At 42.4% G+C, this 60,948-nt stretch overlaps 8 protein-coding genes across 8 annotated transcripts in view; 4 read left to right on the forward strand and 4 right to left on the reverse strand.

The window, feature by feature from the left end:
• Positions 1–1,906, forward strand: part of LOC310963950 (ubiquitin carboxyl-terminal hydrolase 12-like) — a gene marked incomplete at both ends in the record, with an annotated part of 4,498 nt that extends 2,592 nt beyond the window's left edge. Inside the window, 3 exons of the mRNA XM_083936907.1 lie at positions 1,245–1,285; positions 1,378–1,850; positions 1,895–1,906. Of these exons, the coding sequence (XP_083793033.1) occupies positions 1,245–1,285; positions 1,378–1,850; positions 1,895–1,906 (526 nt within the window). The remainder of the gene's footprint in view (positions 1–1,244; positions 1,286–1,377; positions 1,851–1,894) is intronic.
• A 4,964-nt stretch (positions 1,907–6,870) lies between these two features.
• Positions 6,871–13,255, forward strand: oxa1l (OXA1L mitochondrial inner membrane protein). The gene is made up of 11 exons (XM_083936709.1): positions 6,871–6,989; positions 8,577–8,711; positions 9,340–9,438; positions 9,534–9,819; positions 9,969–10,112; positions 10,225–10,310; positions 10,572–10,736; positions 10,931–11,035; positions 11,127–11,289; positions 12,079–12,159; positions 13,029–13,255. The coding sequence occupies exons 1-11, from the start codon at positions 6,879–6,881 to the stop codon at positions 13,136–13,138; spliced, it is 1,485 nt and encodes a 494-aa protein (XP_083792835.1). The 5' UTR covers positions 6,871–6,878; the 3' UTR covers positions 13,139–13,255.
• A 6-nt stretch (positions 13,256–13,261) lies between these two features.
• On the reverse strand, positions 13,262–25,424 carry slc7a7 (solute carrier family 7 member 7). Its single transcript, XM_083936708.1, has 11 exons — positions 25,313–25,424; positions 24,772–24,818; positions 22,759–23,399; positions 18,478–18,603; positions 17,667–17,811; positions 16,451–16,574; positions 16,259–16,362; positions 16,046–16,142; positions 15,764–15,913; positions 14,792–14,975; positions 13,262–14,097 (listed from the first exon to the last, which is right to left on the reverse strand). The coding sequence occupies exons 3-11, from the start codon at positions 23,249–23,251 to the stop codon at positions 14,030–14,032; spliced, it is 1,491 nt and encodes a 496-aa protein (XP_083792834.1). The 5' UTR covers positions 23,252–23,399; positions 24,772–24,818; positions 25,313–25,424; the 3' UTR covers positions 13,262–14,029.
• Positions 25,425–30,447: 5,023 nt separating this feature from the next.
• On the reverse strand, positions 30,448–35,949 carry LOC310964222 (uncharacterized protein; the record flags this gene model as incomplete). The annotated part of the gene is made up of 3 exons (XM_083937276.1): positions 30,448–30,678; positions 30,822–34,159; positions 35,874–35,949. The coding sequence occupies 3 exons, from the start codon at positions 35,947–35,949 to the stop codon at positions 30,448–30,450; spliced, it is 3,645 nt and encodes a 1,214-aa protein (XP_083793402.1).
• Positions 35,950–37,922: 1,973 nt separating this feature from the next.
• On the forward strand, positions 37,923–41,258 carry ccnb1ip1 (cyclin B1 interacting protein 1; the record flags this gene model as incomplete). The annotated part of the gene is made up of 5 exons (XM_083936737.1): positions 37,923–37,932; positions 39,073–39,379; positions 39,506–39,652; positions 39,809–39,983; positions 41,101–41,258. Exons 2-5 carry the CDS (start codon positions 39,083–39,085, stop codon positions 41,256–41,258), a joined length of 777 nt encoding a protein of 258 aa, XP_083792863.1. The 5' UTR covers positions 37,923–37,932; positions 39,073–39,082.
• Positions 41,259–42,294: 1,036 nt separating this feature from the next.
• Positions 42,295–46,625, reverse strand: ttc5 (tetratricopeptide repeat domain 5). The gene is made up of 9 exons (XM_083937375.1): positions 46,407–46,625; positions 44,829–44,961; positions 44,522–44,733; positions 44,078–44,228; positions 43,867–43,958; positions 43,576–43,779; positions 43,054–43,268; positions 42,769–42,913; positions 42,295–42,668 (listed from the first exon to the last, which is right to left on the reverse strand). Exons 1-9 carry the CDS (start codon positions 46,467–46,469, stop codon positions 42,549–42,551), a joined length of 1,335 nt encoding a protein of 444 aa, XP_083793501.1. The 5' UTR covers positions 46,470–46,625; the 3' UTR covers positions 42,295–42,548.
• Positions 46,626–48,089: 1,464 nt separating this feature from the next.
• Positions 48,090–53,885, forward strand: mettl3 (methyltransferase like 3). The gene is made up of 11 exons (XM_083937342.1): positions 48,090–48,262; positions 49,232–49,419; positions 49,527–49,979; positions 50,089–50,264; positions 51,333–51,543; positions 51,648–51,835; positions 52,375–52,413; positions 52,531–52,639; positions 52,893–52,958; positions 53,542–53,654; positions 53,753–53,885. The coding sequence occupies exons 1-11, from the start codon at positions 48,160–48,162 to the stop codon at positions 53,865–53,867; spliced, it is 1,761 nt and encodes a 586-aa protein (XP_083793468.1). The 5' UTR covers positions 48,090–48,159; the 3' UTR covers positions 53,868–53,885.
• A 276-nt stretch (positions 53,886–54,161) lies between these two features.
• LOC310964252 (uncharacterized protein) lies at positions 54,162–60,687 on the reverse strand. Its single transcript, XM_083937310.1, has 3 exons — positions 60,466–60,687; positions 55,279–55,374; positions 54,162–55,164 (listed from the first exon to the last, which is right to left on the reverse strand). Exons 2-3 carry the CDS (start codon positions 55,361–55,363, stop codon positions 54,992–54,994), a joined length of 258 nt encoding a protein of 85 aa, XP_083793436.1. The 5' UTR covers positions 55,364–55,374; positions 60,466–60,687; the 3' UTR covers positions 54,162–54,991.
• Between the last annotated feature and the right edge of the window lie 261 nt (positions 60,688–60,948).

Here is a 60,948-nt window from a genome sequence, read left to right on the forward strand (position 1 = left end):
GTAGCACCCAATAATGTAATCATTTCCTGAAAATGCGATAAAAACTTGCACTTAATAAATGCCAGCGATAAAATTGATCAATCATGTAATAAAATGTCCTGAGTGATATTGTAATAACATTTTTTACAGATAATGTAATACCTTTCAATGTCTTTTTCATAGATTTTCTAATTACCAAAATCACAAAAGACACATTTTTCTTCTTTACACTTTTCTTTAACAGGAAAAAAAGGAATAAACAGCAGAAGTGTAATTTCTCTTTTATGGACAGACATGTGATAGATGTCATATGTGCTGCTCAGGCAAATAAAATAGTAACATTACAAGAAATAAATCTGTGTGATATAAATATGCAGTTAGTTGCATTGGTTTATATGTTGTAATTTTATAACAGTTGAATATTGCTTGTCATCAAAATTGGTGCTTTTGGGGGCAAAGTCTGACACTGACAACCTGTGAGACTGTGTTCAGGACTATTATACGTGTGGTTAACCTTCACCTGAGTTATCATGAACACTTTGTACCAGGAAACATACCTTGAGATATAAATATAACCAACTGAGAGGCTGATTATATCTGAAAGGATCGAGCAGCAAACCTCCGCCCTGCTCTAAATGGAGCAATGCAAATGAAAACAACAGACTGTCTCTGTTGTCTGTTGCACATTTACAGGAATTCATGTGAGATCTGCACAGACAGGTTATGCTTTTCTCTCTATGTTCATTCTCATGTAACTGGATGTTTAATGCTGATGAAGCTCAACTATTTATCTATTCATTTATATTTCAGCCCACTGAAAACTGATTGGAAATGTAAACTCTAGGCTTTATGTAGAATTTTAAATTTACAACTGATGAAAAGTGATGTTATAATGAGGTAAAAGTGCATTAAACTAAAACCCCTGTCAATGCAAAATGACCCTGCACATACCTATGCTGATTGATCGTTTTGCGAATATCGTCCATTAGACCAGAGTGAATCTTTTCTTACTATTATCTATCTATACTATTATTGCATTTTATTACACTTTCACTCAGGTTAAGTGTAAGTTTTATTAAACTTTCAGGAAATTTTTACAATTTAAGGTACAGTATCTGCAGAAATAAACATCTAAAATGAACCCCTTCTTGCATGATCACATGCATGCTTATGTGTGTGCACAACAGAAAGCCCCCTTATAAAACACAAGCCATACATGTTGCAGTATTTAATCAGGACTTTCTTTTCCACATTTCCTTCACTAGATCCAGCAGCGCTTATCTTCTTTTTTACAGGAAAAAGAAAGGTAAGATGGCAAACATGTTCACTCTGCTGTTCTATTGTGTGTTCAAACGTGTTTGCTACTTTGCCTTTATTTATTTAATACCTGTGTTCCAGTGCACACTGCTGATACTTGTACTCGAGACGTGAGAGAGGCGTCTGCTCCTGCTACCAGTTATAATGACTTGAGCCAAGATGCTGTAAAGAAGAGAGAGAGACAAGAAGTTGAGAGGGCAGCAGAGGCGGAATATCAACCTGCAGTGGCCGTTTCCCTTCACAGATATGAAGAAACAGGAATTAAAGACATTGTCAGGTCTGGAGGAGAGTGGCTGCCGTCTGATGTGGCCAATGGAGTTCATGCAGAGCAGAGCATGCTAAACAATGATCTGGAGCTTAATGAGGAGAGGGATCACTCACAGTATGAGCTTCAGGATGCTCGTGTCGAAAAACAGAGAGGTGAGGGGTACAAAGGAGTAAGTGCAGAAAAGATGGAAGGAGAATATGACTTTAGGCTGAGGAGACCACGGGAGGATTGTGACATACGCAGCGTGTCATACAATGATCAGAAGTTCGCACAGGAAGTGGGCAGCGTGAGTGTGAGATGTGATTACCCTCAACAAGTTTGTGTTGACAGGCAGGAAAGTGAGGAGGGAACGGAAACGGGTGTAAATAGAGATGCGAGTAGGAAGACGGAAGGTAACGAACAGCCAGAAAGGAGAGAAATTGCTTCAACAAAATACCTCGACTGGAAGGCAGAGCGTGAAGGGTTACATGAGGTTAAAGAAAACACGTATGGAGATCAGGAGGGTACACGGGAAGCTGGAGAGAATTACGACCGCAAACGTGTTAGGGCGGACGAACAGGAAGATGAGGACAGAATGGAGTTGGTCGTAAAGAGAGACAAGGAACGACGAACTGGAGCCGAGGAGAGGGGGTTGATGGTGACGGGGAGAGAGAACGCCTCCACAAAACATGACCTCCACTGCGATAAGACTCGAGAAAATACAAGTGATCAGAGGCGTGAACAGGGAAGCAAGTATAGAAGACATCAGCAACAGAGAGAGGATGAGGGGGGTGTTGAGACGGAGAGAAAAAGGATAAGAGATGAGAAACATGCACAAAGGAAAGGAACTTCAGAGAGGAAACAATCGGATCAGAACAACGGGGGATTAGATGATGTTAGACAGGAAGTTGTTGGCGCAGTGAAACGAGCCAAAGAGCAGGAAAAGAAAGGAGATAATGAACATATCCAAAGAAGGGTAGACTCTTCTCGTAGGAGAGAAGGATTGGCAGGAAGCAGAAGACAGGGCGACTCTCCACCGAACCCTAGTATTGACGATAACGAAGGTGCGATGGAAGGAAGACGAGGTTCAAATGGGTCAAGAACATTTCAAGGGGTGATAGTTGAGGAAGAATTTAGGGATGGCGTTCAAAGCTACCGCCAGACGAGGAAGATAAGCATAGAAACTGTAAAAATATCACGAGACAGCATTAAGAGTAGGGTAGAGTATGATGAAGGAAACTCCGATCCAAAAACAGATGAGGAAGAATTTAGGGATGGCGTTCAAAGCCACCGCCAGACGAGGAACATAAGAATAGAAACTGGAGAAATGTCACGAGACAGCATTAAGAGTAAGGTAGAGTATGATGAAGGAAACTCCGACCCAAAAACAGATGCAAAGGTTGCTCTGTCAGATGGTGTTTACAATTTAAAACTGAACGATTTACCGAAAGAACAGACACGCAGAACCCAAAGAATGTCTGATGATGAACAAGAACAAGCCGCAAAAGCTTTTTTCTGTTTGCAAAGAAAGAAAAGCGGAGGTAAGAAGAGTAGAAAACCGGGTCGCGGCTCTTCCCCTCCGAGGCAAATCAGACAGGAGAAAAAGAAACGTAAGAAAACTACTGGGTGTGGGGCTTTTTTTAGGAAAAAACAGAAAAATGCAGACCAGACATCAGAGTCGGAATAAGATAAAAGGCAGTCTTTGAGCAGGAAAACAAGTGTGCGTGTCGTCCACCAGTTTGAATTTTTAGTTTTTTATTGATGCTTATTGATAATATTGCACTCTACTTGCCAGAGATCAGTTAGCGAATCAGAGCTTCAACAGTGCTTCAAAGCTGCAGTCGGCAAGTCGGGCAGATAGAGGAGACGTAGCCAGATTTGGACTGTTTACAACTCTCACGCCCCTCCCCAAGTACCTCTCGTGCTCATCAGTTTTCTGATTTCCAGATTTCTGTGAACGCGCACGTTTCTTTAGTATCGATCAACGGGATGGAGTACACGCTATACGGAGGTAGGCTGGCTAATTTACTCAAAGATAGCTATTGCTAACGTAATTTAGCAAATGCCTAGCTTGGCGTACATAACTGCTCATACTTCTTAGATGGCAATACACACGTCACAGTTTCTGTGCTGATATTAACGTTGTGAGACGTACGATGTGATTAAAAGTATAGATTATAAACAGTTAGGTTCTAATAGTATGATTTTGTAACACGCATGGGGAGCGTGATCTGTGTCGTGTGCACAAACTGTGATTGACAGGTGGATGGACAGGAAGAACTGGGCGCGGTGGATTTTTTTGTAAAACAAATAAAAAGCTCTAGGTGCACGTAGAGGTGCGTTTCTTTTTTTTAAACGGATGATTTATGTTGTTCTATCGGTGCATAGTTTCGGTTTCAGTGAATATGATCCAAAAAATCTTGCCGACCGCAGCTTTAATAATGTATTTTTTGAGTTTGAGTGTCTTTACTCGTGTGACGAAATGTAAAATGCATCAATCCCTGTTTTCCACAGGATTTGTTTGAGTAAATAGCAGCAAACATGAAAGAAAAAAAAACAAAATCAAATTTATGTTTTTTTTTATTTTAAATCACATCCACAGACTGAATAATCAAACAATGTTTGTCTTTTGTTGCTATTCTCACTTTCATTTAATGTATAATACATACAGCTGAAGAATTGTGTTGTATTGCATTTTATTTTGAAAGTTCTCTTGTTAAATTGTTCATGTGTACATATATATAAAGACTGCACTGAATGAAACATCTATTGTGATTGACTACTCAGACAAGAGATTATGTCAGGAAATAAAATTCAAATGTAAGTCTTTGTTTAGATAATTCATTTTTACTTTCAATGTGTTTTATCAAGCACTATTTTAAAGACATTAAGTTTTGCACACTGCGCTTGTAAACGTTTTCTGCAGGCTAATGTCATCGGCGCTTTAGATTTTATGTTTTATCATTTTGATTCAGATTGTATCGTCATTTGTGTCACTGGTAGGATTTAAAAAAAAGAGTAAAGTAATGAATTTAAGGAAGAGAGAGAAACTGAAATACATGCCATAAATTCCAGCTGAGAGGCTGATTACATCTGAAAGGATCGAGCAGCAAACCTCCGCCCTGCTCTAAATGAAGCAACACAAATGAAAACAACAGACTGTGTTAAAGTGCATCCAGATTTGATTTTCACTTTCACTCTGTTGCACATTTACAGGAATTCATGTGAGAATTCCTGTAAATGTGCAAACAGGTTATGGTTCATTCTCATTTAACTGGATCTTTAATTCTAATGAAGCTTAAGTGTGTTTTCAACTCTTCAAATGTCTTTGGATCCATTGGATCCTTTAACAAGAAATGGTTTTTTATTACATTTATTAGAGGTCAATATGTTTTTTTAGCTATTTGTAATTTGAAGAAATTTCACTGGAAAAAAGACAAATGTAAATTGAAAAGAATGACATATTGTTTACCTTAATTCTAGTGGTGGAATGTAACTAAGCACATTTACTCAAGTACTTCACTTAAGTATAATTTTGAGGCACTTAACTTGCGTAGTTCCATTTTATTCTACTTTATACTGCGACTCCACCACATTTCAGTGGAAACATTGTACTTTTTTCTCCCCTACATTTAATCAGCATCTTTAGTTACTTAAAGTTACAGTTAGTTTACAGATTCAGATTATTACTACAAACTATAATCAACAAATAAAATAGCAAATATTGTTATAGATTAAGCTAAAAAGGAGTATATAAAGTAAATTAAATAAGCCTCACCTTCATCAGCTGCAACATTAAAGGGATATTTACATCAATCTGTCAATAATTATAATATAATAATATAATAATCTGAAATGGCCATTCTGCATTATGAGTACTTTTACTTTTAGTACTTTGAATACATTTAGATGCTGATATTTTTATACTTAAACTTATACTTGTGTAAGAGTTGATTAGTGTTGTTTCTAGCGGCCTCTCTGGTGGTAAGATGTAACTGCAGGCATTCACCTCTCTACTTCTGGTCCGTCCCCTATATGTTGCCCTCTGGAATCCACACACACACACATGTTCCTGTTACACTTCTGTCCTTACTACAAGCCTGACACAGAAGTTGGAAGTTCACGATGAACCGTTTGTGACAATCGACAGAACAACGGCTGTCTTTCAGTTGATACTAACGCTATTCCATCAGGTACTTTAATGCTTTTTAAAAACAGTTGTTCTTCCTCATCTAGACATGTTTCTGTCCCATGTTCAAACTGACTCTGCAGTAGGAAAAATATGTTTCTCACTAACCCAAAACAATAATAATAAAAAAGTATGTGCCTTATTCCAAAAAGATATCGTTGATCCTCCTAATATTACTGTTTATTGGAATTGTTTCACATCATATTGATTGAAAAAAAACTTCCCAACAAGTTTTTAATCACAAATAAGTTTAAGGAAGTTTCTGACAAAATCATATATTATCCAGCCAATCATTATATGCAACATTTTAGAAAAAAACATTAATATTAAATGCTTTTTCTGTAATTTACATCCAGAGACAGTTGTTCATTTGTTCTGGCTTTGCTCTTACACCAAACAAACCACGGGCAAATTTATTATTGACTATGTCACTATAGATTTTATTTTTACTTTGGGAAAATGTTGTTTTTGGTTTTTATAATCCCCCTCAGAAAGAAGGAAAATGTTACTTTTTAATAAATCTGTTTTTATTTATTGCAAAATTTCATGTTCAGAAAAATAAATTTTCTAAGAACCCCCTATGTTTTTATGTTTTTTAGAAAAAGAAACAGAACTTTACTTTAAGCTAATCACCAAATCAGCAAATGAAAAGGCTGTTAAAACCACAGACCTTTGTAATATGTATAACCTTATATTATGAACATCACCCCTGACACAGGATCTCTGTATTTTCCCTGTTTACTGTTCCCTGTAAACTATTTGTATCGGTGTGAACTTATTTTAAATAAAGCTATTCAGATTTTTAAAAAAGCACAGATATTGTCACATTTAGCACTTTCATTAGTGGGTAATATGATCACCTTTGTTTTAACTCACTCTTTGATGGATATGAACTTAAAATGCAATTAAATAGATGACAATCTTACAACTTTAAGTGACACACACACACACACACACACACACACACACACACACACACACACACACACACACACACACACACACACACACACACACACACACACACACACACACACACACACACACACACAAACATCAACATCAACACTAAACATGCGCGAAACGTAAAGCGAACGTCCAGGAGAATTGACTCCTCCGGCTTCCCGTATAAGTTATTTCCCCAGCATGGCCGCCATCAGGAGCGGGGTGAGTCCGGTGTGTCTGGCGAGATGTTTCCTGAGACAGACTGGGAAACCGAGCCGGGGCAGCCACCCCCTCTCAGAGGTGTGGAGCCACGTAAGTCTCCTTTACCTGTTCCCTCTGGTTCTTTGCTCCTGCTCCTGAAATAAATATAACAACAGCGGCTAACGCGTTAGCCTTTAGCATGCTAGTGTTCTGTGTGACTTTGACAGCCTCTCCAGAGAGGACACCGCGCTGCTTTATCCAACAAAGCTCTTAAATCAACACGTTTCCTAACCATGAAAATGTAGGCAGTGTAGCTAGAAACGCGTTTTTACGGCCACCAAGCGTTTATTGACATTAAATCAAATGTACAAGCTAGCAGAGCTCTGTTAGCAGGTGCTAGCTTTGGCAACAACTACCTCAACGTTTCTCTTGAAGTAAAGACACTTAAAGGGCTGTTATTGTACTATAAACGTAGCTGTGGTTTAAGGGTATACATTTAAACTAGCTAACCTGTTGTTTAGTATAAAACCAAGCTTCTGTGTCCTGTTAAATGAACTTAAAAGCCACCAGAGGTCACTGTATCTCGTTGTTATGTCCAGGTCCTTAAGTTCAGTTACATAGTATATTTCTAGGCCTGTCACGATAGCAGATTTTGCTGGGCGATACATTTCCCCAGAAATTATTGCGATAAGCGATAATATAACCATTTTGAGTTCAACTGATATAATGATACTGGCAAAATTATGCAAGTACACCCTTTCAAAGATCAATAGACGTTTATTTCTGAAGAATATTCAACACTAGAACTGGAAGACCATTTAAAGATCCAATTTAAATAAACAAAACAACCAAAAACAACGAATAAAATGGACTTTCAGTCTATTTCAGCACATTGATGCGTTAAAATGCTACTGTTTTACAACAAATGCGACACAGCTGCTCGCTCTGGTTGAAGTGGTTCACCGCGGTCATTGGGTTTAATCCAAAAGAGTTCCCACACGCCAGCTGTGGTGTTCAGCTTTGAAACCAGCTCCATCTTGGTTTTTATACCTTCAAATCTCAACTAGCGTGTCCTCACAGGGCTCTCCTGCTGCACAACACAAAAGTTAACTCTTCAATACGCTGAAGAAGAGAGAGGGCTCAGTGGAAACAGATGCACTGCAGTAAAAACTCTGGTCCTCCAGTCTCCTTGATAGAGGGACACCAGGATAATATGATCTCTGCTGGCAGAGTTATCGAGCTCATTAAAGTTATCATGCGATTAATTGATTTATTGCTTATTGCGACAGGCCTATATATTTCTACAGCTCAGATAATTCAATTCATTTATAAAAATCATTCACAGTGTTTGATTTTGTGAAGGCATCATTATCGCACGTCAGGGCTCGTACGGGTGCCGTGTGTTAATGCATCATTTCATTCTCAACAAGTGTGGTAGGTTTGTCACTGATGTAGGCAGGTGAATTGTTCTGTTATTCAAGGTTAATTACAGAAAACAATAATCACAGATGTATTGTAGGATAGTAGCTCCTGAAGTAGTTATTGATGCTGCAATACATTATAAAGAAACAGATCACTGAACGTGTTTTTGACTGCAGTTAAGCAATGTTATGTGATTCAGCAGCAGCCAAATATACATCAGGTTGCAGTGTATTAGAGTGCATCTGGCTGACACTCTGTCCCCCTTTTCACAAACAGCGGTTGCTCCAGAAGTCCCATCTGCACACTGTGTTTGAGTGTCGCAGTCCCTCCTCCAGGACCCTGCTGGGCCGCAGACAGCACGGGAAGTTCCTCTGGGTGAACGCTGCGGCAGTCAGGCACAACAGCTCACAGGTGAGTTTGCTTACAGGTGATCGGTCTAATGGCAAAGCTGCTGTTGAGCTGCATCAGTGAACTGCATCGCTCTAAGATCAAACTCAGGTCTTGAGTTCATGAAAGAGTCACCAGTGAGCAGTTTCATGATATAATAATTTCAAATTTTAATTATTGTTAAAACAGTTTTTTTTTACCACGCTTTGAAAATGATAATCGCAATTATTTTCAATCGATATTTACAACACCATTATTTATCACCATTATTCACCGATTTCAGAGACAAAATATTTTTTATGGCTCTTCCTTTAAATAAACAGAGCATTGCTTTTACTTCCACGTTGTGCTGTTGTACAAATGCATCAAAATACGACTTAAAATAAGGTTCTTCTTCACCTGAATTCAGTGCATATCCTAGACGCCAAACAGGAATAAAATTGTATCCGAAAGGGACGAGCACTTCATCTTCTGCTCCAGACATTTAATTTTTGTTTTCCCGTCTGCTGTAGTCTGATCGCCCCCTGGTGGTCGGGTGTTTGATTAATATTTGATCAATTGTGCAGCTCTCGTTTCTATATTGGAAGTATTGTTTCATGTTGTGGCCAGACTATGAGATTTTATGGTGCATCAAATCTGTTGATGTTGACAGATCCCTCCTGAGGATGGAAGCCTTCGAGTCCTGGAGTCCTCCCCCGTCTCTCTGCCCGCTGACTCCACCCCCGTCATCGCACAACCAATCACTGAGCAGGTGACGGCGACATCTGAATGTTAAATCATCCCTCTTAAGCCCTTTGTTGCCTTCTAACTTGAATGATGTTATTTCATTTTCACTGATATTTTCAGATTCCAGTGGAAACAGTTGCCATGGCTACACCAGCACTGGACATCTCTCCGCCTTCCTCCCCAGAGCTTTTGTCCGCTGACCCCGCCTCTGTTTTATCGCAGCCCGTCATTGAGCAGGTGGCCGGCGCTGCACCGACCGCAGCGGAGGTCCTGCAGGCTGCGGCTACAGAAACCAGTTTAGCTGAACTGGGACTGGGCGCCCACACACCAGTGGGGCTGGTCCAGAACTTGTTAGAGTTCATGCATGTGGATCTTGGTTTGCCCTGGTGGAGCGCCATTGTTATAGGTAAGCAACGCTATTTACAATATTTCAACATTCAGAGGAAAGTAGTGACGGCAGGTTGTGTTAATATCCGAGGTTGATGTTTTTCCTTGAGTCCCGGTCCTTTCTAATCCTCTTCTTTCCGTGTCTGTTAATCCCTCACTTGCGTATAGGAACGGTGATTGCTCGTCTGGCCATGTTTCCAGTCATAGTGAAGGGCCAGAGGGAGGCGGCCAAGCTGAACAACGTCATGCCCGGAATGACCAAACTCACCGCCAGGATGAATGACGCCAAGCAGAGTGGAAACAAATTTGAATGTAAGATTTTTTTAATCTTCTTTCTTCATTACATTAGTCTTGTTTTAGTCATAATCGAGATGCTTATGTGTGTGTGTGTTCCTCATGGTGAGCTGTGTTTTACATATTACAGTTTCCAAAGCATACTCTGAGCTGAACTTGTACCAGAAGAAGCACGATGTGAATCCTCTCCGTGGCTTCCTGATTCCTGTTGTGCAGGTCAGTTTGTCTCTTTATACAGTTTTTCCTGTGATATTGTGCTGGCCTTTGACAGCATCTCTACATCTACATCTCTACTTTCCAATAAGATCAAAACAAAATATATGTCATTGTGTTTTGTTGAGGCGAAATTATATGAAATTCTTCACATGAACACCTGCTCTTTACGTTATAATCTGCACCAGCGTGACAACATTTATAAACATATGGACGATATGACAGGCGTTCGTTGTCACATCACTCCTCTTTCTGTTCCTCCAGGCGCCAGTCTTCATCTCTTTCTTCATCGCGCTGAGGAAGATGGCCTATCTGCCGGTGCCCAGCATGCAGACAGGCGGCATGCTCTGGTTTACAGACCTGACGGCGGCCGATCCTTTTTACATCCTGCCTTTGGCCGTCACTGGAACAATGTTCTTCATCCTGGAGGTCAGCCAGCTCCTATGATTCTTGTCAGAAAGAAAAAAAAGGTCAAAGTAAATGAATAAACAGCCTCATTATGAGAATCACAGCGCCGTTGTTGGGTTGACTGAGTTTCTGATAGCTGGTGTTATGATCTTGTTATATAAGCTGTTCAACGTAATAAGCTTTTCCTTATTAATCACCAATTTGTCTCTTTTTAGTTGGGTGCAGAGTCTGGTGTTGACAACCCCAATCTGCGAGCCATGAAGACTGTGTTCAGGATTATGCCCTTCGTCATCCTCCCCCTCACTATCAACTTCCCCACGGTCAGCCTGTCATTCAAACAACATCAGTTTTTGTTCTAAATATTTGACACATTCAGCGTTTTAAGTCCTTTTCTCCTTAAACAAACTTCAGGCGGTCTTTACCTACTGGCTCACCTCCAACACCTTCTCGTTGTGTCAAGTCGGTCTGCTCAGACACCCCGCCATCAGAGAGAGGTTCAAGATCCCAGAGAAGATCCAACACCCGGCCTCAGCCATGCCCCAAAACGAAGGCTTAATTGAAAGCATGAAGAAGGGTCAGTGTCTAAACTCACACCCTCAGGGGTCGTATTCAATAAAAATGTCAAGGCTAAGAGTAGGTCCTAACTTGCTGATTTAGTAACTTTTAACAATAGGGGGCCATCCACGCCTAATTTTAGGACTCCTTACTTGTAATTCAATCAGTCAAGTGTCATTCACAAATTACTTTAGTGCTAAAAGTTGCTCCTAAATCTATGGAAATTTAGGAGTCCTCTCCTAAGTCACTAAGAGTAAAGGAAGGGCCTCACATGGCTGTGGCAGTCAACATTTTGGAGAGATTTAATGATAGTGAGCTTTTAAAAAGACATAAATCGCCTGGATGGAGATGGCATTATGAACGTGGTAGAGTTGGTCAGGGATGCCATCACATCACCAACCAATAAAAACCACCAATATCACAGTAGAGTAAAGTTGCTACGACTCTCTACTGTTTTGGCCACGGGAAAAATGCAGCTGTTTGCTCAGACGATCTTTGCGTCTCTCAGTTGTCAGTCGGGAGGATTTTGCTCCAGACGATAAATGTCCTATCCAGACCCCACATGGTGCTGCATTTCATTAATTTCTCCACTTAAGTCTTTCTATCATAAATTCACTCTTAGGCAATCACTGTGGGCATTGAAGGGATGAACAGGATGTCATCCATAGAGGTCAGCCCTGCCCTTTAATCTTATCCCACTCCTTAGTTAAAGTTGTGGATAGGTTTTAAGAAAATGAGATATTTGTGATTTGATCGACTGAAACGCTGCTTATTTCTGTCTTTGTCCATGTTGCAACTGTGTCTCCAGGCTGGAAGAATGCTCAGCTGGCCCAGCAGCTGCAAGAGAGAGAAAGAAGAATCAAAGGTCACCTGGACCTCGCTTCTAAAGGTCAGTCTCACCTCTACTTCGTCAGCTTCACATACACAGACTTTCTATACCTTGTTTGACTTTATTTTCAACTGTGTGCCACTGAACGGCTGGCCAGAGTTGTTTTTAAACCTTAAAAACAGACGGGCATGTGTCATAAATCCTATTGTTAAACATGTGTTGTCAAAAATATATGATTAAAAGTGCATAATGACACTTGACTTAAGGCCTTGGCACACCAAATATGATCTGCGTGTGCACACGAAAAAACACACAGAAAAATATGGACTTGGTGTGTAAAGACCTTGATGTTGGTGAAACAGATACATGGGCGTGCCCAGCACCCACTTCTGCTCCCAACAAGTAGGGAACGAGATGGTAAGCAAGTGTAACTGTGAAGCCTTAAAGGGAGCGTCGCCACGACAACGGAAAGTTTGTTTGTCACATGCCCAAAGACACAAAGCAGACAATAACAGTGTTAAATAAAAGTTTGTATCACAGTTTCGGTTATCATTAACTGTTGTATTTTCAGTTAATAAAAGCATTATTTATCAGCCATCGCCGCCCTGCTCTCTAAATATCGGCATCATTAAAAAACCCATGTTGCTCGATCACTATTAATGTTCAGTGTACTTCGGTGTCCGGACGTAGAAATGGAAGAGGTGCTCTCTTTGTGGTCACAGCCAGTTATTGCAATAATACGACTTGAAGATAAATAATTGTAAAAACTGGAGTATTGATGGAGATTCAGGAGACAGATTTTGAAATGTGCTGTGATGAATCATTTAAGAAAATAATGAGTGAAGATGAATTATTAAGAAAAGTAAACATCAGTTGCAGCAGTTTATAGAGTCAGTGTTCATGCGTCTTCTCTCCATTTCTCTCTGCAGGTCCACTGAGGCAGACTTTTACCCACAATCCCCTCCAGCAGACTCCACCAACAGCTGCAGACAAGGCAGCTAGCGGCAAGGTGAAGCCGTGGAAGGAAACTATCGGATGATCAGACCGGCTGATAGCTTAATATTATCATGATTTATGTACATATATATATGGATGAAAGAGAGGACAGGGTGGGAGAGGGATGTCATTATGTATTATTCTAATTAAAATGTAAAAATCTGCCTCAAAACGGTCACTTTGGCGTCTGATTTTCGAGTATGCGACGCATCGATCCCCCAGAAACATCCTCGGAGCAGAAAGAAAGAAACAAGTTGATTTATGTTGAGTCATTTTTATTATAAATATGTGTTTGCAGCTCAACTGTCCGAAACTCTTTTACATTTAAGAGTTTGTGTTTGAGTCGGACAAAAAAAAGTTAATTTGTGTAAAAATAGCCCTTCACTAGACTTCACAGCTGACGTATAAAACTTTCCCCCGACATTAGTGAACTTGGGAACATATGCTAATGTCTTTTACTGCTTGATTTCCTTTGTACAAATAATGTTTCTATGGTCAGCAATGCTTTTAGTTTCAAAGATGTTCTCCTGTCCACCTCAACAAGTTATCCATAATAATAATATTTGCCATCTTTCAGTAAAATCAAATAAGTATTATATCTATGTAATGCTTGACGTATAAATTAAACAACTCTCTACTGAGGTGTACAGTTCTGTAATAGAAGAAGTGTTGATTTCTTCAGGAGTGCATTAAACTGTTCTCTCTGAAGTCCGTTAGTGTAAAATCTTGCCAACAAGCACCCGGGGCGCCGTCTTTCAGACATTCTTTAACGAGGTCACCGGGTGATGATTGACAGGTCAGAGCGCCGGGTGGGGGGTCCAGCTCAAGCCCAAATGTTGCGTCCATCGAGGCCTCATGGCGGCAGCGTCTGGCCGGGATGAGTTCAGGTTCTACTTTTGTGCGTCTCCGGCGGGGGGGTGTTGAAAACCAACATCTACTCTTCCTTGTCCATTTCAGTCAGAACAGAGTAGCACACCTTCTGAATCACGATGCCGGATTTAGCTGAAAGAGGTGGAGACGGGAGGAAGGTTAGCGTGATCTGTCGATCTATTATCGACCTGAATCGTGTCGTAAACGGACACCAAATTTAATTTAAGATCTTTATTCTTTGTTCAGATCCCCGTCAGCTTCCACAAAGTGGTTGCTAGTCTTCCTGGGGTCCACGCAAAAACAATTTAAACAAAAAAAAGTAAAATATAAAGCTCAGAACGTGACTTAAAGGATTCTAGAGTAGCCAAACAATAGAAAACAAAACAAAATTCTCAAAACAAAGTTGTCCCTTCCCTACTTTCTATGCCACTTGCGGCGCCCTTGCTCCGACCACACCCATCTTTGGACTCATTTCGATCTCAACTACAGATCTGCAAAGTTTTGTGACTGTATGTTGTACGGTAATCGTCTCAGGGCTGGGTTTGTAGTTTAAAACGAAGGGGATGAAGTCAAAGAAGGGTGTGGTTCAAACTTGGCGGGAAAAGGGAAGTGTTGGACATAAATGAGACGCACCTGTGAGCTGCAGGGAAACAAAGACAGTGTGGAGGTGGAGTCTAGTTTAGTCTCTTTCCCTGCAGCTCCCCAGGCCTTTTCTCCTGCCTCAGGTTAATATGCATAACCCCTCATCTTCTACGAAGAGTTTGAGACCCCTGCCTTAAATACCAACAAAGATGCAAACAACGCCAGGATCCCACAGCTCTCTTACCGATGAGTCTCCGTATCCACATTGGCCTCTTACTGGCTGCCGTTTTGCAGCAGAGGAAGTAAACGGGCACTCCTGACAGGGCGATGCCGATGCCGATCAGGGAGTTGATTGTGTCACTGTAGAGTGGCACCACCACCAGGAAGACGGTGAGCAGACAGAAAATGATGGGGAAGAAGAGGCTGAGCTGAGGGAGGAAGAGACGGATACATGTAAGTAAGTAGGCATGGGTGTAGTATGAGACCATGGGCCCCTGGGCACAAACATCTAAAAGCCCCCCCCCAGTTTTCCTACACAGGAACAAGACACAGACTTGGTGATGGTTTAACCTCTTTTTTGTTATTTTGAATCACTTTGTGGTCATGTTGTGTCTCTCTGTAGTTGTGTTGTGTCTCTTTGTAGTGTTTTAGTGTCTCTGTGGTCATTTGTCTCTTTGTAGTCATATACATTTTTAGTAGTTTTATGTCTCTTTATGGTCGTTGTGTGTCTCTTAGTAGCTGTATTGTGTCTCTATGTAGTAGTATGTAGTCTTGTACATCTTTTTGTAGTTTTGGGTCTGTGGTCGTGTATCTCTGTAGTTGTTTAGTTTTGTCTTTTGGTCATTCTGTGTCTCTTGGTAGTTGTTATACATCTTTTCATATTTTCTGTCTCTTTGTGGTAATTTTCTCTCTTTGTAGTTTTCTTGTCTCTTTGTAGTCATACACACATTTTTGTAGTTTTTTCTCTTTGTGATCGTTAAGTATCTCTGTAGTTGTTTTGTATCTCTTTGTAGTAGTTTTGTGTCTCTTTGTGGTCATTTTGTCTCTTTGTGTTCAAGTACGTGTCTCTTCGAGTTACATTTTGCAGGTGAGGCCCAGGTAGGGCCCCTTGGCCTGTGCCTTGTAGGTTCATTGAGTAATCCATCCATGTAAGAAAGTACATTTTATTTCTCCTGCGCCTTTCAAAAGATGACATCTCTGCTTTTCTGCTTCTTACCTTTAGAGGTCTTTTTCTGTCCGGCTGCTTCCAGCGCAGATACATTTGCCCCAGAATGGAGAGACCAACAAAGAACCAGTAGCTGAAGCTGTAGTAGTTGATCAACCTGAAGACGTCTTCCACACACAGGTATATCAGAGCCATGATGCCCTGCAGAGACACACAAGAAACATTGTACTTCAGCTACAAAGCATGGGAGGATTTTCTAAGACATGCAACAGTGGGATGAAAAACGAAACGTCACTTAAAACATTAGAAACGGGAAATAAAAAGCTGACTGACGTTGAAGAGCAGGGCGGGGATGGGAGTGTAGCGGTGGACGTGGATCATGCACAGGTAGTCGGGCAGGTGGCCCTCTCTGGAGCCCACGAAGAACAGCCTTTAGAGACAGACATATGCAACAGGGCGGTGATGTCGATGGACACAAGTGATAAAAAATTGAGTTCTGATAACACAGGGATGAAACGAAGGCAATAAAAAAAAAGATTCACTCACCGGGAGGATGCCAGAATGGAGGCGTTGAGTCCTCCGAAGCAGGAAAGAGCCACGGCGAGGGGAATAGTCCAGTTCATGACACCGAACACCTGGTCTGCGAACGTCTGGAAAGCGATGATTTAATGCTGTAAAGCTGCACTTGATATGAATATAGAGAGTAAGGTGATTTTACTGAGGATTACATGCACTTACCACAGCCACAGCATCACTGTCTAAGATGGCGTTCATGGGGAGGATGGTGTAGTAAGCCACGTTGGTGAGAATATAGATCACGGTGACAATGGGCATGGAAATAGCGATGGCCAGCGGCAGATTCCTGCAGTTCACGAGGAAAAACAGCAGAGGGAAGCAAAAGAGATGAGATCCAGAGGCTTGAAACGTGAAGTGTGGGAGATTCAGGCTTCTTCAGGGGTCAAGAGCGGATCGACCCCGTGGGTGGGGGGGAGGACGGGGATTGTGGTAAATTGGCAGTGTTTGTCACTTAATCTGCCTGGGAACTGTGGGAGAGGCTTGTGATCCAATCACATGTGTAGTCTTGCTTCATTTGATCACTTTTGGCCGTGTGATTCACAGCAAAAAGGCTCCAGCACACATGCTTTCAGTGTGATTGAAGTTGTTTTCTGTATTGATTTGAATTTTAAAAGGTGTTGATTAAATCACACCAGAGTTTGCAACCTTTATCCTGCAGAGAAAGCCTTTTTTTTTAGCTTTATAGGAAGGATCTATCTTTTTTTTTTAAGTACTTTTGGCTCATCGGACACTCAGGGGTGGCACAGTTAAAAATCCGGAAAGCCCGTACATGAAAACATACTTAAGGGATCAACTTCCATCCCTCTACGACCTTCTGTTACCGAGATACTTCAGAAAAGACATAACTAGGAACTCCCATGTTGCATTGCAGGATGTATTTTATCAATAAAATTGCATTTTTCTCACTAATAACTTGTCATAAACACCAAGTATGATATATCACCGGTTTGGTCTTGATATCCGCTGTCACAATCATATATATATAATTCTAAAAACAATTTCCACTGCGACAGATTAAGTCTTTAACATTGGAAGGATGTGTTTACACTGTGTTCCTGGGATGATTGACAGCGATGTGCTGGCTGTGATGAAAACACTCATCTTAAGCATCATTACAGTGCACACAACCATATAATTGAACATGTCAAAATGTAAATAAAAGTACTAAAATCTACTCATTAACAGCAATTTCCTTTCTGGGAATTTTTTTTTTCAATTTAACTTCATTCATTTAGATAAACATAACTTTTAAGTTGAACAGAGTTAAGTAACATTTACTTGATTTCTTCACAAATGTTACATTTAAAGGCAAGTTCATTACACTACAAGTTATTTTTTTCAGTGCATCATGTCGTGGTTAAACGTGAACTATCCTCACCTCACTGGGTCCTTGATCTCCTCTGTGACAAAGTTGAGGGTGTCCCATCCCGAGTAGGAGAACAGAGCGGAGTACAGAGCCAGAGCGATGTGTCCCGCGTCCTGAGAGGAGTCGTCGAACATGCCCTCGAAGTTCTGCGTGTGACCTGGAAAAAACACCAACATGGTTTCATTTTCAGGCAGTAATTATCACTTTTAAATGCATGTTTAATCTGCGGATGTCATGTATAAAAGTCTTGTTATTTTTAGAGTTAGCTTTGGTTGTCTTAAAGGGTTAGCTCTATGGTTGTTTGAGGTATTTATCCATATAGTGAGTGGTTTATCTACGGTAGATGGTGGTGAGCACGCCTCCAGTTTGGAGACAGGCAGGACACAGAAGCTGTGTGTTGCTGTGGACGGGGGCAGCAGCTAAATGTATTTTTGCCAGCTAAAAAAAGGCCCACTTATAAACAAAATATCAGGTGAAATGTACGCTATATTTAGAATATTTTCACCGCTTTACCTTGCTGTCAAGCAGCCCTGTTTAAGTTTAGGTACTGAAGCTGTTTATATACAGTACAGTATGCACAAAACCACCAGACTCCTGTTCGGTGAGGTAAAATGACTGCTTTTGTCAAAGGAGTCTGGCGGCTTTAATGAGAGCATAGATAAAGTAGTGCTGTGTCTTCCGTGTAAACTTCAACAGGGCTGTCTCACGGCAAGGTGAAAATATTCTCGACACCGTACGCTCCCTGCCTGCTTCTCCAGTCGATCCCTTTAAAGTCTCGAGATACTGTGGGAGAGTTTGAGATTAAAAGCGAACAGTTATTGACCTTCTCCGATCTTCACCAGGCCGGTGATGATGACGGCGATGAGGGCGATGACTTTGGCGTAGGTGAAGAAATCCTGGACCCTGGTGCCCCACTTTACGTAGGCGCAGTTCACAAAGGTCAGCAAACCTGAGGTGAGTTAAGAAGCAAGAATATAGATATATTACTCACACACACACACACACACACACACAAACACATACAGTATACACACACACACACACACACAGAAACAAACACTTGAAGAATCTCAGTGGGTGACATTTGATGTGTAAACTGTGAGTGTGCCAGCATGTTTCCGTGTGTGATTTAAGGAAACGCCGCTGCTGACTCAAGCGGACTGGCCTGTTGTTGTTCAGACGAGGAAACAGCTGAGTGCAGCACATACAACCTTACACACACACACGCACACACACGCACACGCACACGCACACACGCACGCACACACACACAGAGGTACACTCGTGGAAGTCAGACAAATCTTTAAAAGCTATTAAGGCGTGTTGTGAAACCCCCACTTGTACATTTCTGCTCAAAGTTGATTTGTGACCCACAGCCTGCAGGATGACTTTTTCCTTATTGCCTTCTTTTATTAACTTAGAGCAGCATTTATGTTCTTTGGGGAAACTTGTTATTGTACTTCTTTCTCTCACTTATCTCTCTCCCAGCCTCTTATCAGCACGTGATTCCTTCAAGTTCCTGAATGCGGCTCTTCAGGCGCAGGATTTCTGCTCGTTTGAATGAAAATCCTCCTTGAGGTTAAAGCGTTCCTCCTCGTAAGTACTGATTAAACAAACTCTCCTCCAAACCAGCTGAGTGGACGCATTTTATCTACGTTCACTGCACTTATCGCTCCACGATGACCTCCATAACTCAGATGTTTAAAGAGGACATATTGTGCTCATTTTCAGGTTCATACTTGTATTTTGGGTTGGACAGGTTTAGATGCTTTAGTGTTCATGCAGTTTTGACGTGATCATAGAAGTATAGTGTAAAAAATGGACGTAGCGTACTCATCGGGGTCCGTTCTTTCAACTTGATCAATCCTTCTCACCTACGGGAGTCACCATCTTGTTAGACTTTGACTCCACCTCATTTCCTCTGACCAAAAAAGGGCATGTATGTGACGTTAGGGGGAGGGAGATGCGTCCATCTGGCTGACGTATACCTCTGAGGAGAAGTGAGGGCCAGCGGCTAGCCGTCACTCAAGAGGCCGCGCACCTAATTATTCATAAACTTTAACCTCCAATAAAATAAAAACTAGCCTGGTACCAAAAAAATTGCCCCCCCCTCAGTGTCGTCATGGAGATATGACCTAACTGTTTTTTAAAGAAGAGACCAAAACAGGATTCCATCACTGCCTCCGTCACGTTGACTACCTTCATCCGCAGTGAGGGGACGAATCATAACACTATCATCTTTCACGACTTTTGACAGGTAGAGGATCATAACAAGTCCGTTCCCAACAGGAGGCTCCATCAAACACAACAAAACACACAGCTCCGGACCAGAGGTGAGCGGCGGAGAGGAGACGGAGAGGGGAGACTTTGCCACACAGAAGTGAAGGCGCGTTGTGTTGACAGTGAAAGGTTAGAAGGGTGGGAGGTGTGAGATCGGGTGAAGGAGGCCGGCTGGCTGGAAGTGGAGGTCAAATATGGCCCAGATGTGAGGTGAAATGGAAATCTTTCAAAACTGAACTCACGTGCAAATGGAAAGCTCTGACATCCAGGACGTCGTCTGCTAAACGGTGTTCATGTTATTGAGGCAGTGAGTGAATGAGAAGGCCCTTTATGATTTATGATTCTGTGTGACTGTTGACAGATGCAACTGTTTTTAGATTTTTTAAAATACTTTTTCCAAAAGTAGAAGATTTTATTTACTCAGAAACCCTGGAAGCAAACTTTCAAGTCATTCATGTGAGATATCCAGGTTGTCCCCACTATGTTACGCGGTGAGCAAGAGAGTGTTGAAGCCCATTTTTACCCCCCAAAAAATGCAAGAAGAGTACTTAGTGAATAATTATTAGTTTGGTAGATTTTTACTTACTATTCAAGAGCACTAAAATTACTAACTTAAAGTTTCCTAATTGTAAAAAAGTGAGATTACATGTCTTTTTTAATTATAAAGCAGGTTGAGGTGCTGTATAAATATTGTGATAGTATCAAAACCTTCAATCCACAGAGAAACGCGCACAGTCCATATTCAGAAACTGTGTCTTTAAACGAGCCGTCAGGACTGCTATCCTATATAAAGGTAGAAAGTGCTGCTACAGTGACGTTACAGTCATTCCCCGACTGCAATGACTGTGCAGGGATGCAGAGAGTGCAGATGCGTAGACCCAGAAACACTGACCAATCAGAGCAGACTGGGCTTTTTCAGGAGGGGGTCTTAAAGAGACAGGCGCTAAAACGGAGCGTTTCAGACAGAGGGTGAATACAGGTATATTCAGGATGAGAAAAATTATGTGTTTTTGAACATAAAAGCATTTAAATATGTTTAAGTAGAAACCTAAAATACAAGTATGGACGTGAAAATGAGCATCATATGGGACCTTTAATATAAGAGAAGTGGAGTTTCCTTTTTTTTCATTACATTTTAAGGTTATTATTATACTTTTACTTTATTATGAAAAAAGTATGATTATCAAATCCCTGCAGTACTTTGTAAGACAGAAAACTACTGCAGGTTCGACAGGAGGTGAACTGTAAGAGATAACGGGTCAGTTCAATGCCATGAAGCAGCGACAGAGTCAAAGGTCGAAAAAAAAGGTGTTTTTGAACGTTAAAGCATGTAAACATGTTCTTGTAGAAACCAAGTCTGAGAATGAGCGTAATACGGGACCTTTACGTTACTATTAGAGATATTATAATTATAATATTATGAGATGCTACATTATGATATCATAAAGTTGAACAAAGTACTTATATAATTAATATTATTCGCCTTTTAGGGAGCCTATTGTAACATCTGGCCAGGGACTACAGATGGAAACTCGCCTTCTGGCTAAATCTGTTATATTAACAGTAATGTTTATTAATATGCCCTGCCCCTGTCAAATAAAAGATAAATTTGATAAATAAATAAAGATAATAGCTCATAGTTATGACTCAGAAATTGGACCGACTTCTGCTTAAACTAACAAACATTTTCATGGGAAGTTTTGTCTCGAGCTTGAAAACAAATAGCAAATAGGATGTATAAATGAAGTTTCAGCAATGATCGTATAACCAAAAGCTTATCCAAATCTTAAATATACAAATGAAGTGAGAGGCGCGGCTCAGTCCTTCAGAGAGTAAATGTTTTCGCTAACAGGCAGTGTGTTTAGTTGGGTTTTTAGCGTAGCTCCTGTGCTGAGCTGTCAGCAGCCTGTTAGCCTCTCAGGTCAGAGTCTCACTGCAGTAAGGACTTTACCTCGCAGCTATCAGCGTCTCCTCCTCCGAGCACTGATTAATGGTGCATGGCACAAGTGTGTATTTAAGTGTGAGTTCATGCATGCACGTGTGGGCGGATGAAAGAGCAATATTTATCGCAAATGAGCACAAATGGTTTTTCTTTAATCTTGATTATCAGGGCCTCCTCCGTAGGATATGACCTTAACACGCTCTGGCTGCTTGTGTCAGTGTCTGGTTGCCTGAGCGTCGGCATTTCTTTGCCTCAGTGTGAGCCGTTTCTTCTTAGTTTTATTAATTGAGTTTGTCAGCTTTGCTCTTTCGCCGTGCCATTGTGTGGTTACCTAGTACTCAGTTACCATGGCGATTTGGGCAGCGTCCACAAGGTTTATCTCTGCATTTATGAACAGTTTCTGGCTGACGGTGTGACGCATGTCCTCATGTGATTCACTTGAGATTGAGTAAAACAGCTTTTTCCCTTTCTCTTCCTAATTGGTGCACAACTTTAAGGGTTTTGAGTTCCTCTTTGGTCTCACGGTGAGTCCTTCTGCTCTGGATCTGCTGACTGCAGCAGTGGTGTCACCATTTTTCACTTCTCTAGTCTATAAAGCTCACGTGCTCTCTGTCTCTGACCGTGGCAAACGTCATCACCGACCCATCTGTCTGTTTTTCGCTCTCTATGTCACACACATACATGCACACGCACGCACGCACGCACACACACACACACACACACACACACACACACACACACACACACACACACACACACACACACACACACACACACACACACACACACACACACACACACACACACACACACACACACACACACACACACACACACACACACACACACACACACACACACACACACTTCAGATGTACTTACATATACACGCAGCAGCCAGCAGCCTGTTGGCCAAGTATGGAGCTATACAGGTGGGGAAGATGGGCTGCACCATGTAGTTGGAGAACGTGATGGCTATGACGGCCTGGCTCGTCGGCTCGATGATCAGCAGCGACGTCCACAGGCGAATGAAGGCCAGGAAACCTCCGAAGGCCTCCAGGATGTAGGCGTAAGAGGCCCCTGACTTGGTGATAGTGGTCCCCAGCTCCGCGTAGCACAGAGCCCCGAACACAGAGAAGATCCCCCCGATGGTCCACACCACCAGAGAGAGGCCGTAGGAGCCGCTGTGGATGAGGACGCCCTTGGGCGAGACGAAGATCCCCGAGCCGATCATGTTCCCCACGATCAGGCAGACCCCGTTCAGGAGGGAGATCTCCTTCTTCAGCTGCATGGACTCCTTTGGGACTTCAGGATTCACAGACGTGGGGCTGCCATTGTTCACCTCTTGCGTCGGAGCAGGTTTGTAGGACGCCATTGTGTTGTGTTTTGGCGGTTGATGAATAAGTCAAGTGAGAAACTGTTTTCTGAGCAAGATTTCAGTCACAATTGGAGGGTTGTGTCGCCTTGATGCACGTGGAAGACTTAAACTTTTTCCCCAGTTATCTATGATCATCTCCTGCCATCTGTGGAGGAAACGCAGTGGTCATTATCAGCGATGCTGTTACCGTGGAGACTGATTTGTCATGGCATACGTACAGCAAATACTTGTGTTGTTTCAATCCTGTCCAAATCAAGTCAAGCAAAAGCACATTTACATGCCAAGGGTGCTAATGTGGGAACAAACATGCAAGACAATGCCATAATAACCACGCTAGTACGGACGCTGTTGGACGCAAGAGTAGTTTTGTGGATTGTGGGAGCCATTAGGCCGCACAGCAAATGGCCTTTTAAGGTTGAGTGTATTGACAGAGAAGAGAGGGAGAGGAGCAAACACGGCACATGCCTGAAAACACCAGCTCTTCAATAGTAACCATACAAGCAGAGGGAGAAATTACCGACTGAGACACACGAACGTTTGACTCAGAGGTGCCCAGCGATTCTCCGACACGCATGCAGGGGCCGAGTGTGTCCGCGCGGTGGCCCGTCACGTGTTTTCCAAAGTTCATCATCCTCAGCATGTACGTAGTTTGATGATTAGACACATGAGGGCAACATGTTCATTCATCTCTCTGCATGACTGGCTTCAAGAAGTTAATGCCACTCTGTGTGGATCTAACTGATAAATGAACAGCCTTAAACTTAACAATTAATGGAGCTTTGAATGATAAAGGGGCGTTCTACGTCAAAGCCAAGATCGCTGTGATATTACGTTTAGATTTTCAAGACTAACTGGCGAGGTGCGTAATTTAAATGTGTTTAATTAAAATAAAACGCACCTCTCTTAGGTGATTTTTAGGGTGACGTCCAAGCGTCCATATATTTGACAAGTGGAAGTTTAGATGATGATTTGAAGTAAAGAACGTCCCCTTTTCAACCAAACATATCCAAGTTTAAAGGTAGAAAATGCTGCTACAGTTCTGTTACAGTCATTCCCCGGCTGCAATAGAGATGCAGAGAGCGCAGATGCAGGAAACTCAGAAACAGGAGAGGTCTTTAAGAGACAGGCGCTGAAGCGGAGCGTTTCAGACGGAGGGTGAATACAGGAATATTCAGACAGGCAGGATGAGAAAAATAATGTGTTTTTGAACATTAAAGCTTGTAGAAATGTTCTCGTAGAAACCCAAATCACAAGTATGAAACCTGAAAATGAGGATGATATAGGACCTTTAAACCCAAGGTGACTTATCACCGTCAAATCTTGTGAGAGAGACTGATCAAACAACCGAGAACAGTGACTTCAGATACACGGAGATCCACAACAGGAAGAGCTCGACAGAACAATGGGGTGTGTAGATGTAGAGTCGACCGAGAGACGGTATGAGCAGAAGATGCTAAGAATGAGCATTAAAGACAAACATGACAGCTTGTGAGGAGGAGAGGTAAGAGGTCAGATACCTTGAGGCAGCAGCAGATCAGCGGCACGTGTCTTCACGAAGGAGTGACTGCAAAGGAGGAGGACAGCAGAGTGAGTCTTCCTGCATGTGATCAAATGCGTGCCACAGACACCGAGGAGAGGCTCTTGCAGAAAACAGTGCAAGGTCCAAAAGTTGCTGATAAGTAGTCCTTCGTGAGTTACTCAAGGTTACATCCATGAGCAGGAAAAGCCTCTCAACCCAACTGTATTGTGAAATGATTCAAAGAGCGTTTAACACTGAACCCTTTTCCATTATCATGAGGCGTTTTAATTATATCTAAACCATTATGTTGAGATATCAGGGGAGGAATGGGATATCTGACTCAGTAGCTGTAAGGAAAAAAAGCTTATTTTATGTCTTTAATAAAGCATCTTCTATTGCTTCATTTGATCTGATTGCACAGGCAAACGTGGGTTGACAGTCCAGGTTAATAAACGATGAACATGCTGTAAACTTGAGTGCGTCTCTATCTTTTATCAGTGAGCATGCAGTATGAGGTGACAGTATGAGGGGACACTCACCTTCTCCAGACGCCTTTGAGCTCCGTGTCTCCTCCCGGGTGTCCAGGTCGACCCCCCAGATAACGTGTAACCGCTGATTTCTTTCACCTCTTCTCTCCAGCTGCTCTCATTGTCGTGCGTCTTCCTCCTCCTCTTGCGTCTTTACGCAGCTGCTTCCTCCGGGGTTCGACTCCGCTCCGCCGTGCTGCCTCTCTGCGCTCCTCAGCTGATGCACTTGTGGCTTTTTATGCACTTCTGGTTTCTGACGCTTTTACTACCAAGGAAACGAGTCACACGAGAGGGGAGGGGAGGGCCGGGGGAGCTTAATGGCCTGGTATTGTGTCTCCTGAGTGAGTTATTATGGAGTCAAAGGGTTTTAATGAAATTATCGCGCACATCAAACAAGCCAGCGTGAGCTATTAGTGGGGCTCCTTTTGATAAATGTTACACTGGAAATACCAGCAAGGCGATGGGTTTAGAGATGGAATTGTATAATAATTATAAATATAATAATTATTTAGCAGTAGTAATATAATATTAATAATAACTTTATTTGTATAGCACCTTTAAAAACAGCAGTTAAAGTGCTTTGATAAAGCAGAAATCAAAATAAACAAAATAAATAATAGTCAAATGCCTCCAATGAGGTAGAACAGAAGTATAAATGACGCATCATTGTATAGAAGTGTACAGAGGTTAAAGGGAATTATTGTTTGCTTGTTAGTTAATTAATTTTAAGGTGCTTGCAAAGGAACATTAACAATGAGATAAAAGGATAAAAAGATGCGATGAGTTATAAACTCACTATTTGGTAAAATTTCTAAACTAATCAACTTTGGAAAGTAAGTATTTACTCAAGTTCTGCAAAATTCAAGATGTTTATGTCACTTCTTATAAGTAGAACAAACACAACTTTTGCTGGGAAGCTCAAAGAAAAAGTCAAGTAAATACCAAATACCAAATATGGAATTTGAATTTAATTATTATTATTATGATTATGATTATGATTGTTATTATGATTATTTACTGTTGCTTTTTTTTTTTTGTATATTTTATGTTTTAGTTTGTGTCTGCTTGCAATGGTGCAATCATTTTTTCTTTATTATTTTATTATTTTTATTTGAATTTTATTTCCATATTCGAAATAAACATTTCAATCAATCAAAAAACAGTAGTTAAATAGAAGTAGTAATAAATGTAAAAATAATATAAAAATAGAATAGAATAAAATACAACAATATAAGAGCAGGTAAAAAAAACATATAAATTCATTCATAAATTCGAAAATTGTCCAATTTTGAGCTACTTGTATATATTTTACTTCAGTGTTTCCATTAAATGTTATTTTACACTTTTACAAAACTATTTTTCAGTTGTAAATATTCTGTTAACTTCATTTATTTGATGAGCTCAGTTGATAAACAAGTGACTTTACAGATACAGGTTCAAAAATAAGATCAACAAATAACATCTGACATATTATTAAAGACTAAAGTACACATGAGTATATAAATTAATACACTTACTTACAAGATTACTTTTTGTAATATAGGTATATTTAATGCCTACTTTTGTACTTAATCAAATATTAATGATGGTATTGCTTCTTTTATTCCAGTAAATGATCTGTTGACTTCTTCCACCACTAAGTGACATTAAATAAAAACAAACAGAGGCTCAGACACGATCAGCAGATGTGCATGAGGCTTTTTATGTGCAGGATAAATACCAGTGTTAAATAATGCAAATGAAATGTATCAATTGATTTCACCTGTTTGACCAAACTATGGACCACAGCTCCCTCCTGTGGATTTAAAAAACACTCCAGGACAAACAATCTCTCAAGTTTCTCCTTTTTAAAATGAGTTATAGGAGAGTTCAGAGAGTCAATTAAAAGACTAATATCTTCAGTTTCCTCATGTGTACATACCGAAATTACTTGACCAGAGTGTAAAATAACAGCTTTTAAATGCTTGATACAAGTTTGTGAGACATTCAAAAATAAAAATAAAAAAGATGTTTTTACAAATGGGGAAAATATCTATAACACCTAAAATCCCCTTTTGAGAATTTTAAAGCAATTTACAAACATTGAATGGTTTATAACACATAATATAGTTATATAATATAATAATTTATTTTTAAAGTAAAGTACTTGTCAATTATCTTCTCGTTTACCATCATTCAAACATATCTGTTTACAACTAAACTTAGACTTCTCTTCATTAATCCTTTGGGATGAACTCCTGCAAGGAAATTAACTTTCAGCAGCTTACAAAAACACAAGGGAGTTGTAAAAAAAATACAGTACAGCATAACCAATAAACTCTTAGCTAAATAAATACAGAAAGTATAAAAAAACAATAAACAATAAGTTCTAGTTAAATATATACAAGGTATAGATGTAAGAATACAGGTCAAATACATTTCACAGAAAGTTAAATCAGATAAGTTACATGTAGAGGAAATGTATAAGATAAAATATGTTTGACTGTAAATGTGCAGTAAGATTCAATTATTGCACTTAAGTGGTGGATAAAGTTATTGCACAATAAAGAAGATAAGTTTCCAGGTATGTATGAGATGGATAACCGTCTTCATTGAAAGTTTATATTCTGTGTTACGACCCGGCTCATGGGGAAAAAGGAAGCAACATAAACCAGAGTGTTTTTGGTAAAATAACAAGGTATTTATTTGCAGGATTAAAAAATAAGAACAGGAAAAAGGGCATGTTGGATGCTGCTCAACTCAAAGAAACAAATATAACTTAAAGAGGTCTCTCCAAAATGAGAGGTAACAACGAGCCACTTCCAAAAATAATTACTCAATGTCAACAATAATCAGAAAATCCAAAATAAGCAGCACCCTCTCAAACCTGGTGTCTCTGACATAAATGGGGAAGTTAAGTGTTATCCATAAGTGTTTCTTTGTTTGACTAATTTCCCTTTATCAACAGCCCTTTAATAAGCACACCGTTCATCATTAAAATCACAACAAAACAATTAACTGCCTGTGATTCTGTCACTTTCTGTAATTACCAAAACCACCTTAATCAATGGCTGATGTGGGAAAATCAACAACTTCTTTGTCTTCTCACCGGGTGTTGACTCTTCTGTAATTGCAGGCTAAATATGCATATTACACGGCCTTTAACACCCCCCCAAAAAACTTTTGTCCGTCCTTGTGAAGATGATTGATGTCCTCGCAGAGTTGATTAATGCTTATCGAGGAGTGAAAAATGCGATTCAAGTCCATCTCCATCACACCTGTGGACTTTCACCTCCACCCCCTGCTGTTCAAACTGAAAACTATTGAGATGACTTTTCTTTTTCTTCCTTCTTCTTTCTTTCTTTTTTATTTTTGATTGAGACACGTCCCTTGTCGCCTACGAACGCATGTGGACAAACTTCTCACACATGGCTCCTTTCACTCCTTTTGTCCCGCTCCCTGCCCTGAGCATTCTTTTCCTTGGTTACCGGTTGTCATGGTTTCAGGAGCCCCTGTAGGCTAAAAACTGGAGGGATTAAAGGCGGCCATTTTGGGGACAGCTGGGCCAGGTTGGTCCCTGTTGCCCCCTGTCCCGCTCAGTCACTCTGGGGGGAAGAGGGGTGGCATTGTGTGAGGATTAGAGCTTCCTGTGTGTCAGCTCATTACATGGGGTGGGAGGGGGGGGGGGGGGGAGTACAGGGGTGAGCAGAGAGAGTGAGGGAGAGAAATGAAAGAGAAAATGAGTGTGTATGAAAGAGCGTATGACACAGAGAGGGGAGGGAGGGAGGTGGCGGCCTCTACAGCTGCACCCTCAATCACACTCATACAGGCACTGATTATCCTTTTCACGGATACACACACACACACACACACACACACCCACAGACACAGTCGTGGGGAACTGAAACATATTAAAAGACATCAAGGATAAAAAAAAAAGAAAGGCAGAATTAGGAGACAGCTAGTCCAGCGCCCCAGACAAAGGAGGCTCCAATCCAGACATACTGAGAGCTGGAACAAACAAGCCAAAACTGACCGACAGCGCACATGCAGGCGCACACAGAAGAAGAGTCATGCGAACAGAATACTTAAACAGATAAATGAATTCACAGAAACACAGGCTGAATCTGAGTTGGGGGAAAAAAACACGCGGGGGAGCAACAAACAGGTCTTCTCTTCACATTGTTTTATTTATCTTTTATACATCACATGGCAGGCATGGGAACATATTTTGTCATACTACGAAAAAAGGGTTTACAAAGCTAAAAACTAAACCGGGCAAAGCAGGAAAGGCGGTGAGTGCAGACAACTGGAGGAGGAGCAGAAAACTCTCAAGTGCTGTGAGAGAGGAGAGCAGGGGGATAAAGGAGGGAGAATCATAACGGACAGGGCTCATCCTTGTTGGTATGGCCCTGGAGATAGTGTCAACAACAAGAAAAAAACATGTACAATCATCAGTATGAATGGGGTCATGTGCTGCAAACATCTGTAAGTACAAGGACTGTTCACAAAAGTACTGATAATCTAACACAATCATCGCCATCATCATTATTATCATCATCATCATCATCGTGGTTATCATCGCTAACGTGTTTAAGATGTTTCGGCAGCACAGGACACGTGCAACTCACAGTGCAACTCAGCACATCAGAAACATGCTTTCAGCAGCATGGCATTCAAAAAACAAAAGGAAAAAAGAAAAGTAACAATAAAAAGGCATAAAATGTAACCGCAGCTCATATTTACAAACGTTGGCCATTGCTAATTTGGCCTGTTTTGGTATGGAGTTCATCTTGTAAAATGCTGGATCATCCCTCTTAGTCAAATCAGCTGATACAGTAGCCTATGTGCTGAAACAGGTGTCAGCGGGAAAAGAAAAAAACAAACAAGCGCAAACAATTAATTCTCATTGTGACAGTTCTGTGAAGTGTGTAAGATAAGGCCTCACTGTGGTCTTTGAAATACAAAAACACATAGCTAAAATACTACATTCACAAATCTTACAATGCTACCACAATACAATCTATCGGCCTCATACAAAAGGTAAAAATGAATTAGAAACGATAACTCTAGACAACAAATCTTGTTCTATTAAAAAAAAAAAAAAATACATTCCCTTGTCAGGACCTTTTTTAAAGACTAACTGCAGCCACTTAACGATACTAACTCTACACAGTAGTGTCCATAGGCTCGCCCGCCACGCTAGAAACAACACTGGTTGGTAGAGGATCTGTGCTGGCGTCTTTCTCTGGGGATTTGGCCGATCCTTGATTTTCTTCCTGCTGTCCCGAGTTCTTATTGACAGAATGTGAACCGCGATCCTCCGCACTGTCAGTGTCATTGGTTTGAGCCTTGGAGGGGGTATTGGTTAACGCTCCAGGGTGAGTTTTCATGTGGCCCTGTTGATGGGAGACACAGCACAATGCTAAGTTACCATCAGGTCCAGAAGGATGAAATCTTAAGTTCACATTAACAAAAACATATAACAACTTGAATATCTTCATATTACATCATTAAAATCCACAATATCTTCAACCCTTACCTTAAGTCCGCTACGGCTGGCGTATGCCTTTCCACACTGGGAGCAGCTGTAGGGTTTGTCAGGGCGAGGAGGCTGGGTGTTCAGTACTGGTGCTGGGTCAGAGGGCTCTGGGTCCTCTGAAGGCTTCTCTTGCACGCCGTTACCCTCCTCCATTGGAGTGTCTTTCTCTGGCTCTGGATCCAACACTGGCAATTCCTCACTGGGTGCGGTAGTCTCACTCTTGCCTTTGTTTGGGGGAGCATCTCTCTCTTGTGTGTCCTGTGGTGCACTGTCACAGGCCTCTTCTGCCTCGGGGAAAGCTTTGGGACTGGCAGGCGGGGTGAGTGCAGGTGAGGGATTTGCAGCTGCGAGTTTGGGGCTAGAATCGGGACTTGTGGTGGGTTTGTCTGCGGAGCAGGCTTCGTCGTTATTAACCTCTGTATGCAACACATCGTTTTCTACTCCAGGCTTTGAAATGCAGAGTGATAATGGGGTGTCATCTGCCTCTGTCTTCCCATTCACTACATCTGAATGAGAACTGTCTAAAGATGCTTTGAAAGGGCTGCTGCTGCCCATGTCAGTATGGGTCTCCTCCTCGGAGTACATGGGGCTACCATCAGCTAGGGTGTTGTCTCTTAGACGCAGGGGGTCCTCGGCTTTCACTGAGGGAGGGTTATGGGTCAGGGGTGGGCTAACACTGGGTGCTACGCTTTCAGATTCCTCCGTTTTCACAGAAGTGTCATCAGCAGCAGTGGATTTCTTAGAGGTGGACCCTGAGTTGAGAGCATCAATTGGAGACTTGGAGCTTGTTGTTAAGGCCAAAGGAAGGAGTTGCTGGGCTTTAGATGGGGAGTTATTCTCACGCTCATCGAATACAGCGTTCTCCGTTTCTGCTGCGTCTTCAGTAGACATTTCTTCGTCAGGTGGTATTTGCCCTCCTAGGTGCAAGCGGATATGATGCTGAAGAACCAAGGCATTGGTGAACTTGCGTGGGCACAATGGGCAGGAGTTCAAGGCACGAGAGTTGGCCGGTCTTGCGCGGTGAGTGGCCAGGTGGGCTCTAAGGCTGCCCTTTGTGGAGAAGGAACGACCACACAGTTTACAAGGGAATGGGCGCTCTCCCAGATGTGTGGCCTGGTGCAAACGCAGAGCCCTCGGGCAGCTGAGGACACGCAGACACACTCCACACTGATTAGCAGCCTGGGCGGTAGGAAGAGAAGGGGTAGCCGTGGTAGTTGTAGTGCCAGAACCTGAGACTCCCTGGCTAGTCATTAGTCCAGCAGCATTGGCACTTGGGCTCAGGCCGAGAGCGGCCAACATTTCCCTGCGATAGGCACTGGAGGTGGTAGACAGGTCATGGCCGTGTGTGTCCCCATTCGTGTCAGCAAGTGATTGTGAGGAAGCAAAGGAAGAAGAGGCCCCTCCCTGAGGCTGCTTTTCAAGCTTCTGTACCAGGCGCTGCAACTTGGAGGTGTCTGAGGTCTGGGTGGAGGTGGTGGGAGAGGATGAAGAGGGGGAGGAGGTTGATGGTTTGGGGAAAGGGGGAAAGGGGAAGGGCAGCTGATGAGGCGAAGTGAGGTGGGAGGCAGATAGGTGTCCTGGGGGCCGGAGAAGTGCAAGGTGATGAGGGGAGGTACCTCCAGGGAAGAGAATCTTGGGGAGGTGGGCCAGTTGGGAGTATGGGGATGCTGTATGGAGGGCAGAGTGAGGAGGTGTGTTTTCATCAAATCGCTGTTGCTTTGCTCCTTTGAACTGGCTGCCCATGGAGGTGGAGGAGGAAGAGGATGAAGAGGAAGAAGGCAGCCCGGTGCTAGATGCGCTGGCAGCAGCTGCAGCCGAAGCTCTGTTCAGCTGTAGCAGTGAATGGGCCGTGGACAGCAACGCCATGTCCACCGAAGGGGGCAGAGGTAGAGAGGAAGGAGAGGCACGAGTGGACGCACCAGACAGGAATCCTAAAGCCATGTTGTCTGTCATCCCGGGAATGCTTCCTTTCACTCCATTAAATGACTCGTCATCATCAGCCCGCCGTTTTCTCCTTCTCTGGATGGGACCGGGAGCGCTCTGTGTTTGCTCTGACAGCGCTGGAGGCAGCAGGGAGAGGGACAGCTCTGGGTTCTGCTCTCTGTGTCGCAGGAAATGGGCTTTGAGGTTTCCTCTGGTTGTAAAGCGGCTCAAACAGACTGGACACTGGTAAGGCCTTTCACCTGTATGTGACCTCAGATGGATCTGGAGTGATGAGTCGCTGCTTAATACCTTCCCACAAAAACGACACACATGTTGAGGGCGTCCTGCTGAGGAGGCAGAGCCCAGAGATGAGCTGGGCTGGATATCCTGGGAATGGTTGGGGGTTGAAAGAGGAGGGGTGGGGTAACTGATACCATTGCTATGACCAAACGAGGTGGTGTTGGATGATTTCTCATGGAGGTAGCGTTGCGGTAGGCCCAGCGACAAGGACAGAGGGTGTAGGGAGGCAACAGAGGAGCTGATAGTGGATGAAAGGGATGAGGAAGAGGTAGAGGAGGATGGCAGCCCTCTGCTGCCATTGACATGTGAAGCACCCGATTTGGAGACAGGTGGCTGGGGGAAGAGGGAAGATGGAAGGCCAGTCAAAAGAGATGAGGCTGTGGTAACAGGTGTGGCAGTGGAGGGGTGTGTTGGCGATGAAGACGATGCTCCCGTGGACTTCTGGTTGCTGTCTGCACCGCTGGCCTGTGTGTTATTATCTTGGCCAAAGACAGCGCCTCCCAGCCTTAGAACGTGCCTACAGATCTCCTCTGTTATCTGCATCTGGTGGATTTGCCTCTGCTGTAAAACCCTCAGCTCCTCTAAGAGTACAGCCAGGGTTGGCGAGACCTGGATTTGTCCCTGCTGCCCCGGAGAATTAGAGGCCTGCCGATGACCTGGACTGGAGCTGTCGCGGTGAGGCGGCACATACTGAGAAGAGGAGGAGGAGGAAGAGGAGGAGGAGGAGGTAGTGGTGGTGGCTGAGCTGCCCATCGGTGGGGAGGTCATGGTGGAGTGAGAGTTTCCCTGGTGGGACAGGTTGTGGGAGCCTGAGGTTTGACCCAGGGGAGGAGGTGAGTGAGTCTGAGATGACAGCGAGGGGTGAGGAAAGTCTGGGGAGAGTGAAGAGTGGGTGTTCGGGAGGGAAGTGGTGAAGGGGACAATGTGGCTGGGCCAGTGGGGAGGAGGCGAGCTCTCGCTGGGCAGGGAGGGCGCGTGGAGCCCACCAGGAGATGGGCGAGGGGCCAGAGGCGGCTGGCAGTCTTGGAGAGAGGTGGGGGATGAGGAGGAAGACCCCGATGAGGTCACTTCTGAACCAAGAGAGGTGGATGGTGACTTCATGCCCAGGTGATCATCTGAGGATGACAGAAAAAAGTTATTTTTAAAACTGTCCTCTTTCTTTCCAGTGGCATTATTGTGCAACATCCAGTCACCAATACCAGACCAGATATTCAGTCATGTAGATTCATTTCTACTTCAGTTACAGTCTGTTTATTTCATTGATTCCATTTATTGTTTGCATGTTTAGTTTGCAAATGTGCGTGCATACCAAAAGATCCTGTTACGACCTCAAAAGAAATGCCTGCTAGGAAATGGCCTTGAACAAGCAAATAAACAAGTGGAAGAAACTCTGCAGTCTATGAGGCTTTGTAATGTCTTGTCTCAATCTGTGCTCTCCGGAGCAAAACTCCTCAAACATCTTGCACACACAGAAAAGCTTACAGACCACCTTGCTGCTATGGCAACACATTTTATAGGACAATGGGCATCACCAAGACAACCCATAACCCCTCTTAACCCACCCCCTCCCTACAGCAGTTACGTCTTTCATCTCCCTATTCACCCTTCCCCCTTTACGTCACAGTGGAGGTCAAGGGTCAGGCCACACTAAGGGTTCTGGGCACTGTCCAGACACTCCGATTGGTCAACTAATCTGACCTCTCCTGCTCAGGGGTCAAATTCTTTCAGAATCTTGAGCACAGAGTGAGAAAGAGTAAAAAGAAAAAGAAGGGGGGAGGGTAACAACAATGGAGAGACAAACTAACTATTCCCTCCTGGAGTGATATAGTGATGGAATGAAAGACTGTACCTTAGTGAAATCCTTCCCTGTGACTTATAAACAAACCTGAACCTGCGGGAAAACACAAAAATAACTCCCAAACAAAACTGTCTTTTGTCAAAGTTTGCGCGCAGGAGTCTTAGGTGCATGCACCTGAAGTTATTGCAACACACTACAAGTGCCAGAGCAATCTCTCTATCCCCTCTGAATCTTTTTTATTCATCCATCTGAGAACCCATACCCCCCCCCCCCCCCCCCCCCCCCCCCCCCCCCAACTGTGTAGGAGTATACAGTCAATAGGGCTGGGGGGCAAGAAAGAGGGAGAAAGAAAGGGGAGGGAAGTACTGAGAAGGTGGAAAATGGGGGGAGAGGGGTGCATAAGAGAGAAAGGCATGGATGAAGAGCAAAAGAAGAAGAGAATAGAAGGGTGGAAGATTAATCTCTACCAAAAACACTGCCATCCCTTCCCCCACCAATGCACCTTATTGTTAACAAATAAGAGAGTGCTCTATACTAATCAAAGACCTCCAGCAGTCAGCGCTGAGCAGCCTGTTGGTTTCCTAGAGGACGAACAGCACACGAAAATGGCCACAGATGTATGTTAGTTAATCCCACTCTATTCATTTCACAGGGACACGTTTATTGGCCCCGACCACGGTGCCTAAGGCCTCCATTTAGTGGGGCCCATTACAGTGAATGCCTGAGCAGGAGGGGTTTCTTTAGTTGACAAACTTTAGATCTTAAACTTTTTAGTCAGTTAAATTAGATGTGGTTGGTTGGAATGTGTGCATGCATAAATAAACTTGTGGGAAATGACCGCAATCAACAATAAACCGCACAATAATTCATGCAGCCCACTTGTCTAAACCCAAACTTTTGCCTTTGTTAAGTTCTCTGAAGATTTAAGACTGAGAGTGCAGGGATGAGCACCATTAAGTTGTAGGATGGTTGCACTCATTCAAGAAATCCAACACAAAAACCGCACGCACTCCTAAAAGATGTTTACTCACCGTGAGATAGCAGTCTTGGGCCCCCCGGATCCGCGTTAACTAGATGCTGGGGTCGCTTCTGCTTCCGGCGTGACATGATTCACTGCGACTCAGACAGAGAGGGGGGCATCAGTCGGTTGAATGGCACTAGGCACGTTTTTGCGCACTTGAAAGCGCTCCTGAAACCATCCAAGCATCTAAAGTTCAGAAGTCACGCACATCCCGCAAGTCCCCAAACTGCGTGAGATCACTTCTTAATGTAAAAAAAGGAGCTTCTGTGATGTAAGAAAGTCGCAAACACAGCACAGAGGTGTTTTGAAATCCGCAGGTCTGCACCGTGTCATATGAAGCTGCGTGTGTGTGGCTGTTTTCTAAAGTCTCTTCTCCCCCAAAAAACTTGTCCAATTTGCGCCCCTCCTCTCCCACTGCTGCTCTGCTGCATGCACATACAGGGAGCACACACACACACACACACACACACACACACACACACACACACACACACACACACACACACACACACACACACACACAGAACCACTCCTTGTTCTTCAGTGATATTTGCATTTCAATGGCGTGTAACAAACAGCCTCCCTGGTTCTCTCTCTTTCTCTCGCTCTCCAGCTTTATTTTTCTTTACACACTCACACAGCAGCTATAAACTTCCAATAAAACATGACAATTAGGCGTCAAAGCCGTTGGATGTCTTAAAACTAATTTAATCCGGGGGGTTAGACTTTACCATTTTCTTAAAGATAAATGCTTTAACCATTACTGGAAGAGAATAAATCACCATGGGCCAAATTAAGACGCAACAATAGGCTCTGTCTTAAAGAAGTGTAACAGGTGACTCATCCATCAGGTCACATTTGTCCAGGACCGCCCTGTGTACTGAAGCTACTTTCTTTTAATTCTCAGCAAGGTGGATATGCGTGAAATCATGGCCAGGAACAATTGACTTGCAGGTGGTTTCCATCAGTCAAAAAAAAATCCCTCTTCCCAAGTGGTGTTATTGCGCCGGTTGAGGAGTGAACGGGTGATATTTCTACCCTTTGATTTCCATAGGGCCAATTATCAACAGCAGTGCAGTGAGTTGTGCGCAAGTGGGGCCACACAGCCATTCCACATGCATGTATTTCGTGTGTTACCATCACCAAGCGAATAATACCCCCCCTCACACCCCCCCAGAAAAGCATCTTACACTGGAGCTCTATTTAAAAGGCAGAGAATAGATGGGAATCTTTGACAATGGCGTGCTGGACACAGTTGAGTGAGCATCTCCCCTCTCTCACTATGAACCCCCGGATCCACTGCTGCACGGCACAATGCCCCTCTTTCACCCCCCGCCTTTACTCCTGTACCACGTGGAGAAATGGATAAAAGAGAGGGAGAGAAAAAAGTGGGAGGTGGAGGAGGAGGAGGAGGGGGGGGGGGCATATTTAAGTAGGTGTCTCACATTATACATAGGCCTATATCCACTCAAGAGACTTAAATCAATGCCATGTTTATCTGAGAGAGGTGCGGTTTAATCATCACCTGGAAAATAAACAGAAAATGGTGATGTGAAATCAAAGCTTTAAGGTCGTATTCACACGTGGAAGACATTCTTAACTACCACTTTGAATTAAAAATGTCAGTTAATAAAAGGGGCATAAGTTGACTTATTATGCATAATATTTGTCCTCAATATGTTTCAAAGTTCAAAATTTTAGTTTTAATATCTGCAGTATATGTTTTTACATTACATTTTGTCGGCTGCATTCGCCTGCTTTTTTATTATTTAATATTTGTGTTTATTTTAATTATTTATTTCATCGTGTTTCCACCTTATAATTAGTACCACACAAAAACACAGCTACAGAAATAGACAAGAACAGGACAAAACAAAATTATATACATGCGGGTATCATAACAAAAAATAAAAGCATTAAATAAAAATATCTTTACAAACTACAAATGTTTTCATTGCTTTACTATTTTTAAGTCCAAATTCTGTGTCCGAGTTACATTCAGCCAATCAGATTAAAGTATTCGATAAGCGTCACCTGTCGTCACCTGCCGAGTGAAGAGCTAAAAAACGGTAGGTTGATTTCTCCCGGACCGAACGGAACATTTCTCTGTTTTCAGGCAACGTTACTCGTTTAAGTTCAACAGAAAATATAGTTTTGAAGGTAAACGTTTCATCTTCATCAAAAGTAGCCGTCTGACAGAAAACGAACTGAACAGTTTAGCCCGAGAGCTCCTAGCTTTACCTTCTAATGCTAATGCTAACATTTAACGGCAGTTTGTGTAACCTAGCAACATACTATTTTGTACAATTAAAAGTTAAATTTGGGGTATTAAGTGTTTCTTTTTCTAGTGTTTTTATCATTGTTAGTTTGAAATGGGTGAGAAATTAAAGTAACTGAGGTGAAAGTTTTAAAGATATATAATATATAATATCATATATATATATATATATAATATCCATCCATCCTCAATGACAAAGCTACACATCCCGATGTAGCATGATTTCTGCTCATTTTGGTTTAATAACCCCGCAGTAAAGCCAGTTGTTGTATACTCCTGTGTGAATTAAATGATTCAAAATGAAAAAAAATCATGTAGGGAATGTTTTTAATGCATTGACACAAAATATTTGATTAAAAAAACTAAGAAAAATGTGCTTATTTTCAATTTAGACATCAATCATAATTGTGTTTCCCAATATATGGTTTCATCACAATGCGATCCCATTGAAAGATTATCAATCATCATTTTGAATTATCGCTCAGCTCAATTTAAAGTGGAGTGAAAGTCCAAGTTAGCACATTTCTTTGCTTTGATAAAATCAGGAGCCAAACTACTTAAGAATAACAATTATGGGAAAGGAAACACACACACACACACACACACACACACACACACACACACACACACACACACACACTTAAAGAAACATTAGATATTGTTACCCAAAACATGGTGATTTTAAGTTTTCAAATTTCCCGAAATCGAACCTTGAAATAAAGTTTAAGTTTAAAGACACCCTCCTAGAATTTGATGTCACAGGGAGTTTTATGTGGTAATAATAATAATAATAACAACTATTAATAATAATACTACAATATGGGTAAGTTCTTTTCAAACTCAAATTCTGTGTGATTGCTTCATAGAAACAGTTAATGACTTGCCTGCTGTGCTGGTGTTCATTACTTCAATGTTACTGCACTTTCCACAGAGTTGTCACCATGTCTCTCTGCGACGACACGCTCCTATGTAACTTCCCAAAGTGTCGGATCAAGCTGAGCGGCTTCGCCTGGGTCACGGCCTGCTCGCATGTTTTCTGCGACCAGCACGGGTCCGGCGAGTTCAGCCGCTCTCCCGCCATCTGCCCGGCTTGCTCTTCGGCGCTGTCTGGGAAACTGGACATCGTGAGGACAGAGCTGTCGCCCTCCGAGGAGTACAAAGCCATGGTGCTGGCAGGTCTGCGACCGGACACAGTTCTGGACATCAGCGCCCGTGCTCTGGCCTTCTGGAGCTATCAGGTCAAATATCTGTCTGTTTGTATGAACATAACGTATCGATAACGAGTCTTGACATGCACATTTGTCAGGCTGGTTGTCTTCTCTTTTCCTTTAAAATGCTCACTTTGTCAGTCTCTTCGTCAACAGGTCCACCAGGAGCACATGTTTCAAGAGTACAGTCTGTCGCGGGCCGAGGCGCAGCTGAAGCAGGTAGAGAAGGTGTTGACCCAGCAGAACCAGAGCAGGGAACTGGAGCTCGCCGGCATGAGGGGGGAGATCTCCTCCCTGAAGAAAGTAAACCACAATTCAGAAACTCTCTTTTCTTTGCTCATGATCTTGAAACTTACTTTTTACACCTGGTTGACTTTAGTTATATCTCGATTTGGAAAGTTAGAACCCTATTGAGTTCAGAAGAATCAACAGAAATGCATGAAGTCCTGTTTCCTCCAGGTGATGGAGGAGTATAAAAGGAAGTACAGTGAGGTGTCTGAGCGGCTGATGGAGAGGAACAGGCAGTACCAGAAACTACAGGGGCTCTATGACTCTCTGAGGCTGCGCAACATGGTGGTGGGTATGGGGGACAGAGACGCGCTGCCACAACCGGGACATCACGACTTTAACACTGGTAAGAAACAACAAGTTGGACTTATATTAGTGTTGAATTTAAAAGATAAACTCTTTGAATAATATATGCTTGGTCCTTTTGTGAGAGGTTGCTGTAGATTGTAGAAGTTTATGAAAGAACAGGCCTCAAATTCTGTCCTTCCACATACACCAACATCTTAAAAACGTTCAAAACTTGCTCTTTAAAAACAAGGATAATCATGAAATCATGGAAGTATTTTACAGTATATACGTATGTATGTATACTGTTTACAAGTGTTGTTGTTTACAGACTGTTTAACACTGATTTGCTAACAGTATTTTTAATAATTGGGCCACAGATAAATCGATAATAAAAAACAAGCATTAGTTTCTGCCCAAAACTATGTTTTGGCAGGAAAAGAAATGAACCTAAATGCCTTATAATATATCAATAATATCAGCAAATATGACAGATTTTCTCATAGAATTTTACCGACTTCAGCTTGAAATCAGTTGTCGCATCACATGATAAGTGACCCTACACATAAAACAAAGCACCAACAACAGAGTTAGTGAACCCAGAGTTTATTAAAAGAGTGTTTTGAAAGATTTACCAACTGGCCCCTGTACCAGCTCCTGTCACAGTAAAGTAATTCAAGTGGATTACCAAAGTCAATCCAAAAGGAAGGAGCCCATTGGTGCTTTGTTTTCTGTGTAGGGACTCTTCTCATTCTACTGCAGAGGTTTGGTGTTATTTTGAGCAGTATTAGTGGTTAAAAAGGCCGTTTGAATGCCTTCACCGTACTGCCCCAAGCTAATCAGTCTTAGCCACGTCCAGCTGTTAGTGACTCTACCGGATTTCTCCGTTAACAGTTCATGCACGAAAAAAACTTGTCTCTGTGGCTTATTTAATGTATGTAAGTGCATAAAAAGACCATGGGATGGTGTAAGGCCAGAATTACACTAATTAATGAGAAGAGGAAGGAAGCAGAGATAATTATGTTACATGGCACAAAGGGAGACACAGCTGTAGGTGTTGCGTCAAGAAGTGGCTGTTGAGAGTGAACAGTAGGAGTAATGAGCTGATTGTCTATGTAAGGGAATTTTACTCGGTATAACAATGACAGACATCCATCAACCCCCCGCGTGTCACACAGGGGGGGCTCGGCTGGCAACTCCCCAGAGAAGCCCTCAGTTCCTCCACGACGGGGACAGCAGATTCTTCTCCTGCCTGGAGGCTGACGGAGCCAAGACCTTCTTCCATTTTAGCTCCCCTGCCAGGGAGAGAGGCGGACCCTTCATGAAGAAACACTGAGACTGAGCGAGGTTTCAGAAGGCCTGTAGCACATTAACGTAGCTATATTTATTTATATATTTACCCCAAGTGTTCTCATGTTTTAGTATTTATTTAGTTGGCGGTTTGCCCTGGGTGCATTTGTCTAGTGTTTTATGTAATTTTGAACTAAACGAGGCATGGAGTTCAACTGTTAGTCCTGGACTCTACCTGAGCATTTGTGTTAAGAAGAACTTGACAAAACAATATAAGCACTGTTTACAAAGAGCTCTGTCGCACAGTTTTCACTTAATGTAGACTGTTGATAGTAAAAGCTTTGCTTGTTTTTAGTTAAAAACAAGCAAATGTAGGGAGGTTATGAAAGGACGACTCCGACTGTGGTTCTTTAAGTATGTTCATTGTGATTAATATCTTAAAAGTATAAGAAGTTTAGGGGGTTGAGATTAGGGGATTAGTTGAACTCCAACCTAAGCAAAGACAAGTGTTGGCTTGTTGTGTCTCAAAAAAAACAAATAAAGAATGCTCTACTCTAACTTTGATCCTAAAAACATGTCATCTGATACATTTCCCTTACTGATACAGTACTCATTTGTTACTGAATGAAGAGCAGTAGGTGGTTTGCCATGCACACTGTGAGCAATTTAGGTTAAGCCTGAGCACTTTCTGCTTAATTGGAAGTATAAGGAGACCCACGGAGGTCTAGACTGGCTATTGTGTGTCATGGGAAGTTCTTCACTGAATTGCAAAAAAAATTGGTAAACTGGTCGACCCAGACCGCTTGAACAAATGTCTTTTCTTCAGATATTTTTTTAATTTTTTTGATGAGCAGCACTGTTGCGAAACCTCTGATCAGTAGCTCTTTTTCACAGAAGACATTTTTGACGTCACAATTCAGCCGCTTCATTTGCAGGATCACCAAAGAGATTCGACTATAGTTCATATCAAACAACATTTTTGGGGAAGCCCCACTCTTAAAACCATTAAGACACCACACATACAGTATGTTTAACATGAAATTATTTTTGTCATGGTAAACTTAAGTTACAACATTGTCATCATCACAGGTTCATTCATTTACAAAAAAAGAACTGTTGTGTTGTCTTCAAAACAACAGAATACAAAAGAAAGAAATATTTATAAATAGAAACAAAGTGTCTACCTAAAGGCAAAGTAACAGGGTGAACCCTTAACAAATCAACACGAAACAGGCACAAACTTTAGAAACTTCACACTTCCATAATCATCCAAACTCTTCTTTAAAATCCAGAAATCATTTGGTCCTCTTGCTGTACTTCCTCTCGCTTGTTCAGCTCATTCGCTCTGGGGCTTGTAGCTGACGGAAGCAGCGATCTGACTTTGGACGTTTTGTTTCTTGCCGTTGACGATGAGGAGCAGGGGAGAGTCCACTCGTATACTTCTGAAGTCAAATGACTGCCAGAGAGAGAGAGAGAGAGAGAGAGAAATGTGAAAGTCAGACTATTTAAATAGACATTATTTTATACTTTTTGAACTGTACAAACAAAGCGCTCACCTCATTTTTATGCGTTATACTGTTTCGTTTGACCTGAGGTTCAGGAACGACTACAGTGTCTCCTATCAGGACGCCCCAGCTGTCCGCTGTGTTGTAGACCATCACCACTATACATGACTCCTCGCTGTCCACCATGCCAAATGTACTGGAGGGGAAAAAGAGGGAAAGATTTTACACCACCACTCCAAAAATCATTTCTCCACTATCACACCAAGACTGCAGCAAACAGCATATGGATATGTGAGCCGTTTAGGATTAAAATAAAAATAAGAAACCTGCACTCACAAGGCCATCCGACCCTCCGAGGCCAGGCTGAACACCACCTTGCCCAGGGCGGCCAGCCCAGCGTTGTGACCGTGCCTGAGGGAGGAAAGAGTTCGAGGCTCCAGGCTGCCAACGCGGCCCGCCGGGGAACGAAACTGAGGGGAGGAGCAGGGACCCATGGCCGACGTGTTGAGGTTAGAGAGCATCGTCCTTAACCGACGCGCCTTCACCTTCCCCTGAAGGAGATGGACGGACTGAAGGTTAGGAGAGATATGGCTGTGCTTTGCTGCCATCTTGTGGCAAACTATTGAACATATTTGTCATCTAAATGACAATAATAGTCATAATATCAATGTATTTCAACAGACTCAGATTACATTTTATAAGATAAATATTACAATTTAAAAAACAGAGGAGGTGATGCCAAGAGTACAATGGACGCAGTTTGGAGGACATTTCTCTCTTTGTATCTGAGTTTTGGACTGACAGAACAAGACATGGCCTAAAGCTTTAGGAACTTGTGTTGGGCATTTTCCTCCATACCTTATTCTGTATGAGTTCTGTGACTTTCCCCAGATACTCCAGCAGCAACCTCTCTCTCTCCGGAGGCTCCTCCCAGCCCGGATCGAGCGCCGCTGCCCGGCTGTAGCCACCGAGCGCGGACCCGTACATCTCTTCATACTGGAACAGAGTGGCTCGGTTGAAGTGCAGCTCTGGGTAACAGGAGGCAGCTCTGTCCACTTTCTCCTACATATGAGGAAGACAGGAATAAAATATAAGTACAATAGTAATTTTATAGTTTTTTTTTTTTATATGCTTATGCTCAGTACTTACAGATTGTGCGTAGGCACTTAGAGCTTGTTGAGACAACTGTGGATTCTGTCCCCAGGTGAAAAACATGGACACGTATGCATTTCCCAGAATGTCTGTAAAAACAACATGACCTACAGTTTTAGAAGAGAACATCTTTTGTACGATCACTTTTATAACTTTCCCCTTCCTCTTCTTCTTCTTTTTCTGCTTACTACCCAGACGCTCTACTCACACCAGGACGTCCCGTCTTTGACATCCAGCTGGACAGCTTGTCGTGCCATGTCCACACTCTCGAGCACCTGCTTGCTATGTGCGTCGCTTCCCGCTGCAGGCAGCTGTCTTAGCACCATGGAAAGGTTGCGTAGAGACACTTTGTTCTGGCTCTGCAGAGGTAAAAGATAAAGCACATGACAGATGAGTTAATAAGAAACCTGGCATGGAGAGATAGGGAGAAATTCACACAGGAGTTTTCAGTGATTGATTCAGAAACATTGCTGATGTGGCAGTTTCTCTTGAGATAAAGTGCCATATATATATATACTATATATATAGACTTTATATCTAGGTATGTGGTGCTTGAATTATGGCTTTTATGTGGAAATCAAAAAGGGTCAGAATGGAAAAGAATGATCCATTGAGTTGAAAACATATCCCTCTCTTTCTTTCCTCCCTGTACCTGCTGCAAGGCTCCAGTGAAGCAGTTCTTGGCACCGGTCAGGTCTCCTTTTTTCCAGTATTGCTCCCCCAGTGTGTTCCAGCCCTCGACCAGGCCGGGCTCCAGCTTCACAGCGCGGGAAAGGCACTCTTCTGCTACGGCGCTGAAGTCAGGAGCCACGTTTAGACACCTGCCCTTCTGCAGCAGAAACTCTGCTTTATGTTTAAAATGATCTGTAGGGAAATGTCAAAACAGATAAACAGTAAGTGTGACTTCTACTCTGCAAATTCAAAGACTGAAGTGCAGTTGTGGTAAATGTGACACTCGCCTTCCTTCTCCTCCAGTTTCTTCAGTGTCTTTTGGATCTCTTGTGCGACATCGCTTTGTTTCCTCCCAGCTTCCTCCACACTGTGAGTCTCAAAATAGCAATCTCTGAAATTATACAGTTCATCCACAAGATCCTGTAATGGGAAAGCACGGAGAAGGCGGGGGAGAGGATGAAAATTAAACAGGTTAAAAATAGAACAAAAGGCACAGTAAAATCTGCCTGTAGTGCGATGGGGAATTAGTGGAAAAGAACTGGAGCATCTGTTAGAGATGCACCAATGTAACAGAACACTATTACTGTCCGTAACCACTTTTGTGATCTAAGTCACGTAATAAAACTGTCAAATTTGACACACAGTAAAATGACTATGGTTGTTTTTGGTTCATATTATGAAATTATACAAATGTAATTGTTTCTTAATCCCTCAGTTGAAAAGCACATTTAAAATGTCAAGCATGACACAATGCATTACAGGAAACCGGCCTGACAAACTGGAAGCATGGAGTTTGAATAAAAGGTAGGCATTGACCAACAGAGGGGGGTCTTATTAATGAAAGGCATTGAGTTGCATTATGGGAATCGTAGGATCCAGTGTTTTATCCACACTTGAACCTAAAAGCAAAAGTCAGGATATCAGAGCCTCTGATGCTTTGAGTTTGTCTCAGCTTTATGGAAGTACACTACTAAAAACTACCTAGTTGTTTTAGAAAAAGAAAAAAAATATTAGGGATCGACCGATATGGATTATTTAAGGCCAATACCGACTATTTTTTTCATCAGCCTTAACCTATGACCGATACGGACTGACGATTTTCTTGAGCAGGTACAACTTTTGCTCCTTCAATTTACATCATAAAATTATACAATGATGACAACAAATGTCTGAATTTTAAAAGGGACGTTTATTGAACTTAAAAAAAGCGTCTCCAGCAACACGGAGCTGCCTGTGGGCACCTTTCTGTGAATAATGCCGGGGAAAACTATCGGCGAACGCAGCAGCCTGCATCGGCCGATACGATGCACCAAAAAAACGCCAATATCGCCGATGTATCGTCAATCACTAGAAAATATTATTTGATAATATCTTTAAAAAAAGGTGTAACAATTCCTGCACCTGCATTTGTATTAATGATGTCTTAACATGTGTAAGGTAATTGATAAAGGCTGATTTAGGCTTGAAACTTAACAGAACACATCAGTGCAGGTACAGTCCTTAATGCACACTGACAATCTGGTGACTCAGCAAGAAGTGAGGGATGCAAGCTAAGCATGTGTGAAAACGAAAGTCATGTATCTGATGGTTTAATGTGGTAAACGTGAATATTTTGAGTCATTTTATCCATAGAATAAACCATAAGCCACTCATACACCTGACACAATTTAAGAAACAAGGCTGAACACTAACAAAGGTCTGTTAGCATGGCAGTTGTTATAGTAACGAGCCGTTAAAGAGACAAATCCAGGTCACAAATGAAGAGGCAACACACGACAATGACCCCGTGAGACGTCAACACACACACCGAGGCTCGGGCGGCTGGTGTTTTTAAATATTCATGTGGTATAATTCAGAATAAATACCTTCATAATCTGCAGTTCGTCTTTCTCTTTCGCAGGCTCTCCACTCTTCTCGTCTTCCGCCATCTTTGCGTTAAGTTAACGTTAGCCCAGAGCACCAACGGTCGGTAACGGCCGGAGCAGAAATGCACCAAAGTTACCAGACAAGCTTTTAATCTAATGTGCCAATGTTAATAAAATGACACAAGACATGTCTTGGCTGAAATAACACGGACGCGATCTGTTTCAGCGCAGAGGAAACAGGCTTTTAATTTCAGAGACACCGGAAGTCGTAGTAGTCCGCACCCAAAATGAGTCCGACGAAGAACATCTTTACATATTAACCCGTTTTTTTTTTTTAACAGACTCGTTTTCGTTGCAAATTATATTTTATTTCACAGGTGCTTCAAATCCTTGAAAATGCTTGATTTTAATGTTGTGTGTTCAAGGTTTGAAATGTGCTTGAATTTTGGACAAAGCTCTTAAAAACGCTTGAAATTGTATCCTTTATTCTTTCACAACAAATAATTTTAGAACAGAAATCAGATTTAATTTCTTATCTTTCTGGTATTACAAAACAGTTTTAGTTGTTATGACATAAAGCAATCTCTTTTGACGTGACTTTTAATGAAAAACAAAAGTGAAATAATAATGTTCTGTGTATTCGTAGAAGTATGTAGTTTACCACAACTGTAAGGTGCTGGACAAGCTTGAATTCGACCTTGAAAAAGGTGTGAGAACGCTGTAAACATTTCTGTAAATATACCAGATTTAGCCAGAAGGGTCGTTTCTGCAGTCCCTCCCTAAAAGGCAAATAACGAGAAGGTTACACATCAATCATTGTTGTGGAAATGAATCTGTTCAATAAAAATCAACAAACAGGATCAGCTTTTTCTCTATGGTTTATATGCCAAAGTATTTTTCTCTGCAGACAAAAATAAGTTCAACTCCTACCGTCTTCTGCACAAAGCTCAGAGTCCTCAGCAGTGACCCTGAGTATCGTAGTGATCTCACTTTTGAGGAGGGATCCAACTTACAGATAAGGTCACAAGGGCAAAGACTCAGCTGGGTGTCATCTTCAGACAAAGCATTCTCTCAGACTCGTCTCCACAAGGTTTTACAGGAACGGGATGTACAGGTCAAAAATGTCTAAGTGCTCTCTGGGATTATCTCATGTCATGTGGCAGACCATTTACAAACAGGGCAATCAATTGTGTCATAGGATAAGGTTTAAACAGGAGGTGCAGGATTCACGTCTGACCTAATAAAGATTAGGATTATAAATTACAAACATTAAAATCCCACAACAGCATGCAGGACAAACAAGAGACAAAAACAATTAAAGGTAAATAGAAATATCTGATACAGTGAGGCATGTGCAGTAGCCCACCAGAGCAGACAGTACATTCACACAACAGGACAACAAACAGCAACACTGAATACAAACAAAACAACAACAACAACATGTCATAGTCAGTCATAAACCAACCAAAAAAATAAATATACAATAAAAGCACATGCGAACGAACTACAGTTTAGTACAGGCTTCAAATGACGAAGCTATTTTTTTTTATTTCAGATAAATTAACCACCAGGATTGTTTGTCTACGTCAGCACCAGTTCGCCGGAACGTTTCTCACTCAAGATGCGGGGGCGGACGCTTTATCGGCGCGGACCATACCCTGTTTTGGCTCCGAACAAGTGTCGGCGGACAGTGTTGAACTTTTGTTTTCAGTGCTCTTCGGTGTCACCGGTGTCGGGGTGAATCCAGCTCGTCATGTCGGACACTTGGAGCAACATTCAGGCGCATAAGAAGCAGCTGGACTCGCTGAGGGAGAGGCTGCAGCGGCGGAGGAAAGACCCGGCACAGCCGTCCTCCGGTAGGCCTGCGTTAGCACCAGAGAGCGGGTACAGCAGGGCAGCAAATAACAACCAGTGTTGTGCAATTCATTTTAATATTAATCATTGAGTCCATAAATAATCAATAATGAGCACAGATGTGCATGTTTTGCAGCACTTAAAGATAAGATAATCTTTATTAATCACACAAAGGGGAAATTTCCATATTACAGCAGGAAGGTGGGTACCAAACAAAAGAAGTATCAGTCAGAAACAATACATTGTAGAAAAATATAAACAGTATAAAGAAAGGGAAATATAAGATATAAGGATAACAGGAACAATATAAACATTTTTTTAAATTTACTCCAAGGCACAGAGGAAATATATTAGTTGTAGTGGCAATTTCACTTATATTTCATGTATATAAATCAATGCCATATGTTTAGTCTTGCCTGTGTTCATGTTTATATTCATGTAGGCACTGTCAAATCAAGTCAAATTCCTAGCAATGAAAATTGTCTGGCAATAAACATGATTCTGATTCTGATTCCTGCCAGTACTCCGCTTTACCACTACTATTCAACACTCTTCTTGGCAATAAGCATGACACACAAAGGGAATCTTCTCAGGCAGTAACTCTGTTCAGAAAATAACTTTCCTTAAAAAAGCAAAAACAAAGTTACAAGGTTCAATCTGAGCCATTTGTCAAAAACTGTCTGAGAGCTAAACGACTGTGATGCCATCAGCAGCATAATTAAAGGAGCAGTTCAACATTTTAAAGGAAAACTACTAAGTATTGTAAGCAATTATTGAACATTGTGATTGAAATTCACCTGAGCTAAGTATTTCACACTGTGTAGTGAACCAAATTGGTAAATATTATGGTGTTTACAAAGTATTTTAGCAGAAAATGGCTGAAACAGGACTGTTGAGTTATGGAAAAACTCTTTTAAAAATTAAAAAACTAAATGGCATAGAAACCTTTTCAACCTTTTCCTTATGCTCAGATGGTGGCAGCAGCACAGAGACTTCCACAGTCAGGAGTGACAGCCCGGCTCCGTTGGCTCCGCTCCCCTCTCAGGAGCAGACGGAAAAACCACCCGACCCAGAACTGGAGAAGAGGCTGCTGGGATATCTCTCAGATCTGAGTCTTTCAATGCCAACGGACTCTCTTGCCATCACAAATGAACTCAGTGTGAGTCTTTTGTCACTGCTAGCACAGAAATGCCTTATAGAAGAAAGTAAAGATATGTGGAGCTTGTTTATTTCTATGTCTTGAAGTCTTTTTCTTCTGGTTTACAGTCTGAATCAGCCGTCAGTCACGGAAGCATCCAGAGTCTGCTGCTAAAATTCTCCGCTCAGGAGCTCATCGAGGTACGGCAGCCCGCCTCGGCGTCTTCTTCAACGACTTCCTCCCCCTCGATCGTGGTTTCTGTGGACCACACAAAACTTTGGGCCATGATCGGGCCCGGGGCTGGAGCGCAGCGGGCTGGAGTCAAGAGAAAGGCAGAAGATAAAACTCACCACAAAAGAGCTCCAGGCTTCCCGCCCTCACTTCAGAGCTCTGTCTCTCCTCCGCAAACTTCCTTCACCTCTCTCACGCCAGCGTCCTCCACGCAGCTGGCGGGGCCTTCGGCATCAGGGAGCGGGGCTGAGAAGAAGGGCAAGAGCAGTAAAAGCCAGTCGTCCCACCTGGACATGGAGATAGAGAGCCTCCTGAACCAACAGTCCACTAAAGAGCAGCAGAGCAAGAAGGTAGGAAGGATGAGAAGACCCTCCTCTTGTCTCTCACAGCACCTAGAGTTATCGTTGAGGATAGTTTGGTGTGATTACCGATTTATGGTCTGATGTTACTTATGTCCAGGTGAGCAGAGAGATTCTGGAGCTGCTTAATGCCAGCACAGCCAAGGAGCAGTCCATCGTGGAAAAGTTCCGGTCTCGCGGCCGCGCACAGGTCCAAGAGTTCTGTGACCACGGGACCAAAGAGGAGTGCGTGCGCTCGGGGGACACACCTCAGCCGTGCACCAAGTTACACTTCCGGTCAGTGTTCCTCAGCATACTTTACGTGTTTATGTCACGTGATGAAATCTTTCTGCCAGAGTTGGTTTAAACAATATGATAATCATTCCATGTCATTCCCCAACATTTGTTTACTTTTATCAATTGAATTTTATTTACAGTGCCAGATCATAACAAAATCTCAAGACACTTTACATGTAGAGTAGGTTTAGACCACAGTCTGTGCCTTATTTATGATTTACAGACACCCAACAATTCCCCCATGAGTAGCAACAAGTCACACCTTTAATAAATAATTAAAATTATATACAGTAATAATCCAGCAATCTTTTGCACACAGTGGCGATGAACACCTTCCTTTTAACAGGAGCAAATGTCAGAGAGAGACAGGGACAGACAGTCTCTGAAATGCAAGCAACCACCAAAGTAACAGTAACTATAGTAATAGTGTAATATCTATGGGCGCTTCCACACCTGATAGTCTCTTTCTAGTCCACTTCCCTGGTGTGCACCAGGTGCCAAAATTAATAGTTATTATTTTTTCCCAGCTGCTCTGGTTCACTTTCACACCTATTCATTTGATCTGGTCCGAATCAGTTGATGACGTGCTGAAGTGAACCAAAATGCAAACTGCACTTCAGCTCAATAAAGGTTTGGGACAAAAAAGGGGAAAAAAAGCTCTTCACTCATTGGTCAGATGTGTCTGGGGCCATAACGTAGATCCTGAACTGCTCTCCGATTGGTCCGAATTGCCATGCTGGCGAATGTTGGAAAATGATTTAAAAAAAAAAATTGGGAACCCCGATTAAAGACAAATACTCCCATTGGCCTGAAGAGGTCACTGTAATCAAGGTTAAATAATGTGACAGAAAACACCAAATTATGATACTAACCGACCTATAAGGTCTAAGATAAAATATTAATGTCAGTACATGTCTCTTGTCAAACCTAGAATGGCCTTACTGAAGTTGCTGTTTTGTGGTTTATTTTTATGGGTTTTTATTCAAACCTTAGTCGTTAAAGTCAAATAAAATTGCACACTCGTGTTTATGCCGCCGGCTTTACTCCGTGAAACATTTTCTCGTTCAGTCGCATCATCAACAAACACACGGACGAGAGCCTCGGCGACTGCTCCTTCCTCAACACGTGTTTCCACATGGACACCTGCAAATACGTCCACTATGAGATCGACTGCCCTCCAGAGCTCGACGGGAGCCTGCTGGGGCCCCAGGCCGGCGCCACAGAGCTCGTCTGCGCGGGCGACGCTGACAGCAACGTGGGCAAGCTGTTCCCCTCACAGGTGAGGCTGATGGAGGCGGGACGGGGGGAAGATGTGATAGGTTACTGGAAGAGATTGTGTTTTTCCTGGGTTATAAAATGAACAGATTGCATTTTTCTTTGCAGTGGATTTGCTGCGATATCCGCTACTTGGACGTGTCCATCCTGGGTAAGTTTGCCGTGGTGATGGCCGACCCTCCGTGGGACATCCACATGGAGCTGCCCTACGGTACGCTGACTGACGATGAGATGAGGAAACTCAACATCCCCATCCTGCAAGATGACGGCTTCCTCTTCCTCTGGGTCACCGGCAGGTAACGAACATCAATCCAAACCGTCTGAAGGACATGGCTCAGTAAAGTTTGACGCGCCTGTTTATCCCAGTGTCACCTTTCAGTCCACAACTTGATTTCCTACAATCTCAAGATGTCCTTGAACTAAACGCTTTCACCAACAAACCCAAACAAAAAAACCTTTTTCTTCAGCTATGACTTTTACCACTATACTACTAATTCTACTGCTTACTATATAATCTACTATATCTATATAATCCAAGAGAGAAAATGTCCCGGGAACCAAAGATCAAAATTTAAATATTACATTATTTTTTATTTACTTTTTTTGTATTAAAGCGATAGCCTGAAAGAAAAGCTGTACTCTTTCCCCATTCTTCACGTTTTTCCCCTCAAAAGTTTAAAGGTGGATTAAGCAGAAGGAATGGGATTTATTATAACCAGCAATACTTAGTCCACAAACCTTTTAATACAGATTAAACCTGCATGGTAATAATACACTGAAGAGTAGCCAGGGTCCTTGTTCCGCACATCATCTGAACCAGCCTCTCTTCTCACAGGGCTATGGAGCTGGGCAGAGAGTGTCTCAGTCTTTGGGGGTAAGGGATTCCTTCTGTGCAACAATCAAGTCATCACTTTGTTTGGAAACCATTTCATTTATTATATATTCGCTTATATATTATTTTTTAAAGTACGTAATTGTTCTCATCTGTCAGCTACGATCGAGTCGATGAAATCATTTGGGTGAAAACGAACCAGCTTCAGAGAATCATCCGCACAGGACGGACGGGTCATTGGCTGAACCACGGGAAGGAGCACTGTCTGGTGTGTATCCTCTTTCTTTCTTTATTGTATTTTATATTTTTGTAGCTGTCTGTCTTATACTGCATGAGCCTGCAGGAAACTGCTAATCTCGAAGAATAAGGAATCTCGCCGCCAGGAGTTTCTACTTTTTGCATGTTCATTCTTGGTAGTTGGAGAGGCCGTCCCATAACTTGAAGGTGTTTTGAAACCCACAGGTTAATTCTTTTGAAATGTGCTGTGTCAGAAAAATGTCTAAAATGTTGTTTCTCTTCAGGTGGGTGTAAAGGGAACGCCTCAGGGATTCAACCGAGGCTTGGATTGCGACGTCATCGTGGCCGAGGTAAATCATTGATCTCTTGCCCTACTTATCGTATTTATGGATGCTTCAGATGTGATACAGATTCTTAGCCTTGTGAGACCATCCTGATCTCGCTAGCTCCATTGTATTTTACCCATAGATCAGTCTGGTAACGTGCGACAGAGAAAATTTGGAGAAGTTAGCCAAGCGAACGTCCAATCAGCGTTGGTTTTGAGGCAACACATGAAATCCGACCTGATCTAGACACATTTTAGCGTTAACGTTTTTCCTCTTGGATCCTTCTGTTGGAATATGGACCGGGCACCTGAAATTGTGCCTTTTATCCGTAAACGTTACGTAAACGGCAAATATCCTTTACCGACATGTTGTTTACTTTGCCCCGGCGCAGTTAGTACGCCATATGCTTTATTGAATTGGCCCTTCATTCAGAGGTTTGTCCGATCAGCAACCAATGTTTTCTCCCCTTCCCAAAAGATCTCCAGACGAGAGTTCCCAGATGAATATGCTCAGCAAATGAGAACCATGAGAATCAATTCCTCTGGCGGAGTCAGGTCAACAGAGTCTGTCCCTCCGTTACATTTCAAACGCTCTCTTTCTCTCCCAGGTGCGCTCCACCAGTCACAAACCAGATGAGATCTACGGCATGATAGAGAGACTTTCGCCCGGCACCAGGAAGATCGAGCTCTTCGGTCGACCACACAACGTCCAGCCCAACTGGTAAGCGCCATCACGTTTTCATTTAAAGGGCGAGTCACTGTTCTACATTTTTGACATGTAGTGATTGACCCTTTTCTGTTTTTATCCTCCACTTCTAGGGTAACCCTTGGAAACCAGCTTGATGGCATTCATCTCTTGGATCCTGATGTCGTGGCTCGATTTAAGAGTCGTTATCCAGACGGCGTCATCTCCAAACCCAAAAACATGCAGTGAGGACTTGCTTATCAGTGGTCAGAGGTTTGGACAAAGTTTGTCTATAGACTGTCTTTTCATTTTGTTTTTTATAAAGGTGAACTGTTTTTTAAAATAAATGTTGTGAACAAGATACATTGTCTGTGTCTTGGTTTAGAAATGATTAATAACCACGTGAGAAACTCCTGTTAATCCCTTTTTGGAGCAATGTTTTCATCGTTTATGTACATGACTGTGTGTAATCCCCATATTTAATGCTGCAAAACTTCACATTCACCATCGACAAAAACACAGGAGACATTTTTAATGTACATTTTTAGTTCTTATTTTGTTAGTAAAGAATAAAGATACTTTTCTGTAGATTTGAAAAACTGATAACGTGTTTCGCATCAAAGGACAAACATTGAATTTTGAGATTTCAGCAGGTTTTTTCACAGCAGGATCATCACTCGCATTCATATCTGTTTTAGAAAACAATACAGAACCCTCATCATCCTCAAGTTAAGTTTAAAAAAAGTTAATACATTAATACCAAATGCAACCATGGACTTTTTAAAATTACAAAAGTATTTAAGAAAAAAAACATTTGCCAGAGTGAGCTGAAGCCAAACATGACACGACAATCTCTAACAGAAATATGTTTTGACGTTCAGTTCAGTTGATGCTTTCAAACGAGGAACTAACTAGAGGTGGAAAACAGCTGCTGAGCTTCCTCCTCTGAAGTGTATCATTGTTTTGACATAGAGCAGGAGCAGAAAGTAAAGCCAGTCCTGGTTATGAGATTGTGACTCATGATAGTGAAGTGACAGATATTCATCATTCTTTAAAGGTTAACTCCTGCTCTGTGAAGTTTCCTCCTTAACTCAACAGCAATCAAAAAATATGCTGTTTTCTCCCAAAGGTAGTCAAAAATAGGAAACGGTAAAAAAAAAAAGTAATGCACTTTTTGGTGGTGGATGCTGTAAACAAGTGGTTGTGCACAACTACGGTTGAGCAGATCTGAAGGGGACGATAGATGCACTTGCTCAGCCATCAGTCTGCGACACAGGGTCCAAGCATGAAAGGGCGATGGAAAATATTACTAAGTATTATAAAGTTATATATACAGGAGTCCATTTATCTCCTCTGCAGCTCTGTGTCCATCCTCAGTAGGTGGCGTCCACTGCGTTGATGTTGCTGTCCAGCTGGTGTCTGAAAGACAGCCTGGCCTTGGTGGAGAAATATATCTGGGAGCCCCGACTCAGGCCTTCTGCTCCCTCGCTGTCACTGCTCCAGGATGTCGTAGAGCAAAGACGGGGCTTCATCTCCTCTATGGGAACTGAGGAAGACAGAGATAGAAAAGTCAGGCTTTTATCAGGGCGTCCTATCATAAAAAAATACCCATTTGTTTTGGTATGCATTTGATTTTTCTTAGCGCGAAGCCGCTCCTCACCTGCTGCTGGAGGGCACTGCCTGCTCTTGCAGCGCTCTTTACAGCGCCTGTAGAACGGAAAACACTGCAGCATCTTCACACCCATGTCAGAGATGTCTGTAGAGAGAGGGGAGGCAAAGAGAGACATGAAGATAAGATAGGCGGTTAAAAACCTAATTTTATGGTTGTTTAATGCACAGGGTTCCCCTTGAGACTGATAAAACCATCCTGAACTGCAGCAGTAAGCTTCCATTTAAGCTTTCCCATCACAATGACCGCATGTCTGCCTGCTGACAGCTCCTTGTCTCATCACCAGGTCACAGTTTAATAGAATTATGATCCTCCTCTTCCAACACGATATCCTAATGTAAGCTGACAATATCACTGAAAGGCCCGTAGTCCCAGCAACCAGCCAATCCGTCAGTATTTACAGTGCCAGTGTCCTACTGTGCACGTCCTAATCCTGGAACAAGACGTCAATGGGCTACAGCAGCCAGAGGAGTTATTAAACCCAATCCTGACAACCAAACGGATTACACAGAGGTCGTCTGACGTGTAGAAGTTATGACCAACGAGCAAACAGGCGCGCGTATCTCGACTGAAGCTAAAGCTATTGTTTTCATTTGTTGTTGTGTTTTCTATTGAGGGGCTTCAGAATCTAGATCTGCCCTAAACTTTGATCTGGAGGTGCTGCAGCTGCTGTAGATCTGGTCCCTGGAGCAACCACTCAGTCAAATGTATAATTTCCCAGAGGATTGCCCTTCTTATCTGTAGCAACTCTGAATGATAAGGGAAAAAGCCACACGCCAGTACTGACGTGTATTTACTTAGAGCGAGTGAAAAAATGGGTATTTATTTTAGTCTAATCGGGTTAGGAAGTAGGTCAGGTGAAACGAAGCGGAGTGAGGTGATGGATCTCGCCAGTTTCTATTGTAATTGTGCTGTGGGGTAAAATGAAAGTTGTGTAACTTTTAATGGTTCTGCTGCCGTGCAAATGTTGCAAGAGTACCACAAAGACTTGCAGAATGAGACATGAATCAACCGTAAAGAGAAGCAAAACAACACCTCAAAACAACCTGACCACAGAGACATTAATACAACTTCAAAGAAATGCAAAACAGCTACAAAGAGACACAAAACGACAACAAAGAGACACAAAACAACCACAACGAGGCACAATGAGACGCAAAACTACAGGGAGACAAAACAACCAAAATAAGACATGGAAAGGCTCCAAAGAGACGCACAACAATTACAAAGAGACGCAAAACAACTACAAAGACACATGAAAGGCTACACGGCGACACAAAACAACTACAAAGAAACACGAAACAACCACAATGAGATGCAAAAAAACTACAAAGAGACATGAAAGCTACAAAGAGACACAAAACAACCACAAAGAGACACAAAACAACCACAATGAGATGCAAAAAAACTACAAAGAGACATGGAAGCTACAAAGAGACACAAAACAACTCCAAAGAGACACAAAACAACCACAATGAGATGCAAAAAAACTACAAAGAGACATGGAAGCTACAAAGAGACACAAAACAACTCCAAAGAGACGCAAAACAACAACAAAGAGACGTGAAAAAGCTACAAAGACACACAAAACAACCACAAAGAGACACAAAACAATCACAATGAGATGCAAAACAACTACAAAGACACACAAAACAACCACAAAGAGACACAAAACAATTACAAATAGACACAGAAAAGCTACAAAGAGACACAAAATAACTAAAAAGAGACACAAAATAACTCCAAAGAGACACAAAACACATACTATGAGATGCAAAATGACGGTCACAGTGTCTGAAACCAACCGACTTGAGTCTGATGAGAAACCCCATTATTGTGCTAAAGCTCTAAGCCCCATTGTTCTTTAATCACAGACGGCAGATTTGGGTATCTGAGGACAGACAGTAAACTGTTATTGCAAAATACGTTTGCTGTTCGAGTCAATGAGGCGGTTTCACTGGGACGTGACAGCTCACACAGAGTCACAGCTCTGCTGCAGCACATGTGACGAGCCGCAGGGAGGACTCGATTTCACGGTCTCTTTTTGGATAAATTCACACAGGAAACATGTTTTCCCCCCCCCTCTCCATTTCTCAACCATCCCATGCACCCCCCCTCTCATTTTCACGCAGGTGTGGCTGTGAAATCCTATCCCGTTTACAGACAGTGAATCCATTATGGTTAGGTCAGTTTAGAGGTTCTGCCTGTGAAATGAGAACTGAGTATTGCACATGGTGAAGGGAAGAGAACAGGGACCCGACTGACTGACCATGTGTTTCCACCCTTTTTTTCATTCTACACTTATGCTGCTGTATAAAGTTATTTGTGTATAATTCATTTTGCAAGAATCCACTGTTTTCTCATTAAAAAAACACTGCTTGCAAAACAGTCCCACGCACAATATTAAGACCCTGGTCAGTGGTGAGGAATTTGCGTGTGCCCAGATTGTGATTGGGGTCTGGCAGCCGTCTGGGAGCCTGGAGGAGAAAAACAACCTCAGATGGCAAACATGCTCAGAAAGCACAGAGAGGAGGTGGGGAGAGGAAGGGAAAGGTAGAAGCAGTAGATAGGATGTATGTAAAGAATGGAGGCCATGACCTCTTTTTCTCTTCTTGTCTCTTTTCTGGAGCAACGTGCGGCACCTGAATAACTTGCTCAATCAGTGGCGTTTCCCCAGAGAATCATTAGCCAGTGGCTTTTAAAATTTTCATCATTTACGTGCATGTTTGTGCACGTTGGTGAAATCTCTGCAAGAGTGAGGCGACTTTGACGTGTTTGCAGAGCACGATCTCTTCGGGTCTCTTCGTATTCTCCGTTTCTGAACATCAAAATCGAGCTTTTCTCTGCTGCAAACCGCCACTCAGCCCCTTATCTGCTACGTAAACAACGTTAAAGCAGCAGCAGAGCACGTATACTTAAAGAAGTTACTTACTAATGTGATAACAATCTTCCCACAGCTCCACATTTCCACTGAGCTCCCCCCCACCCCACCCCCTTATCCCCCCAGTCCCTGGGGTTTCATGAAAAAAAGAGTGCAGTCTTGTGTCACTGCCCCGCCACAAAACCCTTCACACATGCCTGCCAGGCTGCACGACGCAAACACACACACACACACACACACACACACACACACACACACACACACACACACACACACACACACACACACACACACACACACACACACACACACACACACACACACACACACACACACACACACACACACACACACACACACACACACACACACACACACAGCTCCATGCATGTAAACCTGCACAAGTGTGTTTGTGTGTCCAGTTCTAGCAGCGTACAATCCGCTTTTCTTTTTATTCATCAGTGCCAGGGTGGATAAAGCAGCTTTTAATGTGTTTCTCTGGAACAAATACACTTTAAAAAAAGGTACTCGTACTTCCACCTTGTCACTTTATACTTCACAACATTTCAGGGGGAACTATCTTTGCTCCACTACACTTGTGTGACAGTTTCTTTACTTAATTTAAATGTTTAGTTTATACTTATAATCTATTGTGTTTATCAAACTACCCATACGAAAATAGTAGTTCAAATGAATTCCACCTTATACAATTATTATTAAAAAGCAGCTTACATGTTAATGCATTAATAAAATAATCCACTACTATATTATATGCAGTAGTATAAAGCACTCAAACTGACTTTTAGGGACTGTAAGAAAGTTATTGGAGTGGCGATGGGCTGAAGAAAGTTGTGTTTTCAGTTTGATTTGTTTGTTTGTTCGTCAGCAGGATTCCAAAAAATCGACTCCCTAGGTTTTCATGAAACTTGTCGGAAATGTGTAGCACGCTGCAAAAACGAACTATTCGTTAACTCTGCAGGAAAAAAAGGACGTGGCCATAACACGGAGGTCTGCGCTCTCCAGGTGCCTTTCTAGTTCCACATTGTAAAAACTGCTGGGGTAATTAATGATTTATTCCAACGTGTCTCTTACTGCAACATCATCCCCACAACATGTCAAAATAATAATAATGTAATTGTTATGAATTGCTCAGCACTAACATTCATCAAATAAGCCATCGAGACAGTTTTTTTCGTGTAACAACTATTAACGGAGAAATCAGGTACAGTCGCTAACAGCCAGACGTGGCTAACACTGATTAGCTCGGGGCAGCACTGTGAAGGCGTTAAAACGTCTTTTTTAACCACTAATACTGCTCAAAATAACACCAGACCTCTGCAGTAGCATGAGAAGAGTCCCTACACATAAAACAAAGCACCAATGGGCTCCTTCCTTTTGGATTGACTCTGGTAATCAACTTGAATGGACTTTACTATGAGAGGAGCTGGTACAAGGACTCTCATCATGCTGCTGCAGAGGTTTGCTGTTATTTTGAGCAGTATTAGTGGTTAAAAAAGACGTTTTAATGCCTCCACCGTACAGTTAATAGTTGTTACACGAAAAAAAAACTTGTCTCGACATTTGATGAGTGTAAGTGCTGAAAACGGTCCTCTGCAGATGGAAAGTTATCCTTTTGATCAAAGGAAGGCAGAAATAGATTAGAAATTTAAAAATGTACAACATCCTCCTCCTCCTCCTCCTCCTCCTCTGACGCCCTCTAATCACTTTCGTACAGTCCCTAACCTGCAGCTGAGTATTTCTACACTTGGGGACAGAGGAAAACTTCTTCCACCACTACTTCTGTCATGTTAGGCTAAATCAATGCATCTTCACTTTACGGAAAGCTGAATGAGACGCTGCGTGCGCCAGACAGGCTAATCTGAGCTTTCATCCATCACTTTACACATCACTTATCTCTTCTGTGTCTCCACTGATTATTGAAGACGGGCTTGTTTACATAGGTCTGTTCAAGGTATGAAGTGGAAACATTCATTATCTGCTCATTTACTCATGAAGAAGACACATTCTTGAGGTGTACTTGCGCGTAAATCGTTTTTTTATTAGTCCCAATATGTGATGTCAGATAAACTGGACATTTAAGGAGAATAATAAAGTGTTATGTAGGCTACAACATGCTCTCAGCGCACCAGAGTGGCTCCTCATGAAGAGGGACACACCTCCTGCCCCAAAAACCAGACCAGCAACCACAGGAGAGGCTCCATGTCCCAGCAGCAGTCTTATCTTATGCATATCTTAGCATTTCAAGTTTAAACGTGTTCACTTTTAAATGAACCTACCTGGAGAAGCAAATTTGAAGACAGGCAGCAGAAATAAAAAAAATGATAATCTGGATTATTCCCAGCTGCAACACGACTTGTCCTCAATTCATTCGCGTTGTTCTTGTCTCTTCTCGTTTAAAGCGTGTCCCTCGGAGCTCCGCGCGTCCCGTTGCGTCCCTTTTGGCTGCGTGGAAAGGTTTTTCCGTGGCGCGGAGGGCGACTGAACTTTAAATAGCTAATCCCCGGAGCATGGGGAGTGCGAGTGGACACGCCTGCTGCTTTCTCTCCCTCTCTCCCTCCCTCTCCCTCCCTCTCCCTCCCTCCTGACTCTTTCCTCATTCGCTGCCTCTCACCCATCCCACATAACACACACTCCTTCCTCCTGCATGCTCTCTGTTGTGCTTTGCCTCATTCACATATTTGTTGATACAGATAACACACCGTTTTTACTCAGAAATAGCTTTCTGGTGTATAAATAGCTTCTCCTTGAAAGTCACATAG

The sequence above is a fragment of the Echiichthys vipera genome (assembly GCF_963691815.1).
Source record: "Echiichthys vipera genome assembly, chromosome: 22".
Lineage (NCBI taxonomy): Eukaryota > Metazoa > Chordata > Actinopteri > Perciformes > Trachinidae > Echiichthys > Echiichthys vipera.

Bases quoted from the DNA above. Each gene is read 5' to 3' on its own strand.
- oxa1l (XM_083936709.1), top strand. From the start codon at position 6,879: ATGGCCGCCATCAGGAGCGGGGTGAGTCCGGTGTGTCTGGCGAGATGT. The intron at 11,290-12,078 runs GTCAGTGTCTAA...CTGTGTCTCCAG, and splicing joins AATTGAAAGCATGAAGAAGG to GCTGGAAGAATGCTCAGCTG. The intron at 12,160-13,028 runs GTCAGTCTCACC...TTCTCTCTGCAG, and splicing joins CCTGGACCTCGCTTCTAAAG to GTCCACTGAGGCAGACTTTT.
- slc7a7 (XM_083936708.1), bottom strand. From the start codon at position 23,251: ATGGCGTCCTACAAACCTGCTCCGACGCAAGAGGTGAACAATGGCAGC. The intron at 18,604-22,758 runs GTAAGTACATCT...AACTCACCTCAG, and splicing joins GCTGGCTGCTGCGTGTATAT to GTTTGCTGACCTTTGTGAAC. The intron at 16,143-16,258 runs GTGAGTGAATCT...CTGTCTCTAAAG, and splicing joins TCCATTCTGGCATCCTCCCG to GCTGTTCTTCGTGGGCTCCA.
- ttc5 (XM_083937375.1), bottom strand. From the start codon at position 46,469: ATGGCGGAAGACGAGAAGAGTGGAGAGCCTGCGAAAGAGAAAGACGAA. The intron at 43,780-43,866 runs GTAAGTACTGAG...CCTCATATGTAG, and splicing joins TAAGTGCCTACGCACAATCT to GAGAAAGTGGACAGAGCTGC. The intron at 42,669-42,768 runs GTGAGCGCTTTG...TCTCTCTGGCAG, and splicing joins GTATAACGCATAAAAATGAG to TCATTTGACTTCAGAAGTAT.
- mettl3 (XM_083937342.1), top strand. From the start codon at position 48,160: ATGTCGGACACTTGGAGCAACATTCAGGCGCATAAGAAGCAGCTGGAC. The intron at 49,980-50,088 runs GTAGGAAGGATG...ACTTATGTCCAG, and splicing joins AAGAGCAGCAGAGCAAGAAG to GTGAGCAGAGAGATTCTGGA. The intron at 51,544-51,647 runs GTGAGGCTGATG...TTTTCTTTGCAG, and splicing joins GCAAGCTGTTCCCCTCACAG to TGGATTTGCTGCGATATCCG.
- LOC310964252 (XM_083937310.1), bottom strand. From the start codon at position 55,363: ATGGGTGTGAAGATGCTGCAGTGTTTTCCGTTCTACAGGCGCTGTAAA. The intron at 55,165-55,278 runs GTGAGGAGCGGC...TGTCTTCCTCAG, and splicing joins GCAGTGCCCTCCAGCAGCAG to TTCCCATAGAGGAGATGAAG.